The 72,089-nt window shown below is 39.3% G+C and overlaps 1 long non-coding RNA gene and 1 pseudogene across 1 annotated transcript; one reads left to right on the forward strand and one right to left on the reverse strand.

Moving 5' to 3' along the window:
- The first annotated feature begins 27,835 nt into the window (after window positions 1-27,835).
- Window positions 27,836-27,992, forward strand: LOC125688496 (U2 spliceosomal RNA; annotated as a pseudogene).
- A 3,927-nt stretch (window positions 27,993-31,919) lies between these two features.
- LOC125691263 (uncharacterized) lies at window positions 31,920-41,333 on the reverse strand. Its single transcript, XR_007376066.1, has 2 exons — window positions 41,016-41,333; window positions 31,920-34,207 (listed from the first exon to the last, which is right to left on the reverse strand). It is a non-coding gene; the product is annotated as an uncharacterized LOC125691263 (long non-coding RNA).
- Between the last annotated feature and the right edge of the window lie 30,756 nt (window positions 41,334-72,089).

Here is a 72,089-nt window from a genome sequence, read left to right on the forward strand (position 1 = left end):
CACCCAAGACACCAAATCCATCCTTTTTTTTCATTCTTGCCAGCAGCTTGTTTAAATAAACACACAACAAGAGGAAAAAAGAGGAACATTGAAAGAATAATTTCTCAAGAAGTCGGTATTTAATATGTTTAACATTAAAGAAAATTAATAGGAAATGAATCACCAAAAACCTGGCACCATTATATTTTGATGTACAGACCAAAATACATTTCCAAGGCTGAACTGGCAAAGGACCAGCATCTGCTACCTGCTAATTAACACTTTAAACATAGCATTGCAGGTGGTTGAAAGAGAACAATGCAAATCTTGAGCATACTGGCAGGCTGCACCTCGCCCTGTTGAAAGGCATTGCACTCATTCTCTGCAGAATCTATTCCAGGACTGCGCACAGTGCATTTGTCAGCTTCTTCATTGCCTTGACAGCCAGTATTATAGTTATTTACATGTTGTGTAAGTGCATTAGTTAATGTTTGTGCGGTGCTTTGAGTATGTGAAATATATTCAGTATTACTATTTCCATTGGGATGAACCTTAAAAGCATATTGAAAAAGTCAAATAACTTCTTTTAAAGTGGAATAGCAAATCCACCAAGCTTGTCAAGATGTTGTACTACCTGAAATGTTCACAATTATATCTGCTTTTGCAATATAGTTGCACATGAAGCAAATATATGCACTCTTTTTTTTTTATTTCAAGGATCAGTGTACTAGTTTAACTAGAATTTGCTTTAATTATTTCAAATAAACAAAACAACACAAAACAAAAACCACCTCCATTTATTAAATTAAAGTCAAGTAGTACATCTTATTGGCAATTTCAAGAAAGCTAGCCTCTGGAATCAGAATTACTGAATCTCTTTATACTGATCTGGCTGTCTCCACATTTTACATTACATAGTTTAGACTAAAAGTTTGTCAATATGGAGCAATTAAGTGGAAAGGTATGCCAAATGCAATTATATCACCACCGGTTTAAGGACATAAATTGTAATGTGGATACTAGAATCTAAGTAGAAGTGGCTCTTCTAATTAGGGGAAAACAGTACCAAGAATCATGTATTTCATAATAAAAGTAGGCATATGATGAATTATATCAGTATATACTTTTTTTGTGGCTTTACTTCATCAAAAAGAATTATGTAAAAAATATAAAGCTCAGAGAAGCTATGTAGTCAATCAAGTGAAAAAAATTTCAGCCCATACAGGCATAGATAATTCAAATCCTTATAGAGGTCTTATCTCTGATGGAAAGTCTACTGGAATAAAGTTTGCTAGCTTAAAAGAAGTCAGGACCCATTTGCTTTGAAAAGAAACCTACAAAGTAAGTGCAGTGGCAGCTATAGTGGATATAAAAGAGGCTATGTTTGCAGAGAGGAAAGTTAAAAAGGGATAAGCTAGCTAATTTCTTTCAGCTATAGGTTTTCATCTAATAGAAGTTATCACTTCACAATGCATGCTACACTTTAAAAGATTGTTAGATGCAAATTACTGAAGCAATAACTTCACAGAATGTGACATTCAGTGGCAAGGTGCATTTCCTTTAAAGCTGAAATGATCTGAAATAATTAGTTTTTAATATACAGCGTAAGCCTCTTCATCTATACTTGCTTGTTCAGAGGAAATCTTGAAGAACTGGAATTCATTCCGTACTCACTACCTAACCAGGTTAATGAAGCTTGCTATGCAAGCTGTTGTTTGTGAAAAAAAGTTGGATTTGGTTACTATTTATTCCTTTTTTTTATTATTATTACTCTAGACTTTAGAGATTAACCAATACTCTAGAGGAACACTTAATCTGAAATTCACATTTTCATCCTTCTGAGTCAGTCACTAGAGCCCCAGTTACAGCTGGAGAAGAAAAATGGGTAGTTTTAGAGATGACTCATCCCAATGTAGACTGTAAAATAAACCAGACAGCCTCAGATATGGAAGAGTGAAAGGAGTAGTAAAATTATGAGGGAAAGAGAGTCCAATTGGCTCTGATACTATAGGTCAGTAATTAAGTGCCATAATCATGTGTTTATAAGACAGAAATATTAATCTGGAAAATTCTTGGGTTTTCTTGTTCTCATCACTTCAGTTGTTAATATAAATTAGAACAGGTCCAGAAAAAGAAAGACAGTGATTTTAAATCCCTATATGAGACTTCCCTGATTGTTAAGGATTTATTCAGGAAATAGAAGCCATGGTTTAAAGTTCCACCTCAGTCCTTGCCCAGATGATCTGTAAAATGCAACTTTATTATTTGGCAGTTCCATAGACAAAGAAGCCCTTGGGAAACTGGCCTAAGGGCAGCCTTCCAGGAGAAGAGAGCAATTTTTTGCTGCATTTTGGAAAAAATAATAGGAAAAAGTCAAAGGGTCAACGCCAAAATAAAACAACCATAACAGCCCTATAATGAGTAGTACCCTCAGCTTATTTCCTCCCCCCCTGGCTCTGAATCTTCCCTTAACTAGATCAGTGAGACAGTTGATCCACAAACTGCATTACAACTTCTCTCACTCACTATCGTTTCAGGCACCATTTGGGACCTCTTCAGAGCTTCCATTTTTATTCTCCTCCCATAGCTTATGCTTTTAATTACATCCAGAAATCAAGCCTGAGACACCATGAGGCTATTGCCAGACAACCTCTTCACTCAGTTTGTCACCTCTGTTCTCTGGGTTCCACCATGTGTTCATCTGATCAATCCATTGGCCTTTGGGCATGGACTGCTCTTAACAAGTTATGTCAGTATTGCTAAATAATTGAATACAATGGGGCAAACTCCAACTCTGGACCTCATACAGCCATATCTCTTACTATCTGTTTCCCAATTCTTATTTTTCTTTAGGTAGCAGCACAATAACAGCACAGTAGCACACAACCCCTAGTATGAGAATATTGGTCGCCTCATAAGCTCTCCACAAATAAATATTTAATGATGCTTCTTCACACTGGGAGTTCAGAAGAGCATTTCCTTCCTTTCAAAGCCCCTGCTTGTTCTATTCATTTGCGCCAGGTATGATCTTTCTACTACACTGAAGAAACAAAGTTTATTTGAACATAACCCTCATAGTCTCTCTTGGTTCTATACTGCGAGTTCAGACAACACAGTAATCCAATCCATGATACTTTGAGCAATCCACCGTACATATTCATGGTTCTATCTTAAAATTAACAGGATAAAAATTTATGAATTAAACATGAACTTTTCTTGCTGGACAAAGCCCATTTCCCTAGCTTAACTACGAATGCATATTTTCAACACATTAGGTAGCAGATGCCAAAGAGGCTTATAAAATTATAGCAGCAATACATAGTAAGCAGTGAAGTGTTCAGGTCTGTAAAACAGCATTTTAAGGCAGATGAGTACTATGGGAAATGCAGGAATAACACTCCCCTGTAGGCTGGGCTAAGTTTGCTCTCTGTCAGATTGACCTTATGTAGCTGTACCAAATCATCACTGAAGTTATCCTGACTCTAACCATGCAGGACTTTAATAGCATTTTATGCATTTTTTTCTCATCCAAGAGGACAAAATAACTAAGTGGGTTATTTTAAAAAGCTTTTTAACGCTAATGAAATTTCTGTGCAACCCAGCAGAGAGTGTGGGTTCTCCTTATGTCTGAAGGTCATGTCTCAGTCAATCAAGAAACAGTCTGCATGTTCTTCCAAACGCTTTTGATGCACTATTTTGAGATGGACAAAGGTAACACCTGTGTTTTTCTTCAGCTGAATACATTGTGCTGTTGAAATTCAAGTCATATCTTCCATCTAATCTTCCCTGTTTCCTCAGAAATACCATCTGGGGCAGCCAAATAGGAATAGCAGTTAACTGATCTGCTGGCACCTTCAGTGAGATTAATGAATCCATCATGGGAGAGGTCAGACAAGGCACCATCCCTGAATCATTGCCACAGGAACACAGGAATTATTTTAATCTCAAAACTTGTCCTCCAGCTTTTCAATTTAATAAGCAGCTACCTTTAGCAGGAACCATGCAAAGAAGCCTGGGCTTAAATGATTTATTTATATGCAAAGATGGAGGAAAGAAAGTGGAAGGAGGGCCGAGGAGAAGCTGTGTGCTGCAGTTTAGCCTCAGCAGGCAACATCTCCCCTTCCCAAGGGAGATGGGGGAGAGAATTGGAAAGATAAAAGTGCAAGAACTCCTGGGTAGAGATAACAATACCTTACTAGATAAAGCTTTGGTAAGCAAAGCTAAACAAGGAATTCATTTGCTACTTCTCATTAGCAGGAAAGCAGGGCTCATCATGTGTAATGGTACCTTGGGAAAACAAGTGCTGTCATGCTTACCATCACCTCCTTCCTCCTTCTTTACTCTAGTTTTTATTACTGAGCATGATTTGATGCTGTACAACATGGGATATCCCTTTGGCCTGTCTGGGTCAGCCATTCTGGCTGCATCCCCTCTCATCTTGTTCACCCCCATCCTGCTCGCATATGCTTATTGCAAAGAGAGGTTCTCAAGGGCATACAGGCAAGAAAATGGTCTTTCATCAAGTTACACTGTCCTTGTATAACTATTAACTCAGTACTCAGGCTTTGTCCCAACATGTATGTATCAAATGATACTAACACCTATTTTGTTAAAAATGATATTTTCTCTTTTCATTCTTTTCTTTTCAACAGCAAATTGACACAATTTCAATATATATCAGGCTGAATACAGTAATGAGACACAATCCTGGCACAGATTCTGGGAAGAAAATAATACTGGCATAGGGGCAGAGCAGAAAGCAAAAGGCTTATTGCAGAGAGGTGTTTATGTAGAGTGAGCAGGTAGCATCATTTATCAAATAGCACTGCTTATTGGACTATGACAATGAACTAACTTTGCTATGGAATGTCCTGTGATGCCCATTTCACTGTTAAACAAAAAAGAAGTAGTGTGCAATTGCATTTTTTCTATAAGCTTTGACTAAGGATTATGCATCAGCTTTTAGAGCAGTTAAGAATTCTCAACAGCATTAGCCAACTCTCTAGGGTCTAACAAAAATAAATGCAACATTTCGACATTTCGTGCTATGTAACACTACAATAGACACGAATACATACACATCTCATCTACGTAATCTCAGATATTAGCCTATAAACTAATTTTCTAGTGAAGAATTAGCCAGGCACCTTTCCCCCTACTAACAAAGTTTAAGGTCCCATGAACACTGTGAAGGATGTTGAGACCCACAAAAAGGCAAGAAGATGTAGAATTAAAGTTCAGTTTGTTAAATGACAGATCTGCAAATTCTGCCAAAACTGAAAAGTCATAGAATCATAGAATCATTAAGGTTGGAAACAACTAACATCATCTAGTCCAACCATCAACGCGTCACCATCATTCCTACTGACCCATGTCACTCAATGTGACATCTATCCTTTCTTTAAACACCTCTACGTCTCCCTGAGCAGCTTGTTTCAATGTTTCACTACTCCTTGTAAGAAGGAATTCCTCCTAATATCCAATCTGAACCTTCTCTTATACAACTTAAAGCACTTATTAATGGCAAAACAACAATTTAATAGAATTATAGAATCAGAGGTTGGAAAAGACCTCTAAGATCATCAAGTCCGACTGTCAACCCACTCCACCATTCTCACTAAGCTATGTCTGTCAGTGCCACATCTCCACAGTTCTTGAGCAACTCCAGAGATGGTGACTCCACCACTTCCCTAGTGGCCCCACAAGTTTCAACAAACTGCCAGAGCTTAACATTTCTCTTCCACTAGACAAATACCATGAGTAAAAATACTAGGAATGTTGTGGGTGTTTCATCACTTATTTGTTTTATGTGGGATACTTTCAGGTAGAGGAAAAAATATGGCTTAACACTGACTCCAGAAAGAAATATTAGGTAATATTCCCACATACATAACAGTGCCATCTACCTATTTTCAGTTTTAAAAGAAGCACTGTTGTTTCTCACCCTTCTCATTTCTACAATTTTCTCAGTGGGCAGCTGACAGTGTCACATACTCAAATGCAGCAACAACTTAAAGAACATCAGAAGAAAAAAATGCCTTCTCAAACTTCTCCATCAGAAGGGTCTCTCTCTGTCTAGGAGCAATGAGAGCTTCCAATGCAATTATTTGTCCACATTCTTTTCCAGATTAATGCTGTAACCATTGTTCATAGAGCTGTTGGAGATCTGCAGCCTGTGGCAAGCCCACAAGGGAGTTGTGGAAGGATGGCATCCCATGGGAGGGAGCCTTGCAGAGCAGAGAGTGACCATGGAGGAACAGCAGAGATGAAGAGTTATGGACTGTCCACAGTCTCTGTTCCCCATTACCCTGCACTGCTCAAGGAACTGAGGTAGGAAAAGGTGATGGAGGGAAAGTTTGTAGTTTTTAGTAGTAGTTTGTAGCTTTTAATTCTCACTGCTTGAGTCTGTAGGCAATATATTACATTTATCTTCCTTACCTGAGTCTAGTTTGCTTCTGATGGTAACTGGTGAGTGAACTCTCTGTCCTAATCAGAACCCTTCCTTCACTGTATTTTCTCCTCCTGTTCTTTTGAGGAGGCAGAGTAAAAGAGTAGTGCAGTGAGTCCTGGAATCTTAAAATGTTTTGTGCTGGAAAGGACCTTAAACTCCATCCGTTCCAACTCTTGACATGGGCTAGCTGACCTCACCAGCTCAGGCTGGCCAGAGCCCATCCAACCTGCCCTTGAGCACCTCCGGGATTGGAGCACCCACAGCTTCTCCAGGCAGCCTGTGCCTGTCACCACTCTCACAACAAATAATTTCTTGTAAATATCTAAGCCTGCCCTCTTTTAGTTTAAATCCATTATCTCTAGCCATTTCACTACATTCTGCTACAGAGTCCCTGCTCATGTTTCCAGGTACTGGAAAGTCATTGTAAGATCTTCCTGGAGCCTTCTTCTCCCACCTGATCAACCACAACTCTCTCAGCCTGTTTCACAGGAGAGGTACTCCAGCCCTCTGATCATCCTTGTGGCCTCCTCTGGATCTGTTCCAGCAGCTCCATGTTCTTCTCCTGCTGGGTGCCCCAGGCCTGGACACAGTACTTTAGATGAGGCCTTACAAGGGCAGAGTAGAATGGGACAATTACCTCCCTTTTTCAGCTGCTCATGATTCTTTTGATGCAGCCCAGGATACAGCTGACTTTCTGGGCTGTAAGTAAGTGCACACTGCTGGCTCATGCCAAGATTCAACATGAACTGGCAATGTGTGCTTGAAGCCCAGAAGGCCAACTGTATCTGGGTTGCATCAAGAGAAGTGTGACCAGCAGGTCAAGGGAGGGGATTCTGCTCCTCTCCTCTGCTCTCGTGAGACCCCAGTTGGAGTACTGTGTCCAGTTGTGGAGCCTCCAACATGAGAAGGACATGGAGCTGTTGGAACAGATCTAGAGGAGGGCCATGAAGATGATCAGAGGGCTGGAGCATCTCTCCTGAGAGACCTTGGGGTCTTCATCCTGGAGAAGAGAAGGATCCAAGAAGACCTTATAGCGGCCTTCCTGTAACTGAATGGGGCCTACAGGAAAGCTGAGGAGGGACATTTTATAAGGGCAGGTAGTGACAGGACAGAGGGAGATGGTTTTAAACTGGAAGAGGGTAGATTTAAGCTAGATATTAGGAAGAAATTCTTTACTGTGGGGGTAATGAGACACTGGAACAGGTTGCCCAGTGAGGATGTGGATGTCCTCTCCCTGGGAGCATTCAAGACCAGGCTGGATGGGTCTGTGAGAAACTCAGAGGGAGGTGTTCCTGCCTATAGCAGGGGGGTTAGAATTTAAAGTTCCCTTCCAACCCAAACTATTCTGTGATTCCAAATAGGATTACAAATGAAATAGATAGGAAGGGATAACAAGCTAGATTTTGAAGGGATAAATGTGATATCTTTACTTTAAATCCTACCAAAGCTGTTTACAAGATGGCTTTTTATATTTCAGGTAGTAATATTTTCTCCAATGTCCAGAAAACATACATCTTTTCAGAAATCTACCCCTTCGCCCTCTATTAAGCTGATGTGAAACAAAATTTATTCTTACTGCATAACTAAAAGTTTGCCATAAAGGAAATCTCCCATGATAAAGAAACAGCAAACTTTCTACCACTGTATTAGCAATTGTATATAAAACATTTCAGTTTTTTATAAATAAGAATTGGCCTCTCAGAATATTACTTACATAACAAAGTCAATGATCTTTCTGAAACTCAAAGATTGGTTCCTTTAGCACTGTGATCCCAACACACCAGCACTGCACAAAACACTGAAAGATGTTTCTGAAACAGCCCAGTATCTCCCCAAGGAACTAAGAGAACTGAGAACATGATCTTGAATTGCCTCGATATAGATGACCCTTAATTCTGAAAAAGCATTTATTTCCATGTTCCTTCCTCCTCTTTTCAGCTGGTAAATTTGATGAGATCTTTCACAGAAATTTTCTTCACAAAATGCATCTGAATCTCAAAAAGAGAAATCAGGCTTTTAAAGGACAAATAAAAATACATATTTTTCACTGCAGTTACTACACTGTCAGTATTTTCCATCACCTTTCATAAAGCTCACACTAAGTGTTCTGTTTCCAGTGCTGAATCTTACTCATGACTTTAGTGATTTGACTATTAAAACTGGGGGTAGGTGGGAGAGAACATTATATCATCTTGTGTGAAACTTCACAGTCTTTTGGCATTATGCAAATATTCTCAGTTAATCTTAGTGTAATTAGAATTACGGAAAGAGAAGGTTGCAGTGACTGTTTTGATGAAATAACAGTATGTCAACATGGCTTGATTATGAAAATGAAATTTGGGTAGGGAATTCAACTGTTAAAGTAGAAAATGTCTAACTGAATGGAACACATGCTTTAAATTTTGCTTATTTGCTACACAAGAATTCTTTCTCAAGTTCTGTTTAAGTAGAGTTACACAGCAGCATATGATTAAAAATCTAATACCATCTTCAAGTTATAAAAGGCATTCCACTTTTAACAGGAAATAGCAGCCCACATGAGAGATTTTCATTAACTGAAACAAATATTTAGGCTATCAAAATGTATTGAGGTTTGATGTTTAGCATAGAGAACACAGAGCTGATCTCAAGGAGAAAAGTAAAAGCAACAAGAAAATGCAGTCTGAAACATACAAAGTTCTTATTCATCTTCTAGATAGCAGAGGAAGTGCTCTCATCTCCCAAGTGCATTAACACCAGCATGAATATTTATGTTTCATAAAATTTGTACCCAAAGCTCATCGTCTGTTTCTTATTTGCTGTATATTACTCTCCTAGTTAACTTATATCAGTAATTCATTCTTAGATCAGAAAAAATTGGAGGTAGTTTACACTTACAGAAGAATAAATGGAAGACAGGCAGACTGTAGATAGCCCAGAGACTGAAGGTAACGTGTGCTAGCCCCCAATGCCAGTGAAAGACACAGCAGATAGGTGACCATTTTCCTGTAGAAAATATATTCCTGTTGATGGACAAAATAGAATGTTGTGGCTTGGTATTTTTAGACTCCTTTATCCAGATGCCAATTAGGTCTGAAATTAGACAAAAAAATCACACACTGTTAGCAGTGTTTGTGTTACCACAAAACGCTAAAGCCCAAGTAACGATGGAAGATGCTAGCATGGTTGACACAATGAACAAAGAGCAGAAACAGATTTCCTGTCAGTTCTCACAACTGGAGTCGGAAAGTATTATCGCTAGAAGAATAACATAGGTACAGTTTATTTGATTGACAATGCATTTTCATAGAATCATAGGATGGCTTGTGTTGGAAAGGACTTCAAAAATCATCTAGTTCCTACCCCACTGCCACAGGCAGGGTTGCCAACCACTGTTTCAGGCTCCAGATCAGGTCGCCCAGAGTCCCATCCATGCTGACCATGAGCACTTTCAGGGATGGCGCATCCACAGCTTCTCTGCTAGCACTTCACCATGCTCTGAGTGAAAAGTTTCCCCCAACTTCTACTCTAAATCTCCCCTCTTTTTGTTCAAAATATTTCCCCCTTGTTCTATTACTATCCACACGTAAAAAGTTCCCTTCCACTAATAAGCTCCCTTTAAGTACTGGAAGACTGCTATCTTATCTCCCTTGAGCCTTCTCTTCTCCAGACTGAACAAGCCCAGCTCTCTCAGCCTGTCTTCACAGGGGAAGTGCTCCAGCCCTATCATCATAGGTACTCCTCTGGACTGGTTTCCATGGACTAATAAACATTGTTCATATTTGATGAGTGATTTCAGATGTAAAAAATACCTCAAAATAGTTTACTTCAGCATTTTCTTAAATGAAGAAATGTTATTCTCACCTTAAAATCTTTTTAAAATATTCTATTTCTGTTATAATAGGTAACAGTATTTCTGGAATGAAAAGCCTGAAAAGCCTGATGATCTGAAAATCAAAGAGAAAAATTTGTTATAATTACTTACATATAGTCTACTTTTAGCCCAATTACAACACAATCAACAAAAACAGTAGAAAGTTGGGATACAGATAGTCATTGTAGCATCCTAGCAGTTTAAATTTTACTAAGCTGTTTCAAAGTATGCCAACAAGAGTCTGCAAAGATTTGAAAAGTAAGACCTTCAATCTGTTCATGAAGATGTTCTTCTCAAACTCAACCAAACATCTGAGAGAAAGCTCAGTAGACTCTACTTGAAATTTTAAAGTTACTGAAAAAAGCTATTGTGCAATCGATCTAAGTCAATAAAAATGCAATCCACTTAAATAAGTAAAAGCTATTCAATCAATTTCCAACTGGCTGTTTCAAAACAACCTGCTTCATCCTAAATAACCTGACAATGCCATAGTGTTATATAAGCAATCTGTAGTTCGCTCAGAGCACACACACAGCAAATTCCTCTCAGACCACCTAGGATGGATGCATGAAGTTAATAACATGAGTATCTGAACATCAGAATAGCAAAAATATTTAGCAAATTGTTTTAACTGGCTGGCATAACGCCCATGTCATCCAAGCTCAGTTTGTCCAGTGGAGTTTGGATCTCCAGATCAGCATTAAAGTCCTGAGTGCAAGAAACACATCTGGGGCACCAGGGAATTTAAAGATTGAAAAAAACTGATTAAGAGAGAAAGTAGTGGTGGTTAATACAAATGAGATCAAAGGAAACTCATCAGTGTCAAATGGACTGTGTAGAATATCTCCCAGTATAGCAATTGCATTAATAAGCATTCAGTTTCACGAAAAACACGAAAGCTCCTAAAAACACTGGACTGTGCTAATTATACCCTATAAAATAAAACAAACTTACAGATACAGAAAGGTTGTTCTAAACCTTACAGTCACTGAGCACCTAAATGTAAATCTACCAGGAAGACGCTGTGTGAATTCATTTGCTTCCTTGCAAATTCTGGGTTGACAGTTAACAGAAAAGTTGCAGTAAAATAGCATCGTGATGCACTGAAATGTTTTTACTAATGACAGGGAGGGTTATTCAGCTCTGAGGCAGAATCAGGTACATCATGGATGAGTCATGACATCTAGTGATGGTAGAAGGACCTACTAATAGGAAATTCAGACTCAGAACACCAAGTCAGCAAGGTATGTAAACCTATGCCTTCTTATTTGAAGTCAGTTGGAATATACCATAATTATCCTCTAAGAGGTCTAGAAAACTATCCCATTAAACACAAAACCAGCCCAGAAGCCTGAGCCTTCATGGTATGGCCTACCTGAATCCACAGGCTGGATCTTGTCTATCCTCTTTCTATTCCAATGCTGGTGGAACAACGTTGAACAGTGTACCGTGTCTCCATAGTTAAATTGTTCGTACTGTCCTGTTGCTGAAACTGTCCCTGACATGGGACTCCTATAGCAGTCTATAAATCAGACCCAAACTCTTGCAAGTAAAAGATACAGGTCCTTTATCTTGAGTGAGTTTTCGATTAGCAGTCCATGACAAAAGTGAAGGTTGTGTTGCAGCTCAACAGGTAAGTGAGGCATTGTGCTACCTTTCCTGGAGGAGATGGCGCCAATACGTTCAGGGGACCTTCAAGGTACAAAGCTTGCTGATAGAAAGCCCATACCAGTTCTATGTTTGAAGCGTGAATTGTCCCCAAAGCCTTTGTAGTCAAGCACTGTAGAAAAAACGGCCCAGAACAGAACAAAGAGAGAGTTAATAGCTAACAAAGAGAATTAAAAAAATTTGAACCTGAGTTGTGACTTTCTTTCATTTTACAGTAGATACATTTATTGGATCCATTCCATTGGATCCAACTTCTTTCTTTGTCTCTGATACAGTAATTTAGTATGAAAATGTGCTTGTCACGTCTTCTACTGTGTACTTGTAAAGGGATTTATACATTGGGACTCTGCTACTAGCTAAAAATTGTAGTGATATAAATAATATATACAAATTTATGGTAATTTTTAAGAGATTGGACACTCAAAATTCTTTATTCTAATACTCATTTAAAAATGTATGAACATTTTTGATAAAGACATATATATAATAACATCTCCTTATAGAAATATATGATGCTTCTGTTAGCTCTGAGACAAAAATATTGAAAATCCATTAAGCTCTGAAAATTGGGTTATAAGTGATCAAGTGAGTTGGTCATATAGTGCAATGAGGAATTATCATCAAACAGTAAGTCAAGATTTGTAGGACTGGGATAAAAATCTGCATTTGTGAGAATAGTCAAAGGCAGTTTTAAAACAAGAAAACAAACAAAAAAATAAAATAACTAACTTAATTCCTCACCTTCCATAAAGCAGAACCGTAAGCAAGAAGAATTATTATTGACATAACAAGTACCCCATTAAGCATTTCATTTAGTTCAGGATTCACTTGTTGTGGTCTCTACATTTATATAATAAATAGAGAATATATTCAAAACATTTTCTGTGAGAGTAACCCACTTTCAGTAGCATGTTGCTGGAGGCTCTGTTATAGCTGTACAGTTCGTGCGTAAGTGCCCAGACTTAGTATTCTTTTGAGAGAACTAAGGGAAGCCTGCTGTTCCCTTATACTCTAGAGAGTGCCACATGCCAAGAGTGCCACAGGCCTTTTGTCCAGCTTCTCTGAGCCATTCCCATGTCTTTTGGGTTCTATATTCGTGTGAGTTTGTCTTCAGAGATCTGAGCAACTATGTAATGACATCAGCAGCAGAACAGCAGAATATTCAAGAGAAGGAGTCGAGACAGAAGAGTTGAGGAAGCAAGAAATGTAGAAAGGATTTATCTAAAACTACTCTGGCATGATTCATTCTGGATTAAGACCACGGTCTGCTACCTTTTTTCTCATTTAAGTTCATTTTGTTGGTCATTTTTGTTATCCAAATTGCTTCACTGTCACATATGTAAATTTCAAATAATTGGCAATGCTTAACAAAGCTCCATCTGTATTCCTTTATCCCTTCTTTATTTTTTTTTTCCAGGTACTATTTGCAAAGAAAGATAGCGGTTGCTTTTCTTTACATTGCAATCGAAGTGCTATAGGAAATCTTAAAGGAAAAAGGAGAATCTTCACTGGTTAGATCTCCACACTGCATACTTAATAGGACACATTGTCTCTCATGCATATTATTGATGGTTCAAACAGCTATCCCAACATTTCGGTACTGTCCTGTATTTGCCAAGGAGCCTTTTTGTAAATATTTGCATATTTGCTTTTAGAAAAGGATGTGGCAAATCACTTTCTGTGTTTCTATGACTGCTGCTGTGTTTAGTTCGTTTTGATTTGCTCTCTGTTTACATCTGTTTTCAGTTCTTGTGTCCTGTCTTCTGTGAACTCACCTCATTCACCTTTTGTTTCCAAAAAATTAATTGGAAATTTCATGTTATGGTCTTTCTTTCAAAATAAATAAATAAATAAAATAAAATAAAATAAAATAAAATAAAATAAAATAAAATAAAATAAAAATAATAATAATAAAAAAAAATACAAAAAGCATAGTTTCATTTCATTTAGTCATGTTTCTCATTTTTTCCTCTGAAAAGTTTTGAGGTACAGGATGCAGCTGCAGCAAATGTGAATAAGAGCTTCTGAGCCACCTATTATAAAGAATTGATTTAACTGGGATAAGAATATCTTTTTCTTCCGTGAGCTCAGCATAGTTTTAGTTCTCGGCTAGAATCTCCAGATTTTCTCATAGACTACTCAGAACTACTTAGAAGTGAAGACTCATATTTTCAATCTCTGTTTAGGAAAACACAGACTAGAGTGCCCTTAACAGGTGGAGACAGTCAGAGAGCTTCTCCTCCATCTGGACTGTCGCAAGTCCATGGGACCGGATGAGCTGCACCCTCGGGTGCTGAGGGAGCTGGCGGGGGTGATTGCTGAGCCCCTCTCAGCCATCTATCAGTGCTCCTGGTTAACTGGTGAGGTCCCAGAGGATTGGAGGCTTCCTAATGTGACTCCCATCTTCAAGAAGGGCCATAAGGAGGATCCGGGGAACTACAGGCCTGTTAGCCTGACCTCGGTACCAGCAAAAGTTATGGAGCAAATAATCTTGGATGAGATTGCATGGCATGTGCGTGGTGTCCAGGGGATCAGGCCCAGCCAGCATGGCTTTGTGAAAGGCAGGTTGTGCTTGACCAACCTCGTCTCCTTCTACGACTGGGTGACCAGCCTGGTAGGTGAGGGAAGGGCTGTTGATGTAGTCTACCTAGACTTCAGCAAAGCCTTTGACATGGTCCCTCACAGGCTTCTTCTGGGGAAACTGGCTGCCCATGGCCTGGACAGGTCTACCCTTTTTTGGGTGAGGAACTGGCTAGAAAGCCGTGCCCAGCGGGTCGTGGTGAATGGAGTGAAGTCCAACTGGCAACCGGTTTCAAGTGGTGCCCCCCAGGACTCGGTACTGGGACCCATCTTGTTTAATTTCTTTATTGATGACCTAAATGAGGGGATTGAGTGCACCCTCAGTAAGTTTACAGGTGACACCAAGCTGGGAGGTGGTGTCGATCTGCCTGAGGGTAGGGCGACCCTTCAGAGGGATCTAGGTAAGCTGGATTGCTGGGCTGAGGTGAATGGGATGAGGTTCGACAAGGCCAAGTGTCGGGTCCTGCACTTTGGGCACAACAACCCCAGCAGTGCTACAGGCTTGGGGATGAGTGGCTTGATGAGCGTGAAGAAGAGAAGGACCTGGGGGTGTTGGTTGATGCTCGGCTGAACATGAGTCGACAGTGTGCCCAGGTGGCCAAGAGGGCCAACGGCATCCTGGCCTGCATTAGAAATGGTGTGGCCAGCAGGAGCAGGGAGGTGATCAACCCCCTCTACTCAGCACTGGTGAGGCCGCACCTCGAGTACTGTGTTCAGTTTTGGGCCCCTCACTACAGGAAAGATGTTGAGGTCCTGGAGCGTGTCCAGAGAAGGGCAACGAAACTGGTGAGGCGTCTGGAGCACAAGTCTTATGAGGAGCGGCTGAGGGAGCTGGGATTGTTCAGTCTGGAGAAGAGGAGGCTCAGGGGAGACCTCATTGCACTCTACAACTTCCTGAAGGGAGGCTGTGGTAAAGAGGGATTTGGCCTCTTCTCCCAGGCAAAGAGCAGGACACAGGGAAATGGGCGAAAGTTGTATCAGAGGAGGTTTAGGAAGAACTTTTTCTCTCAGAGAGTGGTTAGGCACTGGAATGGCTGCCCAGGGAGGTGGTGGAGTCGCCGTCCCTGGCAGTGTTCAAGAGGTGTCTGGATGAGGAGCTACGAGATATGGTTTAGTGCTTGTGGTAGCAATGGTGATGAGGAGATGGTTGGACTGGATGGTCTTATAGGTCGTTTCCAACCTTGTGATTCTATGATTCTATGATGACACTAACAAAATTTAAACGTGTGGTTGAGTTTCTTTGAACAAGTATCTGAAAGCATTTTATGTCACTGCATTTTTGGCACTTAAGAATGTCCCCAGGTACATGGCTAAAAACTAGCTGTGAACTTTTACCTATCCTTTATTGCAACTTCAAAGACTAAGAGAGGGTGAAGCACACAAAATTTACACCTGCAAAAGTGCACGTTTCTTCTGTTTCCCCATGAACTGGACAAGTACATGTATATCAGTCCATACCAGCAGATTCTGTTCCTGCCAATTGTACATCTTGAGAGCTGCTCAAGGTTTCTTAATGGCTTTTCCTTCAGAAGTGGAAAATAAACAAATGGATGCAGTGCGAAATACTGTCTTCCCAGTTAATCAGTTCTTTCATTCTTTCCTGGTTTTCTACCCCAGTTAACAATATAAGGAGAGGAAGTTGTGGAGGTGACTTGCTTTTACTGTGTTCTTATTGTGAGTTACAGCAACAGCCGATGATCTTGTTAGCCATTAAGTTTGGCCAGAAAAGTCAATTCTCCTGCTGAAAGGATCAGCCTTTGCCCAATTTTACACAATTTTGTAGATCTTTGGGACGTACAGTGCAGAGGGAATCAATTTACTTATTCACACTTCATAAGATTCTATTCTTAATTAAAAGCTCTTATGAAAGATAAAAAAAAAATTATTATTATTAAGACTTCTGTTTTTTTCTTCTTTAATATTTTTGAGTTTCTTCCATTATTTCAGTGTCTACCCCATTTCCTAAGTCCCTTAGTTTAAATTTAAACTGAAATATCTTCCAGATGCAATTTTACTGCTCCCTTGCCCACATCATGAAAACTAAAAGATACTATGGAATCCTATTGAGGTACCACAGTCAATAAGTTAAACAAATGCCTATAATAAAGCTTTTTTACTGCTCTGCTGACTGAAAAAAATTTAGTAAGTCATCTAGAATGGACACAGGATGATGTGAAATAAGATTTTAATAGAAACACATTCACTTTGGGGGTGTTAGAATGCTTCTTCAGAACTTTTGTTTAAAAAATGTATAAACACACACAGAAAGAAGCTTGGCTTGGGGAAATTTTCATACCAAACAGAAAGAAAGTGAAATTAGTCAGTTGAAATTCGATTGCATCTTTGTGCTAAATAAGGCTGCTGACAAAAATTGCACACTGATTATTCCTAAAAAAAAAAAAAAAAAAAAAAAAAAAAAAAAAAACCTAGCACAGCTTTGACTTTCCATAGCCTTTCTATGAAGTGTGTTTGCAAATTTTTTCTTTATAATAATAAAACAAACAAGTAAAAAACCCACAGCATTGCTTTTCACATTGCAATAAATTTTAGAGTTGTATTAGAGAAGATGTATTTCTAATATTCAGACTAATGTGATTGATTCTGGAAGGCTAAATGGAGGAGTTCATTTCCTATGATTAAATTTTAAATTAGTCAAAGTAAGATACAAAGTCATCTTCCAGCAGAATTCAATGCTCTCTTCTTCCTCTCTCAATGTGTGTCTTAATCCATGAAGACTTCATTTCTCCCTTTTTCTAAGATTTGACCATTAAACATACTTTTGGTTATTGTCCCCAAGACTGACCAGCATAGAGCGTCTATAAAATATGTGAAAAAAGACATTTGCACCTTTTCATTTCTTATCCAACAAGATATATTATATTAAAAGAAATATGCAAAATGCAATGGATAAAGTGATTAATAGTCTACAGGGAAGCAACGCACACTGTTGGGTGGACAGTTTGGCATGTGTATTCTTTCCCATCTTTAATTTCTGTGAGTCTATGGAAAAAGCTATTGATAGAGATGAAGCATACATAATTGCATTATGTCACAATTTTACGCTTAATATCTGGCAAAGATTCTGTCTCCAAAGTACAAAATTCAGATATGACAGCAATGAACAATGAATCTGATTCTCATCTTCATTAAATTGGGTTTTCATTGCTGTAATTTTAGACTATTTTTTCTCCTAATATTCTGTCATTCTGGTTATCAGCTGATTCAGGGTATGAATAGCTAATTAGATTTAGATGGTTTCATGCATCCCAAAGAGAAAACTGAAAATTGGCTAAATCCTTTGGAGAAAAAAATAAAGTAATACTAGAAGAAACAAAATGTGCTGCTCTGTAAATAAAACTGGTTTTCATACTCTATTTCAATTGAATATACAATTTGTGCTTGCATGAGTAACCTCATGCTTTAGGTTACTGACTGCTTTCATTAGAAGTCAAGAGGCAATATTCTTTTTCATGGCTTTGCAACTTACAGAAAATTTTTGAGCCAGTCTTTTGTGTGACAGCTTCCATCAGCAGATATGAGTAGCAACTTTCAGTGTTAGCCTCTACAATTACTTGTCTAGCTATTCTGCCACCTTACAGTATAAATTCACTTAGCTACTTTGCTGTACTATATGACTGTAATTATTTTAGAAGGAGACATTCAGAGTGACAAAGTGGGGCTGTTTTGCTCAGACCTTAAAGCATACTGTGAATGATAAGTGTCACTGCCAGGTTGGACACAGATGTTGTAATGTAGTAACTCAGTATGTATCACAGCATGTACAGAGTGAATTGTATTTTGTTTAAGTCACCTTTTCCAAACTTTTTAATAAATATTTTCTTTTTACTTAAATTACCTCCACTCTATTGCAGAAATCTAGGAAGTACGATAATAAGCAGAAGTTTAAATTACCTAGAGACAAAGCAACCTGTGAATATTTACCTCTCGCCAGGAAATTAGAGACATGCCATTCTTTCTGGCTCAAGTGAAGAGAAAAACATCATTGCACACATCAGGTAACGCTTCCACCAGAAATTAAAAGTGTTTGTGGAAATTAAACATGACTGCAGAAATTGATGCTAAATGGTACAGACTAACCCATGCTTACACTATTTATCTTATCCTCAGAAAGAGCATGATGCCATTTAAAGTGGCATTTGGAAAGGTGCTTGGTCCTTGCAGCCTCTAACTCATACCTCAGCAAGGGCTTGGGAGAGTTGTAGCTCTGTTGGGAACACACAGACAGCTAAACTGCATGGTCAGTAAAATTTCAGTGCCCAGGAATGTCTCCTATCATTATACAGACAAAGGTTTACTACCTTCATCCCCATACATTTCAATCAACTAGGACAGTAAAATATCTTAGAATTTCCTCTGGCTACCCTTAAAGTTTAGGGAGAAATACAGATGGAGCATGGAAGAAATGAGCATGTCAGAGTCGTATCCATGTGTGTGTCTGGTATGAGGGTAGATTCAGACTTGCAACTGTGCTTCTCTTACAATGCACTGTGTGAATTCCCATTGATGTGACAATGTCCACATCACCTAACAAATTTCCTCTTTGATTCTTTCCCTTCATCTTTCCTTAATTTTATTAGAGTCACTATGTCCCTTCTTGAAGGTAACTCACCAGAAAGCTTTCAAACAAAAGAAATGCAGAAATATTTCTCAGAAGTTTGTACTTATTTGCCTGAAGGGATGCTGTAAGCACTTATATCAGATCATTTGAAAACAAAGACTTTCTGGAAATGTATTTCCTCTGTTTTCAGAAAACATTGATTTTCCAGGATACTGCATATGTCATTAATGCTGTTGGCCACAGACCTTAAGATAAGCATCATTCCCAACCCTGTGGACATGAAAACTTATGTTGCATCGTATAATTTGCTGTTTAGTTCTCATACAAGCAATTTTATAAGGTTAAGAACATCTGTGCTAGTAGCAATATAATTTATGTGACAATACTTGTTCAATATTGTTTTACGTTACAGAAATTCATTACAGTCCTATTTGCCACAATGACCAAAGTAGTGCTAGCACTGACATCAATAAAATCTAGAGCTGTTCCAAAAGGAACACCAGAGCTATTGTTCGCCTAGTGATAACTTCCACCTAGAGATTTTCATGCTCACATCCAGCATTCATTTCCTGTAGATAGTTAAACACTAAGTACACCAGAAAAATGGAAAAGGTTCTGATTCCATTTACTGGCATGGATTTAAGGTCAGCAGATTTCATTTAAATTGATGTAAGTAAGAACAGAATCCAGCGAACTGAATCAAACCCTAGGCCTATAACATTTTCTTCCTTTCAGATCATACGTTAAGGTATTTCTCATTACACTGAAAAAAAAAAATATACAAACCTTCAGTCTATATTCTTGTACTCACATCTGTATTTCAATTGACAATGTCAGTACCACAGCAAGTCCATTACCAGAATATATGCCACTAAGCACTCTATTTAAGAGAATTTTATTCTTGACAGATTCCAATACTTTCTTGATGTTACTTCCTTTTCGTACACTGGGGCAGTGCCAAATAGAATGGTACAATAAAAATACTAGCACTGAAGTATTTTTAACTGTGACAGCTAGAGGAAGAAAGGAAAGTAAAGAAAGGAAAACAACTTCAGCTACATTTTGCAGTGCCTTGTAGAAGAGCTGAATGACACACATACGCTGATGATAGAAGAATCCATTGCAACACACTTGGGCTGAACTCTTTTTTTGCCTTTGTTTTGCTTTGTGAAACAGTTGGAGTCCACTAACTAGAGCTGGGCTGTTCTGTATTTGCACTGACATCAACAAGAATGGTTTCCAGTAATACATACTGTCTACAACTTTGTTGACCATAACATTTTAACTGTTATTAGGAATCCGGTCTGCACAGTATTTTCTATTTTGCTGTTGTAGGACTGACAGTCTCAGCTCCTTCCATGGGTATACTCGGTCTCTGTAATTACCAGCAATTTGTTCTTTTACGCAGACAACTGGCAGGATCGATCAAAACCACGGACTCCTTCCTCTCACAGATTACTGGATGTTATGGTCTAACCCAGAAAGCAGTTAAACAGTACACAGCCCTTCATTCACTCCCTGTCCCACCCAGTGGATGGGGGCGAGTATTGGGAAAAAAACATGGAACTCATAGGCTGAGATAAAAACTGTTTACTGAGATAGAAATGGAAGAGAGAAACTACAGTAATAATAATTATATACATACATATATATATACATTTACAAAACAAATGATGCACCAAGAAATTGCACACCGCTTGCCAACCAATCCCCCCACACAGTGGTACCTCCCCCACCCCTGAGCCCTTTAAGTCAGCTGTCCTGGATCTGCCCCCTTCCAACAACTCATGCTCATGACCCCCAGCTCCCTCACTGGCAGGACAGTGCTAGAAGCTGGGAAACTGAAAAGTCCTTGGCTCTGGTGCGGCACTGCTCAGCAACAATTAAAACATCAGTATGCAATCAACACTGCTTTTCTCCTAAAGTCAAAATACAGCATTATGGCAGACACTGTGAAGAAAATCCCAGCAGAAATCTGAGCAGCCTAACATAGTGGTTGGCAAGCCCACAGCTGGGGTCTGTAATTGAGTGATCTTTAAGGTCCCTTCCAACCTAAGCCATTCTATGACTCCATGAAACCAGGACAGTGGGGAAGCTGATTTCTTCTGAAGATATTAAAAAATACAAAGAGTAAACACACACAGCCAGCAAAATGGCCTTGAATGCCTTTCTACCTTCATAGAAATTTCAGTAATTCACAATCCAGCTAAAAGATCTGGAGCGGATCTCTTCAGTCATAACTTGGTATCATATCTATCCCCTTTAGGATTGGTTCACGCAAAGAGCCTTCCTCTGTGCCTTCTCAGCATGCTGATGACTAAATAACAGGATGCTCCTTTTCCTGATTGTTACTGGGCTGTTCCCCCTCTCCACAGGCTTAGCACCAGTCATGCTGCTCATCCTGTATTTGATATACAGTTACAAGGAGCGTGCAGCAAAGGAGCATTGCGCTATTCATCAAGTACAGCAGGACTTAGCTATCCTGCTGCTTGAGGTCACAGACCGAGATGCAGCTGACTGTCTCAAGTTTCCCATGATTTACAGCACATCCCCTAAGTCTGTGACCTGACAGTCATTTATATTTCAGCTTCTGATACATATCACTCCTCCATCAATAGTTCGCTACATTTCCCTTGCAATGATTTTGCCTAACGTTTGGTTACATGTAGTCGTAATGCAAATAATATCACTTTAGACTAACCTCAGTATGTGCCTCAGAGATCTTTCTTCTTCATTACTTGTCCAGCTATGACATGACATAAAAAAAGGACTGAGTAAGATAGAAGGTCTGTCTGAAACATGGTTTAGTGGGAGAGGCGTGGTTAGTGGACATGGTGATGATGCATTGATAATTGGACTAGATGATCTTAGTGGTCTTTTCCACCCTTAATGATTCTATGATTTACCTGTCTGATACTGACAGGTAGCTTCCAAAAGCCCTCAGATCTTTTGTGTTATGTGTTGGAAAGAGATTCAGGCATGTGAATGTAAATGCCTGCTGGTATTCCAGATGTCTGGGTGTATCCTCCACAATATCCAGCTGCTTACAGAAAGGCAGAAGTCCAGAGTCATATCTGCAAACTTTGTGAAGGTGTGTAATGTATTTAATAATATCTGGTTTGGGCAATAATTCCCATATGTCATCTCTTCATTTTCAGTAGCTTTTTAATAAGTTTCTGATCTATGAACTTGTCCGTTCTCCCTTTCAATTACACAGTTTTGGCACACAAAATATTGTTATAATAAGGAGGTTCACATGGTTTATGAAAAAAAAGTCTGCTTTTATTAGTTACAAATGTGTTATCTGTTGATTTAACTTGTAGTTGTATATATCTGTATACCTGTGAGTAGTAAAATAGGCAAAATTTTGAAAGATTGTAGAGTAGGCATGAAGACTGACTGGTGGAACAAGAATTCCTACAAAATAGTGAAAAATGAAACGAGTTCTGATCCCAAATAAATGTCAAGGACAGATGAGATCAACTATCTAATCAGGGATGGGACAGAGGAGTATAAAACTTCAGAAATGTCTGAAAATAAGTGAGGAACACAGTCTTCTTGAGTTCTGACTTCTCACAATGAACTGATTTATACATTGTCCAACTCAGTCCCAGAGACTTAGGGACAGAAGGGATCACAGACCTCAGTGCTAACTAACACAGCATCAGTTCCATGTGTTCAAACTACAGAAAATGGTTTTTACCTTTAAACATCCTTTGACCTTTTCCTAAACTTTTCAGATCTGTTATGCCAATGTAAGACAGAGGAAATAGAAATGCTAAAACTTTAGACTGCCATGGACTGTATGAAGGCATAACAACATGCGCTGATATACATTTTTTTCTTTCCCTTTCAAGTATTAGTCAACTGGTGCCATTTCATAGGGTTTATATATCACATTGCATGGGTGTTTCCAATTTACTGATGAAGATCATATTTTACCAATGTGGTTATCAACATTTTCAGTTGCAAATAACTTCAAACAGGAACATTCCTAATTAAATTGCTAGCTCTCTTATGGTCTCAGGACTTAAATAAAGCAATAAGGGAAAGAGCAGAAGAGAGATTCAGAAAAGAGCTTAAGTTTTTTAGAGTTTCTGTATATTCCTTCTCTACAGAGAAGGCTACAGAGAGAAGAGGGTTTGGGGTTCTCTTAATACAGAATAGTTGTACATTTGTATAAAGCAATAGTATCCATATCCTGTAACAATGTAAAAGTAATTAACGTGGCAGAATGAGAAGTACATTTCTGTTCCTTTCCACCACTGTTTTTAATCCACCATTTACTTTGAATCTTGCTTGGTTTCTTTGAATCCCGCTCCTCCAGAGACTTCCCACAACTCAGCACACTTGCTTTTTCTTCCTGCTGCTTTGTTGGGAGTACTAGCCCAGTAGTTATGTCAGCTGCCAATGGTTTTGTTAAGTTCAAATTGTTTTTCATTATGTGTGAAAAGCAACAACAGGAGAACAGACGTCAGCTGAGACTGTAGGATAACATGTGTCCTTCGTTAATCCCTTGATTATTCAAGACATCATAGAAAATTGTTGCCCTTGATAGCAGTCACAATATTCAGATACTATAGGTTGCTTCTGTTCCTATGTGTTTGCAGGATTGCATCTTCTGAGTATAAAATATTTAGAACAGAGATTGGAGCAAGAAACGCTGACACCCCATACTTATCTTCATTCTCGACATTATGAAGGGTATATAGTTACACCATGATTGCAATCAAACATTAGGAATGCTGATGAGAGCAGAGATTTTATGATTTACTAAGATCATTGTCTTGGTTTTTTGAGGCTTATCTCAGCCTCCAACACAGTGCACTCTGACGCCCTCAAGTCATGAAGGGACAGAATCAATCCATATTTCTGCAGTGACAGGGGGCTCTCAAGAATTGACTGTGCTGGAGGCTGAGATAAGCCTCACTGGTAAGGACTGGCAAAAACATCCTATTGTGACAGGCCCAGGAGCTCCGTGTGTACTTGGTACTGATTTCCTCAGAAGGGGACATTTGAAGGATCCCAAGCGGTAGAGAGAGGCCTCTGGAATACCTGCTGTAGACACAGAAGGTGTTAAACAGCTGTCTGTTTTGCCTGGACTATCATCTGCTGTGGGGCTGCTATGAGTAAAAGAGCAGCAGGTACCGATTGCTACAAAAACGGTGCACAGGTGGCAGTACTGCACCAACAGGGATTCCTTGCTCCCCATTCATAAGTTGATTCGTCAACTAGAGAGCCAGGGAGTGATCAGAAAACTCACTCGCCTTTTAACAGCCCCATATGGCCAGTGCGTAAAGCCAGTGGAGAATGGAGGCTGGCTGTGGCCTGAATGAAGTCACACCCCCACTGAGTGCTGCTGTGCCGGACAAGTTAGAACTCCAGTATGGACTGGAGTCAAAAGCAGCCAAATGGTATGCCACCACTGACATTCCTAATGCCTTCTTTTCCATTCCTTTGGCCAAAGAACTTAAACCACAGTTTGCTCTCACCTGGAGGGGCGTTCACTATACTTGGAACCATTTACCTCAGGGATGGAAACACAGCCCAAACCATTTGCCATGGGTTGATCCAAACTGTATTGGAACAGTGCAGTGCTCCTGAGCACTTGCAGTACATTGATGACATCATTGTGTGGGGCGATACAGCAGAAGTCGTCTTCACAGAATGAGAGCAAATAATCCAAATTCTTCTGCAAGCTGGTTTTGCTATTAAGTGAAGCAAAGTGAAAGGACCTGCACACAAGATTCAGTTCCCAGGTATAAAGTGCCAAGATGGGTACCGTTACATTCCACTTGGTGGGTGATGAAGAAAAACAGGAATGTTCATTGTGTACCATAAAGAAATTTGATGTTGGGGGAGAGCAGTCAGTAATTCTATGTATATATGTGTATATAGACATGTGATGTGTAATGCATTTTAATCATTGTTCGTTTGTATATGTGTATATATATATATATATATATATATATATATATATATATATATATATATGTATGTATATAAAGCATGATGTAGTGATGTAGAATAAGCAGTGGAATGTCACGGTTTTGTGGTTTTTGGTTTTCATATTCCACATCATAACATCATGTAGTGCACTGGGAGTTTAACTGTTAATGATCCAATTCCAGGTAGCTGTCCCTGTACATAACAGAAGTCATGGGATCTGGCCCTTCCAGGTTGGGTAGTCTCTTACTGCCTTGCAGTGGGTACTGGAGGGTGGTTTTCTAGTTGTTCCAAGCTTTTCAGGTTTGACTCGGTCTCAGGAACTCCCTCACTCTCCTATTTTATTTGATTTATTAGTCTCAGTTTCAATTAGATTGTATTATGTTGTGTTATCTTGCATTCCGATATCATAGTAAAATAAGTTTTCCTCCATAAATCGTTGCCGCTGGTTTTTTTCCTTCCTTGAGCCCAACTCTCATCTCCCTATCCCTTTTCCCTTTCCCTTCCCATTTTGTGGGGCTGGGGGGGGCTCAGGGGCCTACTGCCCCCCATCACAGGCATGGATTGATCTAGTTAACTCCGAGACAATCATAAGTACATATGTACATGTAGAGGAATATGTATAATGGAAGGAGACTGTGGAAAAGGACTTTAAACAGCCAGTTTCTTTTAGAGAATATCTGCTGAATTCACACTGAATAATAAGGATACCTACCGTTATTACTGAAATTCATCAGTTATACAGTGACCCAATTTAGGTTTCAATTCTTGCATCAATAACATGCAAGATAAAATGTCACATCAGAACTTAGTGATAATTTTAATATTTCTGTAAGATTTTCCTTAGTTCTCTTTACCAGACGTGAAAATCAGATTATTGGCATTGTTCAAGTGGAGTAGTCTATCACCTTGTTTTCTAAGCCAGTCAGTCACTGACATCCCCATTTTAATTTTTCCCATAACCATCAATAATTTACCACATTTTTCACCACAACTGATTTTAATAATGGTAGACCCAGTATTTCCATCTTTACACATGTAAGACTCACCCAAATTCCTCAAGTAATGTCTGATATACAGAGTTCTATGGAAAAAAAAAAAGAAACAAACAAAAAACAAACAAACAAAAAAACACAAACATTCCTGTGAGGAACAGCTATTTCAAAGTGAAACAACAAAATAATTTTGAGCAACTAGTATATGCGTTTTCTATGTAGTGTCTATTCCTTCACACCAACTCAGGCAGACCTCAAGCTGAACATCAGCAAGAAATTTGCCCTTGTGGCAAGAGAAGCAATCAGCCTCTTGGGCTGCCTTAGGCAAAGTATTACCAGTAAACCTAGGGATGTAGTCCTTCCCCTCTGCTCAGCCCTGGTGAGACACATCTGGTATGCTGCAACCAGCATTGAGCTGCTAATACAAGAGAGATATGGATGTAATGGAGGGAGTCCTGCAAAGGGCTATGAAGATTGATAAGGGCTTGTCCCATCTGCTATACTAAGATAGGCCAAGAGAAGTGGGAATGTTTGGCGGAATCATCGACCCTGGAGGTGTTCAAGGAACGTTTAGAGGTTGTGTTGATGGACATGCTTTAGTGAGGACTTTTTGTGATCAGTAGACAATTGGACTAGATGATCTTGTATGTCTTTTAACAAACCTTGGTGATTCTATGACTCTATGATTCTAAGGACTTTATGTCCCTATCCTCGCTCTCAGGATGGGAAAAGGTGCTGTTATCTGATGGATTTGGGTAGGAGTGGTGTGACAGCTCCACTAGGCATTGTTGCTGCCTACTCTCAAGCTTAACTTGTCTGTCATCTCTTGTAATTCAGACAACAGTAATTTTCTGCAACAAAATGAACTTTTTTAGATAATTCAGGATCTGCCTCACTGAAAGCAGCAGGAAGCAAACACTTTTTCTCCAGGTAGTGTAGAAATCAGCTTGCAGACATTGAATATATCTGCTGTGTGTGTACTCCATCTGTAACTTTATCAGAGCACCTACGCAACAGACCCAAGGCACAGGAGCAGGAAACAATGTTTTTGTTGCTAATGGAAACATTCTTTTTTTTCTCCACTGAAGTGCTGCAGTCCAGTGCTTCAGTCTACAACAGTATTCATCTCAGGTCTAAATAACACCCAATCAAATTCATGATAATAGAAAAAAACCCCACTCCTTTGGTATAGCCGACATCTATCCAGTGCACACTCTCTTCTACTCCAAACTGGTCTTCTACGTAGTAACAAGGGAACACAGCTTGGCTCTATCTACCAGCACCATCTGCTGTTACCTTGGAGAAGGTATGTTATAGCAGATGATAGAAATTCTGAGTTGTAGATCTGTCATGACACTAACAAAACCTCTGTTATGCAGTCATATCTATAGACACAGCTCTTTATGTGCAATCCTAAAGATCTTTTCTGAAAAATCACATTCATGAAATCACAGAATATTTTGAGTTGAAAGGGACCTTTAAAGGCCATCTAATCTAACTCCCCTGCAGTGGACAGGAAGACCTACAGCTCTATCAGGTACTCAGAACCCTGTCCACCATGACGTTGGAAGTCTCCAGGGATGTCTTCACCACCTCTCTGGGCAACCTGTTTCAACTCCTCTCTATTTTATTGCAAAAAAACTTTAAATCTCCCCTCTTTATTTTGAAATCATTTCTCACTGTCCTATCACATTCCTGGTTTCTTTACTGAAACTTCTGTTCACATATGCAGCTTTCACTGACTGCCTATTTCCATAGCTTCTGTTTGGTCTGAGACACTCTATTTTGCCTCTTGACCTCTTGACTAAGATCAAGTGCAGTATCTGTTCTTACTTCAGATTAATATCTGATACGTCCTCAGTTGAGAGGAAAATTTCTATTGGTAAGGTGCTGGAATGGGCTGCCCAGGGAGGTGATTGAGTCATCATCCTTGGAGTTATCCAAGAAACATTCAGATGTTGTACTAAGGGAAATTGAGAAATAATGGTGACAAGTAGACAGTGTGGACTGGATGATCTTGGAGGTCTTTTCCAACCTTGGTGATCCTAAGATCAATTTAGCTATTACAATGAAATGTCATGGTAATTCTGTAAGGTATAAGATTTGGAGAACCCATTTCTCTCCCTCGCTTCTGTTTTTGCTGTTGATTTTTGTGACTTCTTCATCAAATTTTCATGGAGAAACTGTTTCCCATTTAGGCTGCTAGAATTTCAGAATGTAAAGCAGGAACTGAACTGGCAGTGAATGAAGAAAAAATCATTCTTTATTGTTCATAAATAGTAAACAATAGTAAAAAAATACTAAAACATAGTGTTTAAGTATTTTAAAACTTTTTATAAAAGTTAATAATAAAACAAAACCCAAAAAAAAAAAAAAAAAAAAAAGTTTCTTGCTTGTCTTAACATTAATTGCAGGCTTGGTCAGAATTCAATGAAAATTATTCATATCACAATTTTTTAACTGAGATTAACTGATCTTTCACTACTGTTAACTAACAAGACTTTGAAGGAATGTTACAACATGAATTAGAAAAGGGAGCTCTTAATGTTTGCTGAGAAACGAGTATATGTTTGTAATCACTTTTTTACCCTCTGACAGTGATACAAGAATGTTTTCTTAGGAACAAATCCCTGCCATTTTCAATTAGCAAGCTAAGAATTTAAACGCTTATTGTTAATTATTGTAAGGAAATGGGGGGAGATATCTCCGCTAAAGATAGAAAATAGAAACAGTATCCATATTAAAGCACTAAACAGGGCATGATGCTCTGAGCATGTTGTAATAGCAGGATACGTTTGATGGTTTTGCTTTGGGCCAACTAAGAGCTTCCCAGGGAAAGTCCAGGCATGGTTGAGGGAGAGTAGATTGACCAGGTAGCACTTCCAGAAGATATTTCCTATGAAGCAATCTCGTTCAGGAGATGCAAGACAAATGGTGTGCCATGCAGTTGGGTAGGTTTCAGGGCTAGGGAACAGCCTCTGCTCTGCTTTATTTACTTGTCTAGGAATACATTTAGGAATCTGAGAAATCAATGAATCAATTAAAAAAAAAAAAAAAAAAAAAGAGCAGGGGAAAAATGATATCTTTATAATAACTGGCACTCTAGGTTTTGACTTTATTTTCTTTTTTCAATTCCATCTTAGATCTGACCAGTCTTGTGACGCGTCATTGCATTACATTTCTTTATTTTAAATACTCCTCACTCCATTGCTGCATGCAAAACAACCTGCTAAAGTCCTGTGCTGAATTTTGTTTATGAATTTTGTTTAATTGTTCCCTTTACTGCCATGTGGTTGCATCCCACGAGTGAAGTTAGACAAGTGCTGAAGCATTTACGGAAAACTTAATTGACTACATAGGAATATGGGGAAATCAACTTCATCGAGAGCCCTTCCAAAACATGTAAAACATGTAGAATAATAAAACTGGAAACCTCCAGATAATTTTTTTTCTAGTTTCCCTGGAAAGGCTTACAACAGAAGAAGAGGTTTAAACAAAATTGCTATGTTTAAATAAAATTGCTATGTTTAAATTTACATTCCTTTAAAAGCAGAATTATCTTCAGGTCATATGAAAAGTATTTCTATGAGGTCCTGCACAGATTGTTTTTTCTACACTCCTCCCACTCCCTCCAAAAAAATAAGAAAAAAATCCAAACCTTACAACTGAGGCAAAAAAAAAAAAAAAGGGCAAATGATAAATCACAAAGAGAAACTGTGAAAGAGAAGAACCTTGATCTCTTGGAAAGCCAGGAAGCAAGGAGGAAGTGCATCTTTCAAAACCAGTAAAAGAACATCTAGGAAGATACGATGTTATCCATAGATGTTGGACGTACCTCACATGCCAAATATCATGAAATAGAGCTGAGATCATGGCAGGCATTAGACTCATTTTCATCTCCCACATGACGCTGTCATCAAAGGTTGGATGAGATCTTGAGCTATCTGAACATGTTAATTTGGAGCATATGCTACTGGAGCTATAAGTCTGAAGCAGCTCTGACCACTATAAGAATAGTGATAGATATCAGAGAGCTTTTGAAATACTAGAAAGGTCTTAAAGAATCACAGTAGTGAACACTGAATTTTAGGATGGATGTTGCAGAAGGCAATTGAGGAGACCACTCCAGTTAGTTTAATATTGAAAAATAGGGAGAGAACTTCCTTAATCACAGTCTGTGAAAGTTTGGAATTCTAAATTACTGGCATTTCAAAAGCTAATTGAAAGAGACTTGTTATTGTCTACTGATTGTATTCATTTTACCACATTTACTTGATTGATTGATTTTTGTCTCAGTGCACAACATATTATCAAGAATGAAAAAGACATTTTGCCTTGCTCTGAAGTAACAGAATGAGCATGACCAGTTACTTTGAGATAGGTTACAGCTTGGGGCAAAGCCTTGATCCAGGGTTAAAACTTCCTTCAGGTTTGCCATTGAATTTCTATCTGAATGAGCCTGGCATGTTGTTTTTTTCTACTATTTCTTTTACAGCACAAGATCCAGCCTATTTCTGAAGTTCCGTGTATTAGTTTGATATAAATCTTTTGCACTGCTGAAGGATCACTGATGATCCTGACTTTCTTGCTGTCTTACTCCGATCACAGGCTCCAAGATTTACAGAAAGCAGAGGTATTATTTAATGTGGATATTCTGTTACACTGCTTCCAGTGACCATGATGACCTGAATTTGCTGATCCATAAATCATTTCCTGGCCTGTTTCTTCTTCTGAAGTACATATGACAACAAGTAGTTGTCTTATAACAAAAAATAATACTTCAGTAGCAAAAATAGAAGGTAAACAATTTCAAGTTAGGATGCAGATTAATTTATTTGAATGAGAATATTTAACTTAGTAGAACAGCCTTGATTTTGGGCAAGACAAAAAGCACTTTTTTGTTTATTCTTTCACATTCTTATATAAGCGGTCAACTTCAAGGCACAAGCAAAATTCACATTTTATAAGTCCTAGGTAGACAAAGATAGCTAAAGAGCTTCACTCTTTACCACATAGGGATTACTACGTCCTGGACAACCTACCTGGCAGCTACTTCTGTAGAACACAAGCACATTGCAGCAGCAGCTGTTTTCCCAAACCCAACGTAACCCCAATTTCTTAGATTTGGTATTTCTACATTAGAATTTTACTGTTATCCCACATATATTCTCTTGTATGGAGATAAATTTTGGTGATTATTTTATAACAGAATTTCTGAATAATTACTGTTTTGTACTAAGTTAATGGTCAAGCCAAATATTAAGCACCATCTATTACTACCTCAGACTATTACTCCCTTATGAACATTAGGGACATGGAAGTAGGTCTCTACTGTTTAATTAGGCCTCTTTATTATCTTACCACCATATGATGCAGTAGACATGGTATAAAACAAAGCAATGATAACTCCCCCAGTCTACTGTCTTTTAACTGACTAATCTTTACATGTATAAGAAAATATTAACTGAAACAGTGCTGATTTTACCATCCCTTGCTACATTTTTGCCTTCTCAAAAAGAACCTTCTTTTAAACAGAGTCATTCCTTATCTACCTCATTATTTCACAACTCCTTGTGAAGAACATCTTGACCAGATAAAGAAAATGTGAGGCAATTAAATGTAAGTATGCATACTGATGGGACACCTAACCCACCAGTGCAATTAAAATCAGACATTTCACTTATTTTTAACTTCCCAAGGTACCCAGAAGAATGTGCTTAAAACTTTCTGCCACCAGTGGTGAGTAGGCTGAAACTTTGTTCTTTATGTAAGCTCTAAAGCTCCTCCAACCATTTCCATTTCTCCTCCAGGCTTCTGACTTTTTCCCATCCACAGGGTTAATACCCAAATCAGATGTTTAAATAGTAGATCCTTTATTTTTCTTCTTTTTTTTTTTTCCCCCACACTTACAGCATTCTCTGAAGTGACCACTTCTTCTCTTATCTCACAAGACTCCTCAAGACACAAGGTAGCTGTTTCTTAAGAGTGTAACAAAGCCAGGGAAAATAGGTGTATAGCATCTGCTTAGCTGTGGCAAAGACACCCCTAACTACCCAAACTGATGCCAAAGTGACACCAGACACAAGCAACCAAAAGTGAGCTTTGAGGTTAATATTTCTTTAAGGTCAACAGAAAGGTGGGAATTGTTTGTCTCTAGGCACCTGAAAGAGAAGTTAATAAAATGTCTTAGTTATCCATCAATGAGACAAACCAACCAATTTTCAGTGTCCTAATCTTTGGGGAGAAAAAAACAAAATTACAGACAGGAGCTTAACTGTCTGAGCAGGATTGCTTTCCTCGTCAAGAATAATCCTAGATTCAGCATCTGGGTTCTAACAGTGGCTTGTAACCATGGACACATTTAAGATTAATCATTATAGATAGTGTTATATTTATCTGAGGATCCAGGGAACCAAAGGCCTGTCAGCCTGACCTCAGTATTGGGGAAGGGGACGGAGCAGCTCATCAAAAGCGTGATCAAATAGCCTGTGTGGGACAACCGGGGAATGAGGCTCAGTCAGCATGGGTTCTTCTTGACTAACCTGATCTCTTTCTATCACCAGATGACCCATCTAGTGGGTGAGGAAAAGGCTTTTGATGTATTCTACTTAGACTTCAGTAAATCCCTTGACTCTGTCTTTCAGTTTTCTCTAGAAGAAGCTAGCTGCTCATTATTTAGACAGTTGTACCATTTGCGCATGCGTTGTGGGTCGTGGGATGAAGATTTTTTGTCTTCCTAGGCACTACTTACAGGCACTACTGCTATTACTACTGAATGAAGGCACTCATGAGATCTATCCCGGTCTCCACTGTCTTCTGTCTTCTGAGGGTTCATTCAAAAGCAGTTCTTGAAATATTTGTGATTGGGTGCCTTTCTTTTTTCCAAAAGAATTAAGGGCAGCCTTTCCCAAAGCCACAGTGTCTAGCTTTGATGTAAATGTCAGACTGCCTCAGGTCACTGTAAAAAAAGGTTACAGCAAATCATGCTCTGATGCTGGTTTTCAACCTACTAAATATCACAGATGTAATCTCAAAAATTTCACCTGAAAATGTCTGCTAGATTAAAATTGCAGTTAACTTGAACATAAAAGACTACTGAAATAAAAATTAAAACAGAGATATAAGAAAATATACCCTCTTCTCTGCTGCATTCTACTACAAATACTTTGGCTTTGCTGAACTTACAGTCAATACGAATGCAGACTTCTGGCTTCTACTTAGTGTTCATCAGATTTGCTGACACAAATTCTGTTGTTTATTTACTAGCACTAAAGGATAGAAAACAACCAGCTAGAACAAGCAACTCCTTTATAAAATGGTTATTTTCCTCTTTGCCCAAACCATTCTTCTCCATGTGGTTATCAGTCTAGTAGTAAATTCAGCAGAGTGTGGAGAACAAAGATAGGGATAGGTAAATATTAATACACATGTAAATGATTTACAAAACACTGCTGTTCGTTAAAGATGCTATCCTATCCAAATAGTTGTCCATCAAACGTGGAGACTGCTCTTCATAACCCCTCTGTGCTTATATAAATGGGTATAGAACTCTGGTTTATTAGATTATTATAAAGGGAAATATACTCCTTAGTAGCAGTTTTAAGCTATTTTTTGTTGTTAATATTTCTAGCCCAATCTAAAGCAGATGCATGAGAAGCCCTCTTTTAGCACAGTTCTATAAAAATTAATTCACATCACTTTTGACAGTCTAGATAATGACTGTTCTAGATAACTCCCAGATAATTCCCATTTATAATTTAATTATAAATGCAAAATAAGTCTGTACATGATCAAAGGAAAGAATAATCAAATAGTCATACAGTTATTCATCCATCCCCATTTTCATCTCTTAAGAACTATCAACCAGATAAAGAATAGCAGTAGGTTGCTTTTTTTCCTATTTGGAAAATGGAAATTATAAAAATGTTCCAAAGTGTTAATATTATGAAGATCAAAAACAGGTCATTGCTGTCACTATAGGAACTTGGTAGTTTTATGAACCACTACATTATCACTTCTTTTTTTCTACTTATATGCAACAACATTGAGACTGCTCCATGGGAACCCTCTAGGCTTCAGATCACACTCTGCTCTGTTAAAATGTGTAGCAGTTTTGACTTCAGTGGGGTTGGACAATTCACAACTCAGTTTCACAGCTGTAAAATGGAAAGTATAATTATACTGTTTGAAAAATCATTTTAAAAGCCTTGAAAACAGAAGATGGCTTTTTTCTAGGAAAAAAAAAAAAAAGGCAGGTTCCTTTCTTCAGCTCTCCAAATGCTGTTTTTAGATTAGTCATAAACATTTAAGCATGAAGAGTTCTCTTCTGCTATACTTATAAGAAGCTCAATTTATGTGATAAACCCAACAATAAATCTGTAATACGTTTGGTTCTTTTTGCTTCTTGTCCTTGTTCTTTTTGTTCCTCCCAATGAGAATCTTATTTTTCATCTGAGATTCATGTATGAAATTTCAAAAGCCAAAGGGCAATTTGTAGGTGTTGCTTCAGAGAGAGTGGAGAAAAAGCCAGTTTTGCTGCAAAATAAAGACCTGAGGTAACTTTTATCCTTCTCTTAGTTCCCATTTTCATTTAAAAGTATTGACCATCTGTCCAAATAGGTTTTTTTTTAGGCTTCAATTATGAATGAAAAATGAAAAATGAAAAATTAAACTCATCCTTATGTCAACAATATAAGCAATTTTCAAAGAACTGGAAATATTGTGGAAACATTAACCATCCTTGTTAAAGAGGCTTGTTACATTAGTCTTTTATAAAGCAGCGAGGTGTCTGGCTCACCAACTCTTAGATATTCCCTTCTTCCCCTGGATTATTTACATACTTGTCAATCAAAATATATGTCAGATGGAGCTTTGAGTAACCCAGACATTTCCATCATCCCACCCAACCTGGCCTTGACCATCTCCAGCTGTGAATGCTCCATCCCTGGAGCTGCTCAAGGCCAGGCTGGATGGCGCCCTGGGAAGCCTGAGCCAGTGCCTAATTTAGAAGTTGACTAGCCTGCTCATGGCAGGGGGTTGGAAATAGATGATCTTTAAGCTCCCTTCCAATACATGCCATTCCATGATTCTGTGATCATAGTATGCAACTCCAGAATGTCCAAATGTTTTATATTAAAATAAAAGGTAATAAAAATGAGAAAAACACATTTTCAAATGGAAAAGTATGTATGTATATTACTCCCTCACCACTGACTGTGCCCTCCCTTCTTGCACTTTGTTGCAGCTGCCTGAATAAATTCTGCACAATTCCCTTTGGTACCAGGGAAATTCCTCCAATTACTTTTGTGTCTTGTCTGTTTATTCTCTGTTTTTGACTGATCTTGCAACATCTTTCTGAGTTCCATCCCATGAGCTTCTTTACCGGCTCCTTTTGTGGCCTCTGAAACCTATTCAAGCTTGCTAGCTCCCTAGAGGATGGAACAACCTCCCATCCTTATAAAGGTTGACCCTTGACCTGGCACTTAGAGGAATTTAAATATTGAGAGCAAAGAGCAGTCTGTTACAAATGTGCAGCTATATTTAACCTTTCCTGAATAGAAAGCAGTTCTTCCTGAACTATTCCATCTTCATTTATATAGGCACTATGAATAAGTTTATGCATTTGACTCAAATAAGTTAATGGGATGGTTTATGCTGGGATTTCAGCAGGGCTATTAGCGACAGACAGTGCCAGGTCTTCATTAAATAGCAGAAGGGAAAAAATTCCTCCAGAGGACAGTTTGGAGAAGGAACATGACTTACATGCTTGAATTACCTCTTGGTAGATCTTTTTTCTCTACATTCGAGGCTAGGGAGATAAGCTTTCTAACTTAAGTGTTACATTTAGATGCATGAAGTTCAGTAATGTGATTCATAAATTGCTAAAAGTGCAAACAAATATCATGGGAAATGCAACTTCCTTTAAACATACACAATTTTCTAGGTTTTCAAAAGATAAGAGATGTAAGTGGATTTTGTAACTAGATACCAGAGGTAGATTGATCACATAGTATATTCTTCAACAAAAACAGACTTTCTTTTAAGTGGGAAATTTGATTCCATTTTTCAGTCGAGATTTGAATGCCCTACCAGCAATAGAAAAAATAACTCAGTTGGTAGCTTTGTCTCTGCTGTAAATGAGTCAGGCAATTTTCAGAGTCACAAGTACAATCACAACAAATGGCAAAAGAAACCACATTCTCCCATGGCCCTTGAAGAAAGCCTTGAGAGACCAAAGGGAGAGAAAGCTGACAAATTTTCACAATACAGTGCTTGATGAGCTTCAAGATGAACACTGAAATCTTTTCAGGAAAAGGAGGAAACTGGATGATCCCATGCCCAAATGAGAACTCTCACCACTCAGTCCATTCTCAGATCTCTAAGAACCTTCAGATGTCTGTAGAAGCCCATTACTAGTTTACTTAATCAATTGCATGTCCAGTGCAGCTGTGCCCAACTAGCAGCACTCTTGGGCAAAGGAGTGGGTTCAGCCCTTAAAGCAGATCCCCACTTGACAGGAATGGAAGCCAGAGAGAAAAGGCTCCGGAAGCTCCTTGGCATGTACAAACCCTGAAAGAATCTCTCTGCATGCTGAATTCTTCACAGGTTAGCCAATAAAGGTGATGAGCACTAAGCTACAGAATCATAGAATCGTTTGAGTTGGAAGGGATCCTCACAGGGCATCTATTCCAACTCCTGCAATGAACAGGTTGCTCAGAGCCCCATCAGCCTGACCTCAGATGTCTCCAAGGATGGGGGATCCACCACCTCTCTGTGCAGCCTGTGTCAGTGTCCATCAGTGCAAAAAACTTCTTCCTTATATCCAACCTATAATCATATATATTGTATAGGGATACATGTATAATCATATATAAAGATAATCATACATATTCATAATAATGTATATAATCAAATCTATAATCATATATATTATCAGCAAAAGCAATGATTTTCAGCCACCTGGAACAGAAAGAGCTTAGTAACAGAAATGTTTGGAACCGGATGGCTTTTTTTCAACTTCATTTATTCCCTCCTTAATGATAAGATTTTATAAAAACCTTAAGACAATAATGGTGTGTTTGCAGCAAATAGCTGCATAATTGCTGCATAACATATTTCTTCTTCCTCATTTTCTTAACTTATGTACAGCAACTGAGTCACAGATAAGACTACATGCTAAAATTCTCAAAAAAAAAAAAAAAAAAAGAAGATAATTTTAGATATGACAGAAAACAAATGGATGACTCCGAGTGTTTGAGTGTTGCATAACCCAGCTTTTTATCCTCCTGTGTCCCAGATACAGGTGCAATCCTGCACAACAATTCAACAACAGACCACATCTGAAAGGCTGGCATCTTCCTTGCCAGACATTTGATCCTCCTCCAAAAACACACAAAAGCACCAAGGATGTCTATTCACACAGCTCTCAAAGGAACAAACAACTAGCAGAGAGAGCAAACAGCAAATTAAATGAATACTTCATTACACATTTTAATTCTTTTATTCCCTAAAGGAGTTAGTAGACCAAAGGCACTTTCACTCTCCCTAATTCAGTCCTCAAGTTTTATAACCACTTTGAGATGAGAAAGGCAATTTGCATGGAGTTTCTTGTTAACCAATTTGCTTCTTCCAGTGGCTCAGTACACTTGGTCAGTGCACTTCTGGTGAAGTGAAGCCAGCAAAGCTATGTGGATTTATATGGCAAAAGGATCTGGCTCTATTAGTTTCATGTCTCCAAGGATTTTCTCAGACTCCAGAAACTGCAAAAGAGCATTTGAAATGGCCATGTTAGGTAACTGAAGACTAATATCAAGCTCTAAAATGGGAAGGTAAAAGGCCTGTCTTCTTTCTTCCTCTCTGTGAGGAAATTTCACTAAGACCTGAATTTCTGCCCCATGCAGAGGGATTTTGTTCTCTGCAGACTGTCCTCCTTCCAGCCTGTGGCTGCATTGTCCTACAAAACCACTTTAAGCACTTCAGCACCTCAGCAAGAGCTAACAAGGAAACCTGCCAGCAGACTAACTCTGATGTTCTACTACCTTGGTGAGTGAAGATATGCAAGAAGAAAAACAACCTATTCGCTGGCCATTGGCCACCCAGGGAAAGGGACTGTGCAGAGATTTCTCTATCTGCCCCAGTACATCCTGGAGGGATCCACTGGTGAGATGAAAATTACAGCTGTGTTGTACCCCAGAGAAAAACAGAAGCTCACCACTCTCCTCCCAACAGCTCTTCTTCAGCTCTAGAGATATTCAGCTGGCAGAAAATAGTGTTTGTGATTTTCTGCATTAAATAAAGGCTCAATTCCACCTGGTTCCTAACAGTGGATCAGTCTCCCATGAGATAGAATCCAATGCTTTCAGTCATGTGGACCTCAAAAGGCCAGATCAGAAGGTGAAGCTGGGGTTCTGATTGAGTAGGAATGATCCTCATCAGCAGAAGGAGAACAGGGAACACACGCTTGTGGGAATGGACTCATATGTTATCCCTGACAGGAATTTCTGGGAACAAATACATATATTGATAAATAATGTTAGAAGAGTTTAGTTGAAAGAAACTTCTGAAGATCATGTAGTTGAAATTCAGGGCAAAATTTAAAGCATATTAATAAGGTATTATCCAAATGCTCCTTGAACACCGGCAGGCATGGGGTAACACTTTCTTCTCTATGAAGCCTAATTCATTGTTTGCACAACCTTAGAATAAATAATTATTTCCTAGTGTTCAGTGTGAGGAGGTTGTTGAGAAAGAGAAATGAAGGGGATCAGAACAGCAGGAAGGAATGGTGAATATGTCAAGTGTGCTCCATAAACATGCAGGATGTGGGTGGTTCACTGACAATATAGAGAAAAATGCACAAGATGTTTGATGGGAAGGTGGAGACTCAACGTCTTTGAGCATATCTGCAATCCAACCCAACCTGAGCAGTTGAGATGGCCCTTTGGGACTGAGGGTTCGCTACAGCTCCCTGAAAGGAGGTTGTGGCAAGATAGGAGTTGGCCTCTTATCCCAGGTGACAGTACCAGGATAGAAGTAAGGGCCTTAGGTTGTGCCAGGGGAGGAGGCTCATATTGGATATTAGGAAAAAATTCTTCTCAGAAAGAGTGGTGAGGTATTGGCACAAGCTGCCCAGGGTGTTGGTGGAGTCACTGCCCCTGGAGGTGCTTAAGAAACCTGGAAATGTGGCACTGAGGGACGTGATTTATTTGGCAGTATCAGATAGACAGTTGGACTTGATGATCTCAGAGCTCTTTTCCAAACTAAACGATTCTATGATTTTATGTTGCCAGACCTCTTAAACTGATCATGATGTAATGGAGGAAGGAATCCAAACTACAGCAATTTGTGGGCCAAAATGAAGATGTGCATGCAGGCTGTACAGAAATGTCCGTGATACCAAATGCTTGTCCAGGGTCATTCGATTTTAAAACAGATCTCCATCCTCTGACTTTGGATTTCATCAAAAAATGCCTTCTGATGGGGAGTAGAAGTTTCCATTCTTTGGTTTTATTACTGATTATTTTGTCTTCCTTTAAATAAGAAGAAAATGTAACTGTTGAAAGTTTATGGACTTTTTAGGGCTTCCTCAGTCAGAACACCGCAAGCATTCTTAGTTTCCACAACACAGACATGTGTAATAGGTCATTATGGATCAGACAGTTTTCAAATATAACATTATGGTATGAACATTTTATTAATAAAAAACAGCAAATTGGGTTTTCACTATGGAGAGAGACATCCATAAATCAGTCAGTAGATGCTGTAATGTGGAATGCAGTGTAAAGCAAGAGCCTCAAGAAACAAGAGAAATGAAGAGAATTATGTCAAAACATAGAAAAATAGATGGCAATGGTCATTATGAAGTTTAAATTCCAGAAACTCATTTAGCATTAAGAGTGTAGGGGCAAGCTACTCACAGAGGCCATGGATTTCCAAGAGAAGTAGCAGCTGTTTAAAACATCCAACTGTAACCAACTGGGAGAACAGAAAGTTCAGCACCACTTCAGGAGGTCTGTTTGCTTGACGATAATATGAATTATAAACAAATGTCATAATGGGATGGTTCCCTACAAAACTGTACTATTTCTTATAATTTAAAAACAAGTTAAATGGTATTTCTTTTGAGATATTTGTTTAGGATTGACATTTAAACATAGGATATATTATTTTAGTGGTTCTTCAGACACTTTGTCCTTTAGCTTGTACTTGAAGGATACAGCATCAAAAAACGAATCATGTCTAAATAAGATTGCTGTAGAAAAGATAGCACAGGAGATAATTAGGATGCGTCTCTTTCAAGGGCAATTCTTGGTCATGGTACAAGAATGAAAATAGTGTACTTTGAAAACAAAAACAAGCAGAAGCTCCATCTCTTTCCGTTCCATCCCCACAAATTCCTAATTCCCCATCATTTTGTCCTTTTAAAGTCTGTTGATGTGATTTGCATTAGGACAAGGCTCTCATATAGTCAGTTACCACATTTCACTTGTGGAGCATTAATATCTTAAAATACTCCCTTTCTGCTGTTTGGAACTGAGCACAGCCTAAGAAAAAATGGAATACTTCCACAGGATTTGTCTTCTGGTAACATCCTCCCACAGCTTTAACCTTCATATTCAGCACTGGGATCAGTGTTCAAAGAATCATTTTCTGAATGTGCTCTAAGAATTCATAATGTGCTGTAGGCAATTCCCAAAGGAGAAAGACTGGCTGAAACTAACAGATCATCCATTCTACTTTTCACAAGAATTTAGGACCAATTCCTTACAAGCAGTGTATCACTCAGCACTGCTGTACCTCTCGTGCTCCACAGGCTTTAACGGATGTTCTCACACCACTGTGAAGGTCACACATTGCTCAGTTCTGAGATCCACAGGAATCGCCTCGAAATGGTGGAAAAAATGACAGCTCATTTGAAAGGAAGTTTGTTATAAGGATGAAGAGTTGCAGACTGCTTTCACTCACCAAAAAAGCAGCTCAATGCCCTGGCTCAGCCCATCAGAGGAACTTCAAAACAGAAAGAAGGAAATCTGAGTTTCAGGCTTTGCTTCCAGTGTGAATGTCTGATCTATGGAACTTCAGCACGTGTTTTTCTTGTTGCTTCTCAATCATGTGACTGTGAGGCCCTGGGAAAACAAGCTCTGCAGAAGAGATCAGGGCCTCACTCAGTCTCTTAGCTCAGCCAAGAAAGCTGTGTGATCCAGTTGCTTTCAGCAGTTGCTACCGGAACAGAAGAGCTTGTTGAAAAGTAGCTCAGCATGGCACTAGGCATCTATCTCACACTTCTTGTTGCTGTCCATCCACTCAGCCGTGACTGCTTGCTCCGATCCCTGCTTCCAAAGTCCTATGTCCTCATTCCAGCTTGGTCATTTGATCTCCAGGATTTACCTTCTAATGGAGACAACCTGGCTTTTGGCCTGAACACGCTGTTCCCTCGTGTCTTCTACAGTATCCTGACTGCCCAAACTTTGACAGCCAGTCTTTGCCACACAATCAGCTTAAAACAAGAGTTGATTTTTCTAGTTCCAAGACTTGGTTTGTCCTTATGAGAATACCTGGCTGTCAACCTTATCCCTGAGTTTAGCCTGGCGCTAACAATTTTGTGAAATTGCCCAGGCTTCAGATTCTTGCCTTATGATTACTACAGAAAGTCCTCTTTTCCCCTTACCATTAAGGATTTTTTCGTCTCAAAACACGTCAAAGTCCCATGAAAACAAACTTTCATACATTCATATATCAAAAATGACAGCCCAGGCACAACAATTCTGACAACTGTTCTGACTAACAATATTGTTACTCTTTCTCAATGATTCAGCTATTTCTACCAATAACTTCTGGCTGGCTTCAAAGAACAAGCAGTCAGAAAACAACAGATGTCAGTAATCTCTCAATGCTCACCTGTATATCCCTCTGGACTAACATTATCAACACTTTAACCAACCCACAAATGCAGCACCTCACTCTATCCTACACCTTTGCATAATTTGCCAGTAGAAAACAGTTCATTTCAAATCAGTCTTTTTTCCATTGGAACATATTTTTTCATACTCAGCAAATCTCTAAGAACAGAAGCTAAGTCTTTACACTCACCCAACTCTATCTGCAAAGTTGGTGTTTGTACCTGAGACAGCCATATACATCCCCTCTGCATTCTGAAAAAAATAGATTCTTCTGAATCTTGACATCTTCTTAAGGATTAAAACTCTCAAAATTAAATTCCACTCATTTCTACACTGCAACGTCTAATAATAGGATGAGAGGTAATGGCTGTAAGTTGCACCAGGGAAGATTAAGGCTGAATATTAGGAAAAAATTTCTCTTAGAAAGAATGGTAAGGTACTGGAACAGCTGCTCAGGGAGGTGGTGGAGTCACAGTACCTGGAGGTGTTTAAGGAAAGGGTAAGTGTCTCATTCAGTGACATCATTTAGTGGGCATGGTGCTGATGGGTTGACGGTTGGACTAGATGATCTTAGTAGTCATTTCCAACCTTAATGATTCTATGATGCTATGAAAGATGAAGTCAGCCTTAAGCTCCCAGGTATTACTGAAGCAAAGGGAAATTCCTTACAGTCACCATAGACATCCTCTCTTTTGGAATTATAGAATGTCATTTCTAACAAAACAGCAACTATAAGCTAATGGTCACTGTCTAAATACTTTCATCTTATCTGTTATTAATGCCTGGGTATGTTTACATAGTCCAATTTCTGTGCAACTTTCTGCTTCCATTTCCCTCTAGGATACATTTGACCTTATGCTGAAGAGTTTTTTGATCCAGAAGCCTTCTGAGCAGCCAGATTTTCTCCATTTACTGGATACAGAGACACTACATGTTATTTAAGGCAATTAATATGGCCTGTGCACTAAACTAGGGGCAGGTGGAATGGTAGTGTGGAAGGATTTTCCTACAAACCCCATACATGGCTGGGGAGGGTGACATTAGTGCATGATATGTAATAGGCACACTACATGTTTCCATGCATCTACTTAGTCTACTGCTTGGTGTAGACAGAATTATGGAAACTAATACGAAAGCAGCAGCTACTGTAGATTAGAATCACAAGTTTTAGAGAACTGCATTATGTCTGAAGATTTGTTAACATAATTTGGTCTTCCACATACTCTTCCATGACCCCAAGAAGATCCGTGTCCTTGTATCCAAAATGAATGTATGAATGAACTTCTCCTTCAGAATATTGGCAACATGATGAAAAATTCCACTGAAACTGAGGAAAGATGAAAACTAGGACAGTTTAAGTCTTCTGTGGGGTCTGGGTTTTGCTAGCCTGAAATCCATGTCATCTGTACAGAATGAGTGTAAAAGATGACGTAAATTTTGTGCAGGTGTAAAGGTGTATCTACCAGCAATTGTGAGCAGAAGTGAGGTACATAAGATGTTTTTCACAAAGTTTTCTCTTTACACTCTTAAATCCCCTGCTGAGAGCTACTCTGAAGTCTCTTATGTCACTGTCTTTCTCTATTGAAGAGAATATGCATTCACTACGGGTATCCTACTATGCCATTTTAAATTATTTCTTATCTTTAACTTTAGAAGGTTGATTCTATTAATCAGAACAAAGGAGAGTGTGACAGCCAGAAGGGGAACAAGGGAAAAGTTGGAATATTTATTGCAGCCATTTGGGGCTCAAGGTATCCCAGTCTTACTTAATATGTAGACGTGTTGAACGATAAGTGATTTTTTTATCATCATCTTTCAACTCTGATATATAAATAGAGGCATCTATTAATTATAATAACAGATAATATATATGAAAATGCCTACTTAGCCTCCAGATACGAGAAAATACATTATGCTCCTCAAGGCTGCCCCAAGGGCACCAGTAACTTGTCCTTGTAAAGATATGCATGGCCCTCCAACTAAAATACTGAGCAGAAAACACTCACTACTTTCTTGAGAGAGCTGCTTCTGAGAGAGCAAGAATACCCAGAGAGTATAGGAGTCAGAACAAATTAAGAATTAAAACGCTGGAACAGAAGTGGATTTTAACTGTTCATGATGTTATTTCCTTCACAGCAACAATAGGTGCTAATCTACATGCAGCAGCTGGAGCTTGTTAAGAGGTAATCCAAAAATGGTGTAGAAGCATCGTGGCAGGAGTCTACTTCCTTTGCAAGCTTATGGATCCAGTATGTCAGCCTCTGCTATCTACAGATTGCTGTCTACAGTCTTCTGCTAGCTACAGATTTAACCAAACCAGAGAACGTGATCCAGAGTCAGACTCATCTCATGGTCCAAAATTCTTTGTTTTGAAGGTACTGCTCTCCATAGAGGTGTGGTATTAAGAAGTCAGACTAATTTAAAATGCCAAAGCACAGTCACTGTCCATGAACCCTCTCAGTATTCTTGGTGCATCAGAAAACACAATTAGAATTTAATCTAATCTGGTTGAAATCGGACTAAACTGAACCATCCTGCATTTTTCATTGCAAAGAACCCACACATAAGTCATTACTGGAGTTAGGTGATAAGTAGCAATGCCTTATGTAATGGTGAGTTCAATGTAAATTTGAGTCTGAAGAGCAGCGGATCATATCCCTCAGTGGTATAAATCAGTGCACTTTGACTGGCTTTGGCTGTGCTCTGCCAGTTTCTGTTTTCATGCTTTCCTTCCTCAGAGGCCTCTTCTAAGACTTCCTAGAAGTAATGCATGCTCAAAGTAGAACACAATTTCCTTTTGAAAAATAAAATCTGAGCAGTGAAAAGAAGTTCACCCATTCCTAACTGTTCCAATTGCCTTCACAGACGTACCATTCATTTTTAATTCAGTTTCTCCAGAGTCAACATTGAAATTCAGTTTGTGGAAATCAAAGTATCTTAATCTGCTAGACAGGGAGCTGCCTGTTACTGAATTGTTCCCTAAGCAACTACTTTTCAGAAAGCTGCATTCACAACTTGCTTATTCTCCATCCTTCATGTGATTTACAATGTGATGCAATATAAAGCATAAAAAGATGAAATCTGTTTCTCAAACATTCACAAACAGATTTTGAAAGTGAATGCTTTCTGCAAGTGTCTATGCTAGTCTGGATATCAGACAGAGATAGAAATTTATCGGTGGGTGGGCTTGGTTGTTCTGTTCTGCTGCTTACTAAGTTCTTTTCTTATAGAAAATAAAACATTTGAATCAAGGTCACCACTTCAAATAGACTTTTTAAAGTTAAATACTACCTGGCTTCACTGTCTTGGTAACAGAAGAAATGACAAGCAGAAATGACATTAATAATAAATATTCTCAAAAGTGAGATGCAGGACCTGAATGCAGAAGAGAAACAGCTTGCCACTGCCTCAGTACACCTACCTATAGAAATCTAATCATTAGTCATATTATATTCAGCCATTGAGAGTGTCTCAGGTGGACTAGAGGTGGGAAAATGATAACAAGGTCTTCCTTCTGTAATCCTAGTCAAGGATCAGAGAATGAATCATTAAAATACCCTTGCTCAGCAAGGCACTGAAGGAAATGTCAAATAGTAATTCAGAGGAGCTGCATATGAAGAAAACAAGTTCTGCCTCCCAATTGCCCCTGAAGTCAGCATTGTTCTGTGATCAGTATGAAATATTGAAATGCTTAAGAATTGAAAACTGAATTATGAGGAACTTCACTGTTGACCGACTTGCTCTAAGATATTCATCTTCACAATATCCACATATACTTGCCTACAACCAGGATAATGCACTCTGTAGATATAACCTCTTTTTATTCATCCTTTATATGGCCACAGTGCCATTTCTCTACATAACAAACTCCTGGATCAGTATCCCAAAACGCAGGACACCACAAGAATTCCTACCTGCAACTTGTAGTGATTCACAGGGAGAAGTAAAGGCAATGAGATGATCTTTTTGCAGTGCCATACATTCCCTGACATGGGATGGTGCTCCTTACTTCTCTAGTTATAATTTCCATAATTGACTAGTCAAAGAATGAAAACAGGAGGTGATATGACCCATAGTGATTTTACATGTTTCTTTTCAGAGTTTGTCTTCTCAAAAAATGAGAAAAAATCACTGCTCCCTTTTCCTAAATACTCAGCTGACACCAAAACAGTCACTTCATTTTTCTTTGTTCAGGCAGGGTGACAATCAGCAAAGCAGCACAACGCTGTTAAACAACAGGCAGTGGAGCATATATCCCCAAGCCAAATTAACCAACCACACATTTCCTTCTGCATGCTATTCATTCTAATACAATACATTATACATTTGCTACAGCATCACAAACGTAATGCATTTATATATGCACACATGTATGTACACAGCCATTTCCCCCCTGCTCTTTCAGTATGTGTACAAATTACCATCCAGTTTTAGTACGTTCTCAATATGGGGGAATAAGTATATTTACGACCAAGTACAACTTGATTCATACAAATTACACATTTATTCCAACTGTGACCAGCTTCTCAGTATTCGTTTTATCCAGCATTATTTATCATTTCTCAATCAAATATATGCCACGTTTGCCGACAGCTTCTTTCACTACATGTCACTCACAAACACACAATAGAGTAATAGAATTATAGACACACAATAGTGTAATAGAATAATAGAATTTCTGATGTTGGAAAAGACCTCTAAGATCATCTATTCCAACCATCAACCCATCACCACCATGCCCACTAAACCATATCCCTCAGCACCACATCTACACTTTTCTTGCTAAGCCAGTCCCACACTTTCCCTATCACCTATGTTTTCAAGAAATATTATCCCGTACATAATGTAAACAACAAATTTCACTGCCAAAAGTGTCAGCTTTCTACCATCATTTGCCAATTTGCAAGCAAATGCCATACGCCTGTCTCCCACACCAACCTTTATTTATGAAAGAATCACAGAATCACAACTGTAGGGGTTGGAAGGGAGCTGTGGAGATCATCAACTCCAACTGCCCTTGTCATGAACACCAAAATTCTGCTTATTCAGCTGGATAAAATCCAAGAAGCTTGTTGTCCTGGTTTTATCAGTATTCCATACCATGACATCTGTTGGGTGTTGGGTGCAAAGGCACAGTGAATGGTGGAGCTGTACTTTTAGTTCCTTCTCTAGCAGTCTCACATGAGTTCTGAGTTTCCAAGAGGAAGATACACTGAGACTTACTGTATTTCCCAGGAGCTTCCACATGATTTCCAGTTGATGGGGAAGAGCTCTCATCTTTTCCAGGAGGCCAGCTGTGAGGGCCTGCTGATAAAGACTCTGAATCTTTCTGCTCCCATTTCTCTTTGGTTCATTTGATTTATTATTCTTAATCATTCCTTATTATCTCACATTCCTTTTAATAAATTAGTTTCTTCTATCTAACTTCTATCAGTTGGGTTCTTTTCCTTCCTCTCCTTCTACAGAGGTCAACTAGTCAAACAGCAACACTTGCCTACAGTTAGACCTGCTGTTCTGAGATCTTGTGCTTGGTTGAATGACTACTGCTTTGCTCTGCTTTACTCTCTATTTCCTATAGGCTTATACTGAACCTCATAAAGAGATCACTACCCATCAAAATGCAACAAAGGGGCATCCTTAAGGCTGGATTTGCAACTTTCTTTCTGTTGAACTTGACATCTTTGACCTACAGTGATAAATATCTCAAAGTGGATTTTAAGAAAAGAGATGATACAAACCAATCACAATTTTGCTAAATCATGTGGATCTTTGCCAGACTTTGGAAAATCTGCAGCATCTGGCAGCAGACTGTAGTATATAACTGCTGCCAGGGAGATATTGTGAGTTTACTATCCTGGAAAAGTTTACTGTCCTGGAAAATTGTTACCGTACAAAACACATGCCAAGTTAATACTGTAATGGATTTTATGGTTTGGAATGGCAGTTTGCTAGCACTTGTAGCCAGAGGGCTGTATCCTCAGATGGTGCAGAAAAGGTAAATGTGGTGGAAAGCACAGACTCATCAGGAACAGACTTTTAAATACAGAACAACTGCCCTGAGAATACGCCTGCTGTTGCAAACTCTCACAAAAATGGACTCAGTGATTTTGTGTGAACACGAACACAGCAGATGCACAGAATCTAATAAATTTAGAAGACAGATGCATAAAATCTAACAAAGCAATCTAAGAAAATTTCTTAATAGCACAGAAGACAGTTGCTCTTCAGTGGTATGAAACTTCTAGGCTTTCAATTATTAGGATCATCTCAGCCCGCTCTGTTAAGCTGTGGAAGAAATTTTCATACCTCTTGTCTGCTTTGTTCAGCAGTGTCAAAGAAGGTAGCAACTGATGGAGAGTGAGAGGGAGACATAATCTCCTGGGTAATATGTAAGGTGCATCCTTTCGCAGTTCTGCATTCTGCTTTTTACTTGCAGCTCTGTTACTTTCACCAAAGCAAACGCCACAGTATTTCTCCTTTGTTCTTATGATGTTCTCAGGCTGTTATTCTCATGGTCTCACATCTGCAAACCTTGATGTTACGTCTGATTTCCCATGGGGAAAAACTGCCATTAGAGTAAGAGTCGCTCTTTCCTCCTTCTTTCACTTTTTCTTATCCACTCTTTTGTAGATTTTAGTTTAAACAAACAAATAAACAAATAAGATTTAGTCAGTAAAGTAGTAGATGCGATAAGCCATTAAGTCATTTAAATCCCTAGTTAGATACACCCAAAATCGTTGTGCAACACTTGTGCCTGATGAGAGCATGCTCCACGCAGAGCAAATAGCATCATAAGCAGGAGGAGGGATTTTGAGAAGGTATATTAGAAGGTATACTATGGAAAAACATGAAAACATAGTGGAGAACTATCCTTATCATTAATATATCTTGAAGAGGACACCAGAAAAGGATGCTTGCAGTACAGATTCTGCTGTACCTCTTCATGGACTGCCATAAGAGAGAGCTTTCGCTTTCTTTTTTATTCTTTTTCTTCTTTGCATTTTCCCAAAAAGTAATTCTAGATGTGCGTGCCATCAGCTACAGACCCCATTAATAAAACTTCAAAGTCTGTCACAGCATCCTTTGTGGAAACAACAATAGTGTTTATAGTAAATAGTTGTCATAGGACCAATGTTATCTCTTACCTAGGGAAGAGTACACTTGAAGTCAGTGAAGTCTCCCAGAAGCAGCAATATATCTAAGCTGGCTGCCTGTGCCTTCTGTCCATTGCCATCAGTTCTGGTGGGTGGCAACCAGCCCGTGGCAGGAGATTGGAACTGGATGGTCTTAAAGCCAATCTGTGATTCTGTGACCACTGGACACTTTTATAAACATACTTGGTACAGGGGCAACCTATGAAAATTCCTTCCTCCACCAATTCTTAAAGGAATGAGGGGAAGAAGCTGTGCTTTATTTCCTCAGCATCTCAGTTACTCCCACATAACTCTTATGGCATGTGGTATGGATGCTGTGTGTTATCACATAGGAGACATGCAATTATGGCACAAATTGCATCAATAAAGTACATCATTGATGACATCTGGACAGAGGTTACAGCTCTGCTTATATTTGCAATTTTGTCACTTCCAGGGAAAATTTCTTGGCAGTGAAAATTAACTGCCTGTGCTATAAATCTGCAGTGTAAAGTTATCCTCATGCAGTTTTGGCCATATCAGATGGCTTTGGCAATCTCCAAAATACTTTATAGGAGAGTTTGAGAATTAGCACAGGCATGAGGCAGCAGGCAGGCAGTGCACACGTGGCCTCTGTTTTGTAAGTTCAGAGAGTCCCGTAATATATTTCTGGGCAGTTCTTCAACAGCTAGTCTTACTGCTACTGGGGGAAAAAACATGGAAAATAAAGTGGTAATATGTAGTTTAGTGCTTACACAACATATTTCATTCCCAGAGAGCCCATTCCCCACTCCAAAGTCAAGACTCTACTTCTAGAAAAATCAACAACACATAACAAAAACCCAGTATCATTAGTTTGAAATGTCAAAGCATTCCTGCTTAAAGTTAGGTTCCATTGTCCATAGTTAGACTCCTTACCAACAGAGCTTCTATCGCTGTTAACCACCTTTAGTTCCCATGCAGTGAATCTCATCACTTCAGAAAACAAGGCCATTTCAGTCATTCTCCTGAAAAATTGATTTAGAAGCAGAAGAGAGTAAGTCACTTTGATTTTCTAAGAGTCAGAATGAAGGAAACTCTTCTTCAAAGAAATAGCGTGACTGAAAAGCCAATGCAGTGTAAACATCTTGAAGGCAAACCTAACCACCATATAATAAAAAGAGATGCCCATCCACTGAGATCTATTGGCTTTTGTATGGAAATACAAAGATGAAATAATTCATTTTTTATTTCTGAAGGAATAATTTGCAAGTTGTAAAAAGAAGCAAAGGTTTTGTGGAATTGATTCTTCCTGGTGGTTTTGAATTAATCTGAGTGTTTGAAGTCTGCATTACAAATCCAATAGAAATTTGTCTAAATAACCTCAAAAATTTCAAAATCAACATGCCTTCAAGGAAATAAAATGTGTCAAAGAGAAAGTTCAGTCTTCAAAACAAACATCTTGCATGGTGCCAGAAAATGATCACAATGCTGAATGGAAAAGTAGAGCAGAATTTTCTGAAAGATCGTAGAGCAGTGAACATTGTGGAGCCCTGAAAAGAGCTCAGTACAAAAGTCATCATATAGATATATCAGATGCTATGGATTTTCCTATTTGCATTGCATTTGCTGTATAGCATCAAAGCCATCTATTTTCTAAAAACAACTAGCTTAAGTTACATTGTTTGACTGATTGTAGTTACTGTGGCTAAGCAATAAAATGTATTTAATTCTTGAAGGAATCTATTACAGGTAGTATAGATATCTTATGTAAGGAATATAGTTTTTCTACTGTCTCTTTTTTAGTATTCTTCAGGAGATTGTTTCATTGCCATTCATACCAAAAAGCACCTTGTTTTTCAAACAACCTCACTGGCAGTACAGCACTGTGCAGGAAGGTCAAACTCTAGTCAACATGTGTAAGAATAAGAGACCCTTATGGGCATAACAAAAGAGCTGAGCTTTCACAAGAGGTGTGAAGAAAGAAGATGGTTAATGCAAGAAATGTGGTGCCACTTTTCATTGGAAATATGAAGAGCATTTTTATAAATTGCTTAGCAGTAGCCTTCATCCTTTTCTCTTGTTTACTAAAATGAGAATCTAGTCTTAATGAATATATTCCAAGTAGAATGAAAAAAAAAATCATTCTTTTGGGAGATTCCACACTCACGGTTTCTCAAAGCCAAACCCAGTGTGGATTTTAAAAACTGCTTAAATTTACTTAAAATGTTAATCTATTATGAGAGGAAGGTTCCATCCGTGCAACTTTCAATTGCAGCTGCCATTATAAAATCTTGCTTTCTTTTCTTGCTTTCTCACTGCAGTGTAAAATTTTATACTAAATTGATTTTTATCTGCAGTAATAGCATCGTAACTTGGTATCAGAGACACTGAGCAGCAATCAGAGGATGTAAAACGATCCATATTTTCCTAGTTAATGTTCAACTTAAATCTTAATGATGTTTTAAAATGTAAGCTAATTTTCTCTTTAGTACTGGACATCCTTGGATTATGAGCTTGATTGGGTTGCCTATGTTGTAACCTGCAAGATGGACTTTCTTTAACTAAATACTACTATATTGTGTTACAAAGCCACGTACAAATCTTTCCCTTTTTGAACCAGCTTACAACTAGAATGGGTTTCCTCCTTTGTGCACTGAGGAGCTATGCTGCTGCACAACAAATTAACCCTTGTGCTTTCTTTCGGCTGACTCCATGGCTCTGACCACTTTTGAAGAAAAGCTGAGGGCAAAGAGGGCAAGAACGAAGCAGTGAACACACCCACTGGACAACAGTTTGTCAGTACAGGGAGATTTTGTATTTTTTTAAACTTGTCCAGGAGACATCACTGTCAGTCCCACAGTGCTTCTCTGAGCAGGACTCCCATATGGTACAAACGATGTATCTCCCCTTCTGGTACAACTGCTCAGCAGTTTCTCAGAACAGTCACACCATTTCCTGAATATGCCCTACGCAATCTCCTGTAAGGCTCCTACATCCTAGTTCAAACCACCTTTTCTTACCCCCATGAAGATACATAGTAATTCTGCAGAAAGTAAGGCTCAAGGATTTGAATTGATTGCCTTACCAAAAGTAAGTTAGACAACTTAGCCCCAGAGATGATTTCATTTTAGTTAAGAAGTTTCTTACAGCCTGGCTGGATAAGGTATGTGCTATTATTTTTCAGCCCATAGAATTTAACTCTAAAAACTTCAGTTACACTGAAAAAGGCACCTAATTAATGTCTTCTATAATGCAAAAGCCACGTCTGCTAAAGGAAGGAAGGAAGTCAAGGAATTTTAAAGTTGCTCAAGTAAATTCTCGTTTTCCAGATTGTCATTTTCCCAACCCAGAAATACCCTTGTGTAAGAGATTTGAGAACCTCCTCTCCCTCCTGTAAATTGGAGTGAGACACCTTGTACAGATGAAAAGCAGATAAACCAGAGGTAGATTCTCTGCACTAACTTTCCAAAAGCCTAAACTGACAGAGCTGGGATAAGTATGAAAGGAAGGGAATGACTCCAGATGCTTTGGGACCAGTTGTGGAAGTAGGGACTCTTGGCTACTACACTTGGCTATGAGGAGTGACTTCAGAGCCAGGCTATTATTTCTAGGGAAGAGCAATGGCTCCTTTCAGTCATCTTCTGAAATAGCTAATGGCTGGCAGATGCTTGTATCCTACCAGCAAGGAGGCTTCCTTCTGTGTTTTCATTGTGCTAAGCGGAAATGACAGGATTGGCAGAATTTTGGTGAATTGCTCCAACTCCCTGGTTCTTAGCTGGATAACAAGACGAGGAATTGAAGGATTTCAGTAGTGTCCTCATTAATAGAAGGTTCAATGCTGCATATATGGGAGTGAAAGACTCACCTTTGATCCTTGGGCTCAGGAAACAACTATACACACTGAATTAAAATGATTGTTTATGTGTGCTAAACTGCACAGAAAAAGTTGGTTCCTCCCATTTGTCTTGCCATGGCAAGAGAGAAACCAGTAACCAGTACGGTAGAAACCCTCTTATTCTCTTTTCTATACCAGTATTTGAATGAAAGACCAAAGAGCACTGCTTAAAAAAAAGCAAACAGTGTCTATTTGTTATTCTTACTATGCTGAGAAAGGACCTGCAGTCTGTCACAAAGGTGGTCTGATTCATTCAGTCCCCAAGCCACGGTTTAAAGGAGTCAACATTGTTTAGTGTAGACTTCAGCCTCATTGACATTCACTGGTTCCACTGTGGTCTCAATCATCTCTGTCTTCCAGATCACAGCTTCAGTGTCTGGCCAAAAAGCAATGTTTATGTGAAGCTAAGCAACACTACGTTAATATTTATGCTGACAGATAGATTCACTACAACAAACAATTTTATTCTGACAGATTATATGACATCAACAAGGGAATCTTGTGTATCTTCCTCATGGGGAAATTCCTTCTTTTGCACTGGAGTGAAAACACAGGAGGTGATTCCATGCTGCACATTGTCTCTATGTCCCTACAATTACTTTTGAAAACTTTTTAAATCTCATTTTGTATGTGCATTTGACTTTTTGATTGTATCAGCTATGCAACAGCCATTTATTAAAAAGAGACCCCCCCATGAGTGAAGCTTCTTGCAAAGCACATGTGCTATTCCTTGGCACTGTGTACTGTCCTTTTCACTACAGAGTTACACTCCAGCATCCATCTCTGTCTCACAGGAATGACAAGAAACTGCATTGAGAGAGGTCCAGGATGGATGTTAGGAAAAAATTCTTCACCAACGGGTGGTGGGCATGGAACAAGCTCCCCAGGCCAATGGTCACGGCACCAGGATGCTGGAGTTTGGACACTCTCAAACACAGGGTTTAAAATTTAGGTGGTTCTGGGGAGCCAGGAGTTGGACACAATGATCCTCGTGAGTCTCTTCGAACTCGGGATGATCTATGATTCTGTGATTATGTGAGCAGCTGTTGAAACACTTTTTTTTTCATTATTTCCAATGACCATACTGTTTGCTTGGAAAGTGATATAATGTCAACAGGGAGTTTTGGCAACCCATTAAGTATGCCCGGGAGGAAGAAAACTTGTCATTGAACCTGTAATGAAAATGCACAAATCTACAAGGAACTGAACAAAGTCTATTTCCTATATTCCATTTTATTACCTTCAGCTATCAAACAGCTCCTTCAAAATTTAGGTGTTAAAGGAAGTTTCAGATCATCCAAGCAAACTTCCCCTAGCTCTCCCTTCTATCTAGTTTAGCCCACTGTACATGTCCTTGGGATGAGCAACTCGTATTTAACAAAGATGCTGTTAATGTGTGGCTAAGCCATGTTTTCTGGGAATGCAGCAGAAGATATATCAAGCCCTGGTTAGCCCATTATCACTGTGAGAGGTTTTCACCCTGTTTCTTTCTTCTGTCACCTGAATTATCTTACTCTATTTCTTTTCGTTCTTCCACTGAAGAGCTCTTTTAATGCCTGTTGTCTCCTTCCTATTAAGGCACTTGCACACCCTAATGAACTCACCATACAACCTTTCTCTTCAAACAGATTAAACTATATTTCACACAGCATGTGGTATTTTCCTTATTCCATAGAATCACAGAATATCTATGGTAGAAAGACACCTGTGGAGATCTCCCAGTCCAACCCCAGCTCAAAGTATGGGAACATAGAGCAAGCTGCTCAGGATCTGTCTAGTCAGGTTTTGAATAAAACTAAAATAACAACAACAGTAATAATATAAAAGAATAATAGATGAATACTTTCCATGCTAGGGTTTGGTTTGGTTCAATTAGATTTGGTTTAGTTTATTTCTCCAGCAATTTAAAATGGCTCTGCAACATAACCCCTTGTGCTTCTTTTGTGAGCACAATAATTTATGGCAAGGGTTGTTTCTGTTTATTGTTATTCAGACAAGAAGAAATTAGAGCATTACAAAAATCCAGCAGCATCATGTAATGTGGTAATTACAGCAGTTAAACACAAAACCAGACAATGAAAAACAGGGCTTTTCCTTGAGTAAGAGGGGACGGTTCTGTATTTCATGGCTTGACTGATAAAAAATGATTTGATAAAATAAACAGCAAACAAAATCTAAAATATTCTATCAGCTATGTCTGAGGGCACTGTGAAGGGTACACATACAAAAAGCCCTGGATATATATATCTCTATTTTCAGAGGCAAAATGGCATTTCCTCTGCACTAGCTATGAATTTGAAAGATAGAGCAGATTGCTGTTGTTCAGAAAAGGGGGTGAAAAGCAACTTCTATCAGACAAAAAGGAGTTTTTGGTATGTAACAGTAGGATTCACCTCAGCTAATGTTATGTGTTTCAAAGCTGAATTTCTAGTCATAGGTTGCCATTCAGTCCACCTCTACTGTCACTGGAGAAAGATGGACCGATTCAGAGGGAGCTTCTTCCCATTCATCTTAGATGTCTACCCTCAGTTAAATGAGTCTGGCTCTGAAGGTTCCTGCCCTTCTTTTCACTGACTGAAAACAGCTGATAAGGGTGTTTTGCTTTGAATGCTACATTATACATAGGTTAAATTAAATGAGATGAATTTCACATTCCAGTTACAAACCTGTAAGATGACATTACAGTCTCATCCCATGAACCTTCCATGTTTGACACAATGTTTGTCAGAGATCAGAAACGCAGGCTAAATGATCATGACACCTTCTTGATTCAAATCAAGGAAAGATTTGAGGTGGCAATAATCTTCATGTTTATTTTTGAAGAGGTTCCTAAAGATCAGACAATTATATAAAAAAAAACGTGGTGACAATTAGTCTGTTCTCCCATTTGCTTCATTTCATTCCCAATTTGCTAAAATTAGTAAAAATGAATGTGAGTTACAAAGTTGGATGCCTGGCATTAAATCAGTAATGTTGCATTCTCATTTCAGCTTTAAGGAGATGATTTTTCACGTAGTGTCTGGTACGATGCTATGTTTTGGTTTTGGGAGAAAAACAATGCTGATAACACACCAATGTTATAGCTGTTGCTGAGCAGTACAGAGCCAAGGACACTTCATCAAGGGTGCTGGGCAGACAGAAAGAGCTGGGAAGGAACACAACCAGGACAACTGACCTAAAATGGCCAACAGGATATGTCATCATGTGAAAAAATTATAAAAGTTAGGTGATGTCAGCTGCTGCTTAAGGATTGGCTGAGCATCAGTTGGCAGGTGAGGAGCAATTCTTTGTAAATATATATACACGTATTGCTGAGCAGCCTGCCAGGTTAAACCACAACATTTGAGTTATTTTCTGAATGTTTTGCTGTTTTGGATTTTCTTTAACAACAGTGATATTTATCAAGAGCTGGGCATTAAAGTCTGTTTGTTAATTGAACCTGAACTTGGCACTTTTTGGCTAACCACGCTGAATGTATTTAGATATACTTTACATTTTACCCAGATTTTCTACAGAAATGAAATGTACATGATCAGACTTAATCTATATACATATCAATCTTCTACTCCGTGATGCTTTTTAAATAACTGTTGAATACACAATTTCAACCAAATCTGATGGAGATTCAAGCGCATTACAGTCGTGCAGGTTTCACCACATCCAATTGAGGTAAAGCTGCAATCGTTGCTCTCATTAAAAGATATGTGACAGAAAGAATTCAAACCTTTAGAAAGACTATGGAAGTCTGCATAGGAGAAAAACACCATGAGTACTATGAACACTGGAAAATGGTTCTTTTACACTTGTATATTTTCAGAACCACAAAATCGAATCATGTATGTCATCCACCCTGTTGCTCAAGGAACAACTTGTTATTGCATTAGAAAATGATTTTCTACACATTACTATGAGACACCATTTCTTTTTCCTTTTTTCTTTTTTCTTTTTCTTTTTTCTTTTTTCTTTTTTCTTTTCTCTTTTTTCTTTTCTCTTTTTTCTTTTCTCTTTTTTCTTTTTTTTTTTTATGTTGTTATATACTGATTTAAAAGAGACAAAATTAGAATTGAGTTTGAATTGGACAAAGGCAGTATTTTCAATCTTTCTGTTTGTACCTGCATTCTCTTATATATCTGAGTTCTCCAAGGAAAAGAGCATCTGTTGTCACATAGTTAATGTAAACCCAGTACTGTACCTCCAAGTCTACAGTAAACACTGTGACTCACTGTAGGAGTTTCATTTTCCATAAGCAAAATCTTTAGTAAAGGCAAATTAGAAAAGGCATCTGCAAAGACCCTGTCTGCCCCCATCCCAAGTCAAAGCAAGTTCAGCATAACAGTGGAGTCAGGACTCCAAATGACTTTTGAAAATGTCCAACAGCACAGAATCATAGAATCATTAAGGTTGGAAAAGACCACTAAATCATCCAGTTCAACCATCAACCCATCCACACCATGCCCTCAGTGCCACATCTCCACATTTCTTGAACACCTCCTAGGATGGTGATTTCACCACCTCCCCGGACAGCCCGTGCCAGTGCCTGATGTCTTTGGCCCCCTGTTGCCAAAGGACAACTTAGCCTCTCTCATGATGAACACTTTTTCTCTTGTGTCCAAGTGAAATTGCCCTTACTCTGTCACCTCCCTGTTGTTTGCTGTCCTTATGCTATGAGGACTCCAGCCCTGCCTTCTCCACAAATTAGATCAATAGAGTCATCTCTTCAGAGTCCCAGTCCAGGAGCCTCTATTTAGATGGCAGGAACTCTGACCCTGGTCATTTAGGGGTCCCAAAGTCCTTCAGATACCAGGGCTGGGTAGAAGCGAAGATTAATTCCTTGGCTCCATCCTGCTGTTCCCCCATACCTGACAAGCCCCTAGTGCTTCTAACTCTGCTTACAGAAAACTGGTCCAGTGAAGAATGAGTAATGTCTACCTGTTCAGACAACCATACCCTAAGGCATTATAATACAATAGCATTAAGATCCAAAAGTCCAGCACTGAACAAGTTTTTTTCAGTCCAGTACAGTCATCCAAGTATTTACACTTTTTTTTTCCTAATAGAAAAGAAATAAATACGACAAAGCACTGTTTGATTTATGAATTCATCCAAGCTAACCATAATCACCTAGGAGACAAATAAATAAATACAGATTTCACACTTGGACGGTCTAGACTAGAAACCACAGACCTCACACCAAAGTGTGAGATAAGAGTCTCATAAATAACAGTACAGTGTGACTCTTTCTTTTTTAAATTGTATTTTAATTGGCTCTGAACCAACAGCAGAACTTTCCAACATACAACAGCACATGCGAAATAAAACTTTGGGTCGATAAAAATTGCTGAATTCCTTTTGACATTGAACTGGAATTTCGTAAGAATACTATAACTAAAATATAGAACTAGAAAAGAAAGTTAATTAAATGCTTCACTTTCACTCTATTTTGTGTTCTTGACTCCATAAGGTTTGTGGGCACTGTCTTGAGATGGTCATTAGGTATAACTGCAGAGCTGTGTTAAAGCACCTGGGTGCCCTAATCCATCTTTTGTTACATTTGCCTTCTCCCCTTCACTTGACCATTTCTACCCAGGATCCACCTGAAGAATCAGGTGTCTTCAGTGGCCACAGGCCTACAGATTCTTCTTCAGATGGGCTGTTCAGATGAAGGAGCAGAGCCAGTATATGACCAGAGGCAGAAGGTTGCCAAATCCTATAACTTTCCAAGCATAGAATCATAGAATCCTTATGGTTGGAAGGGACATCTGAAGGCCATCTTCTCCAAATCTTCTGCAGTGAACAGGGACACCACGGCTCAATGAGCTTACCCAGGTCTGATCCTACCTCGCCTTGAAAGTCTCCAGGGACAGGGCATAAACCACATCACTTGGTAACCAATTATATTAATATTCCATTAAATAACTGTATAATAACAAGTGCGTTTTTAATTTCCAATTTAGTTTTATATCAGTCCCCAGATCAGGACGAATGAGTTCCTCTAGCAAAGAAAAGACATGGCTGAAGCAAATATATCTTGATTTGCCATATGTGGACTGGAAACACTCAAGTGCATTTGCTCAAAGAGGTTATGACTAGTGACAATGAAGCACTGAGAAGCAGAGGCTTTTTTTCTTTACAACATACGAAATATTTTCTGATTGTCCCTTAGAATATTTATCTCAGAATGCTACTTGTGGCTTCTTTTCATCCTGCCATTTATCCCAGCAAGAGCTAACAGGTGACAGCACCCACTGTGCAGATGGGAAGCCAAGGTAAAACATGGCCCAGCTTGATAGCTGAGAACTGCCTGGCACCAGAGGCTGCCCTGCTTTGCTCACTGGCCCCATCATTACATTTAAGTCCTCTAAAACAGATTTGGAGAGGATATCCTAAAAAGCATTTTCCCTACCACCTCTGGCACGGTGAAGACTTGCAACATTTTCCTGTAGCTAACAAATCACTGTGCATGGGGAATTTTGGTATCTGGCATCTGTTAGGAGCACATTGCACTGAGTAACAAAGCTAATCCCTGGACAGCCCATTTAGTCAATAAATAAAGGCAAAGACTTTACTAAGTTCCTCGTGCTGTAGCACTGAAATGGCAACCTCAGAACTCAAGTATCTCAGCAATGCTTTTAACTCTTAACCCAGAGGCCAGCACCCAGGCAGTGAATTTTGCGCTCAGCTGGCTGTGTAATAGTTTGCTGTGCTGCAGTGTGCCCCTCTGCTGTGCCAAGTTGTCTCTGAACATTGTGGTTATGGTCAGAGAATAATCTCATTGAGAATAAATTACATTATTCAGAAGACACCCTTATAGATCGCACTCTTTAATGTGAGATTTTAATTGATAAGAACAATTAAAAAATAGACTGTTTGTAAAATAATATGAGTTCTTTTATTCCAGGAAAGTTAAGTAACTCAATTCCTCAGCAATAAACTGTGAGACCACGTTAACTTCTTTTCTTGCAGTCATATGTACATGTTTTAAAACTGCAACTCCATGTGAGTTGTAAGAATATAAACATACCTTCAGGGGAAAAAGATAAAGCACATTAAATATAGGGAAAAAGAAAACCCCAAACTATGCCAAGGGCATACAGTAAATTACAATAAATTTGGCAATTCAAAACAGCAAAAAAATAAAAACACAAAACAAATGAAAACAAAACAAAACAAAAAAGCCACAAGGAATAAAAACAAAGGCAAAAATTAGACAAAGGAGCAAACAGACAGATAAGGAGGCAATAAAGGCAAAGGTTTTTCTGCAGTAGAAATTAGTGTGTGGTGGAAAAGTTCCATGTTCCAGAAGACTGACTTGCAGATGAAAAGAATTTTCTGGCTTTTCTCATCCCAGAAACAGAAGACTGACACTCGTGCTGCAAATGTTCTGGTGAGATTTCCTGTGGAGGTAGGTGGGGAGGGGGTAAGGTAAACACTGAAAGGATGAAGTGCTGTCCTATTGCACACAGCTGGACACTGCAAAACAAGGAAAGCTGACAAGCATTGGATCAGATAAATTATATCCCAGAGATCCACAGGAAACCCTAGGGGACAGCACAAAGCTTTTGGAGGAGTCCTTTTGACATAATGTTTTGCGTGGAGGGGGTGGAACTAAGTAATAGAGCCAAGGATGTAATTCATTTGGGCTGTGTTCAGTGCTCTTGGATGAAGGCTGGAAAACCAGCTATGCACCAACAGGGAGGAAGAAATGCCATGATAAAGGGGTTTGCCTTAAACTCACTTTTGTTTCTCAGGCCTTAAGCTGCAAGAGGCAGTTACAGTGGGTACTGTGCACTTTCTGAGCCAAAACTTGCTGTGAAGATTGCCTATTTATAAACAAAACGGTTGTAATTACCAAAATGACTGCCTCTTCTAAAGGTAGGACAGAAGGAAGCAGTTTCAAGCTAAAAGAGGAGAGATTGAGATTGGATATAAGGAAGAAGTCTGTTTACAGTAAGGGTGGTGAGGCTCTGGAACGGGTTGCCCAGAGAGGTGATGGATGCCTCATGAAGACATGCAAGGTCAGGCTGGATAGGGCTCTGAGCACCTGATGGGGCTGTAGGTGTCCCTGTTCACTGCAGGGGATTGCAGTAGATAATCTTTATGGGTCCCTTCCATCCTAAACATTTCTGTGAGTCTATGTGCATTTCACTTCTCTAATCAGTAATACATGGAGAGGTACCATGTAGCACAGCCTGCCATGGCCACAGCGACAAACAGACACAGTCTCAAATTTCAAATAGTTTTTTGCTCGGAAAGTTTATAATCTGGAAGGAATTTTGGAGAAGTTTCTGGAAGATCATCTACAGGACTCTGAGATGTGTTGGGTGAAGAACAGAACTTCATTGAATCATTTGAGTTGGAAGGGGCCTTCAAAGGTCATCTAGTCCAACTCCCCTGCAATGAACAGGGGCATTTTTGGCAATGGAAGAACATTTTTGGCAAGTTCTAAAAACCATCAGGATTGAGAAGGTCTGTGAGGACATCATAAGGTTCTGTAACAATGTTAAGAGGCAGCCAAGCACTCCATGAGATGAGAGTCAGATGCCCGATGAATAATGCACCATTGATAACAACAAGATTCACAGACTCTGATATGGGAATCATCTTCTGTAGTCTGCACTTGAAAAGCACACTCAACACACAGCATAATTCAAGCCCTCAGAGAATCCACATCTCCAGTCCTTGTGTATCCTCTGGCTGCCCCCAGCATGACGCACAGCAAGGCTGATAGAGAAGCAAAGACAAATTCTGATGACTTTGAGGATAAATAGCCTACGCCTCATGTGGACACAGCAAGAGTTCCCAAACAATGCAGCTCAGCTCAGACAGAGCTAATTTAAGAATTTATTGGTCATTCATTGCTCTGCCTGAAATCACTTGGCGATCAAAATAAAGGACATCAGCTTAAAACAAAGCGATTTCATTTATTTGGGTGTTTTGGTGCTTTTCTATTTTGTGTTTATTTTTCTGTTGTTGTTGTTATTCCAATTTTCCTTTTTTTTTTTTTCTTCCTATTTTTAGCTTGAGTGCATCTAGTTCTATCTGAGTGATGTTCAAATCACTTCTAATGAAACTTACTAAGTGCAGGTCACAAGCCAGGGTTTAGCACTGTCTGTAATCAGAATTCAAGCTGATTAAATGCATACTGAGGGGCAGCCAGCATGAAAATGTTCTCAATATTCTCAGTTTAAATTGAATTAAGAGTGCATAGACCTTGCTTTATCAGAACAGCCACTAATTTATCCTCAGAAAAACCCACATAAATTATTTCTGTGATGCTGAAGTTCTTACTGGGTGAGCTCTAAGTAGGTAAATTAAAGCAGTCCAAGCCAAGCCAGTCTATGATTCTATGATAGACAAGAAAATTTCAACAGGACTTTGGAGAACTCTGGTGTCAGTACTGCTGATCTCCCAGTTTGTGATGACATGTGATGTGTCAATCACAATTAGTGCCTGGGATGCAAAGTTTTCCAAGATGTGGTCAGTTTTGTATAAGCAAATTTCAGTATTAAATAACTGAAATTTTCACAAAAGATGGAAAAAGCAATTGGCACTTGTAAGATTTTGGCTTAACAGGCACTCTGCCTGCTAATGTTAAAATCCAGCTGCTTTATTCTAATTATATTTAGAAGACAGAAGACATGTTCAGCAGGCATCCATCCTGCTCAGACCAGCAGCAGTGAAATCCCGGCTCCCTTCAAACATCATTTTTCATCTTGTTTACAAAGTCTGCCAAGTTCCCAAAGAATTAAGGTCTTGCTTGACTCCTCTCTGATTGAAAGCAGATAGGGATGAACATTAGCAGCCAGGAGCCTATATTTGTTTGCATCAAACATTTTGGTGTGGGCACAGAATACCAAATGGCTCCTTCATTTTTTCACACATTTGCCCATGCAGCAAGGACTGAGAAGGGGAATTGTTTTAGCAGTGCCAGTCTCTGGTGTCACTTATACCAGTGTGATGCTGAACCAACTTCCTTTGGCACTGGGAAATGAAGGCACATGAATATCATAGAACTGTAGAATCATTTGAGTTGGAAAGGACCTTTAAAGGCCATATAGTCCAACTCCCTTGCAATGACACCTATGGCTTGATCAAGTGCTCAGAACCTCATCCAGCATGACCTTGATATGAATAAGGGCTGGAGCTTTCCTCAGAGAGGTTTCCACACAACTTCCTCTACAGCATTCTGCAAAATGCTGTGTGTATTAGATAAATCTGAGAAACAGATTTATCTCAGCAGCAACAGAGGGAGTAAAAATATTTTCTGCTTTGGGCTTTATAGGTGAAAATGGCCTGTCACCAGGATTTTGACTTCCTGAGTTAAAATTGTCAAGTAATTGTCAGCTGCCTGGAGCCATGGAATGTGAGTTAGAGTAATTGATTGGGCTCCATTATAATAAAGCTCCTTTTAAAATAGACACCATGACAGATCACTCAGGGATTTCTTATCAGTGAAATCTTCCTTCACACACAGAAGTCTGACAGAAATAGAAAAATAGACTTTGGTCAATTCATCCAACTTCTTCTGTCCTTTTGGACTGTATTATTAAGCGGGAACAGTGCTATTGCCAAAGGTAATATTACCATAAGTTAACAGCACATTCCTGCAATGAAATCTCCCTGAGAAACACTGTGAAAAAACATCCTTCTTCAGTGGTTTTGATCCAAAAACACAGCCATCTGAAAGCAAATCTGACTGAGAAAAAGGTGACAGAATCACTTGGTTTCCATTCTCCAAACACTGAGAAGAGCATTGAAATAATTATGAACTTGGCACAGCTCAAGGGAATGGAAACAAACAAATTTTAAATACTTACCAAGTGAGAATTTAAACACAATTTACATAGTAGACCTGCAGCGAGGGTTTTGTCCTTTCTGAGATCAAGGGCAGGTTGCACGTGCAGCTGCAGGAGGAAGCCAGGGATCATCATGGGCGGCAAAGCTGCACCATCTCTGCAGTTCACACTGAGTATTTTACTTGAGGAGATGGCAAATCAGGTTCCATCTCCCAAAAAACAAGGTTGGTTTTATTTCCATCAAAATCGTATTGTGAAAGAGAGCCCAGGCCAAAACCGCAGAAGTCTCCTGGTTTTACATTACAGCTGGATGAAGCCACCAGTCAACTTTACATGTTTTCCACACATAGAAAAATAAAGCAAATTATCCACATGCTTGGCAATGGGAAGGAGAACATATCCCCAGTTCAGGGCTAACAGTGAATGAAAGCTACATTTTTATAGGTTTCCTCACAAAGCTTTTCCACAGCTGTATCTGCTTTATAAATAGGAGTCAAATTAGTTGTAGCGTAATATCCACTGCAAAAGTGGCCCCTCAGTATTTTTCCACAAATTTGTACTAATTTCTTTCATAAAAGTCAACTCCTTGTTTAAAAGCTTTTTGCCAATATCTTGTCTGTGCAGTTGTACAGTAAAAACTAGAAGTGCTTCCAAACGAGCAATGTGTTTATTCGTTATTTTTATGTCAGTAACTACGAAAATCATATTATCTCCACTTGATGAGTGGTAACAGAAACACCAGACACTAAAGAATACTAAGCTAAGAGAAGCTTTCTGTGGTGACTTTCTGGATGATTTACCCGTGCAAAAGTCATCAAAGTTTTCCAGACTAGTAAATCTTTTCAAATGTACAGACCAGCTTCCCCAGCATTCATCAATAACAAATAATGTTAAGCCAATCTTGGCATTTTTTGGAAAATACTAAGCCACTCTTTCTACCACCAAATTAATCTTACATGTAAGTGTGTTTTTTCCTTAAGTCTTAAAGATACTGCACTATTTCTTCTGATTGGTAAGGTAACAAGGATATTGTTATCAACACAGTGATATTTCAAAATATATATTATGCTTTTTTAAACTGGAATTTTGACTAGAGAAAAATGAAGGAGCAGGGGGATAGAGTTCTTCAGCCAAAAATAGCAAGAATAGCAAAACATTCAGCAACTGACCTAAAAACCAAGCAACTACACTGCATTTTCATCAAATAATGCAACAACCCACTGCACAGAGCTGAGGTTTGAGGTGGGGACTTCAGTGATTCCTTAGACTTATGCTTATCCTTTACTCCCTTTTTTACTTAGAGGAGACCAGCAAAGATCTGGTACAATCTAGCCCTCTGCCCAGCACTCTGCTTTCATTAAATTAGAAACTGTAAACTAGCCTTTGTGTGCAAAGACCAAAGGGTCAACCCAAACAAAGCAACTGGGAATGGAGGCCTCATGTGAGCCCAGAGTCTCAGTCACTCACAAGCAGCAAGTCAAGAAAAAAAAAATAAGCTGCAAAGAGCTTCTGCTTACACTAATAAAAAGGTTTGATTTGATTTGGTCTCCAAAAACTACAGCGATTTAATAAGGCAGGTTGCCACACTGTAAATTCAACAGATACAGAGTAGTGGAATGTTTGCAGGCTTCTTTGCACAAAGTTGATTAAATGCTCGAGGAATTAATAATGATGGAGAGAACTGGCTGAGAGAACAGCTGTAATCTTCCAGGGTAGCAATAGCTGTGGAAATGAAATTAAAGCATACGTGATCTCCACAAGTCTTAATAGGAAAGTGAAGATATTGTTCACATATATGTTTACAAAAAATGTCTTGAGCTCTATGCTCCTACATAAAATTGGGAAATCTCAGAGTTCAGTGCAATGGGTCTGTGGTATCACCAGAAAGAGGAGCTTTTCTTTCTTTTCAGGGTCAAGCTCTATCTGTATTATGTACTGCAGGAGAAAACTCCAAATAAATGAACACTATGCAAAAGCTTGCTTCTCTAACAGAGAGCTCCCTATCACTGAAGCATTGTGAGATGGAGGCTCACCAAGCCAACAAGATGTGTAAAGGGAGCATTGTATGGGAGTTGTTATCACAGAGGGCAGGTACGCTTGTTGGAATAGCAGGAAAAAGGCGAGTGTTCCATGCAGTGATCTGGAAAGAGTTGGGTTGGGTTCACCATGAATCCGAGATCTCAAGTAAAAAAAAAAGCATGATTCTGCCATCAGATGGCAGCACAGAGCCTGAAAACAATTTAATTGATTATGAAATCAATTATAACAACATTCTAATTTAGATTTTATGCAAATAGCCACCATCTTGCCAAAGGAACCAGGAGGCACCACTGCCCCACAGCAGAGCTCAGATTTCACAGAAAATATGGGAATCACAGAACTGTAGGCGTTGGAAGGAAACTCTGGAGATCATCTAGACCAACCCCCTGCTAAGGCAGGTTCCCTAGATTATATAAAGAGTAGTTAAGAGTGAAGGGATGCACCTTCCAGCACACATCACAGTTTCTCCTCAGCTTTCACACCATTCCGTGGCGTTTTATTTATGAGTTAAAGCATCAGCCTGTTTCCCCAGAATGAGAGAAATCTGTATGCCAAGCACACTAAGAACACTAGATATTAGGAAAGTGCATAGTGAGACCACCAGCTCCAGTCAGAGTCTTATTGCTTGAAAAAGGACCTCACCAGTAGTTTGCACTGGCCACATGTGTGCTGCTAAGTGCACACACAGAGCACAGCATAGAGCAATTGTCTGAAATGGGCTATGACTAATTATTTTCATTTGCCAGCACATTTGGGGCCACATTCCTTAAACAGTAAGTTCTGGAATGGTAACAAGACCCAAGGGTATTTACTGCACCACTTATCTGTTATTAGAGCACACTATTAATCTGTCTGTGCAAAGATGAACATTAAATGAAGGTCTGGGAAAAAAAGGTCATTCAAATGCCAAGAAAAATGAAATTAATTGTATAAAAGGCATAAAGCAGTGCTGAACCATTCAAGCACCAGAACTCTAATAGAGATGGGATAGGAAGGCTAGCTGTAGTGGGCATCTGCTCATCAGGCTGGGCCTAGCAAGAAGAATTAAGATCCTGTGGTCTCCAGTCTGGGTGCTCTCCCTTGCACTACATAATGTCTGTACTGGACACACCGTACTGCCTGCAGCTGACATGGTCTAAGAGATCAATGCCCCAGGCTGTCTTCAGACTCTCATCCCCATCTTGCCATCCCACCGTTGATGCCAGTTACTGCTCTTCCAGAGCCACCAGCAAAACTATGTGCCTGTCTAGGTTTAGCTATAACTTTTTTGAAGTCTTTGCTTGTTCTGGTCTTTAAAAGGGGCATTTTTGGTAGATGGAGGCTTGGAAATATTACACCAGAAGGTCCTAGGAGAAGGATAGGAGAAGCAATCCACAGGAGGGCAGGCTGGGCCCTTTCACACCATGCTCAGATCAGAGCACAGTACTGCATCCAAAATCAGGAGTAACTGCTCAGGGAGCAACTTAGCGGCATCACCAATGGATGGCAATATGAGCATCCCATTTTCAAGCTTTGGGCCTAATTCTGTCTAACCGGGAAGAGGGAGCATGACTGTGTTTGACAGTCCATAATGTCAGTGCAATTCTGCCTTCCATTCCTCTCATCAAAAGGAAGGCCCAGAGGTTTTGTTTTTATGAGTGCACATAAAATCTGTAGTGAGTTGAATATAGGATGTTGAATATTGTGAATTCATGGGTTGTACATGTAGTATGGCAATTGTGAGGTGCAGAAGGGACCCTCCTCCTTCCAGATACAAATGTCCTAGTTGAAACTGCAAATAAAAAGTTCCTGCTGGGAAGAATTATGCCAAGATGGGAATTGCATAACAGTGCTGACAAAGGTGTTATACAGGATAGTAAAGTCAATGTCACTCCAGTACATGAAAAATAAATATAGAAGCGGAACTAACATCTGAAATGACTGAGAAATATCATGTCAGTCTCACAGGAGAAGGAACTGTTGCTTTGCTAGCCGGCTGGAAGAAATATTTAACACAGAAATCAGGATGAACACATCCTGGCAGAACCCAAGGAGAACCCAAACCTCCCTTTCCTATTCCAGTGCCACTACCAACAGAGCTGGATGTGAGTAGAGTCATGCAATGCAGTAATAATACCAATTCAATGTGATTTCCAAGCCAGTCATTGTCCATCCTAAGTAAGACATATAGCATTTCTGTAACACCTGCCTTTGTAGAAAACGATTTGTGGTCTGTGTATGAGAAGTATTGTCTGCATTTTAAAGCTAGGAGAAAACAAGGCACCAAGAGATCTGCTATTATGAGAGCTACCCGGGTTCCTGAATTCCTACTGGATTTTTCACTGTGTGAAAAATTCCAACATAAATCCCCAAAATAAAGCTGCCATTTTGCCTGTATGTATCAAAAGCAATTTGAAATAATTTAGAAATGCAGTAGTAGCACTCTACTTTTTTGACAGAACTTTTCCCACTTGAAGGTAGGATTGTGGCAAGGTGGGAGTTGGCCTCTTCTGCATAATTAGTGATAGGATGAGATGGAATGGCTTCAAGTTGCACCAGAGGAGATTCAGGTTGGATTTTAGGGAAGATTGCTTCTCTGAAAGGATCAGACGCTGGCACAGGCTGCCCACAGAGGTGGTGGAGTCACCATGCTTGGTGGTGTTCAAGAATTGTTTAGATGTTGTACTAAGGGACAGATGTTGTACTGTCCCCCACGACATCCTTATAACAAAGCTGAGGAAGTGTGGGATAGATGAGTGGACAGTGAGGTGGGTTGAGAACTGGCTGACTGGCAGAGCACAGAGGGTCGTTGTTGGTGGTGCAGAGTCCGGTTGGAGGCCTGTAACTAGCGGTGTTCCTCAGGGGTCTGTGCTGGGTCCGGTCTTGTTCAACATCTTCATCAATGACCTTGATGAGGGGATAATGGCCACCCTCAGCAAGTTTGCTGATGATACGAAGTTGGGAGGATTGGCTGACACGCCTGAAGGCTGTGCTGCCATTCAGCAAGACCTGGATAGGCTGGAGAGCTGGGCAGAAAAAAACCGGATGAGGTTTAACAAAAGCAAGTGTAGAGTCCTGCATCTGGGGAGGAATAATTGCATGCACCAGTACAGGTTGGGGGATGACTTGCTGGAGAGGAGCTCTGTGGAGAGCGACCTGGGTGTCCTGGTGGATGACAGGTTGGCCATGAGCCAGCAGTGTGCCCTTGTGGCCAAGAGGGCCAATGGCTTACTGGGGTGCATTAAAAAGAGCGTGGCCAGCAGGTTGAGGGAGGTGATCCTCCCCCTCTACTCTGCCCTGGTGAGGCCTCATCTGGAGTACTGCGTCCAGTTCTGGGCTCCCCAGTACATAAAAGACAGGGATCTCTTGGAAAGAGTCCAGCGGAGGGCCACAAAGATGGTGAAGGGCCTGGAGCATCTCCCCTATGAGGAAAGGCTGAGTGAACTGGGTCTGTTCAGCCTTGAGAAAAGGAGACTGAGAGGGGACCTGATCCAGGTCTATAAATATCTAAGGTGTGGGGGGCAGGATGGTGAGGCCGGACTCTTTTCAGTGGTGAATGGAGACAGGACAAGGGGAAACGGCCAGAAACTGGAGCATAGGAAGTTCTGCACAAATGTGCGCAAGAACTTCTTTACAGTGAGGGTGATGGAGCACTGGAACAGGCTGCCCAGGGAGGTGGTGGAGTCTCCTTCTCTGGAGATGTTCAAGACCTGCCTGGATGCCTACCTGTGCGACCTGCTGTAGGGAACCTGCTTTGGCAGGGGGGTTGGACTCGATGATCTCTGGAGGTCCCTTCCAACCCCTACAATTCTGTGATTCTCTGATTCTGTGATTCTGTGATTAAGGGACATGGTTTAGTTAGAAATGTTGGGAATAGGTAGACAGTTGGACTGGTTGATCTTGGAGGTATTTTCCAACCTTGGTGATTCTATGATACTCAGTAGTCACTATCTCAGTATTTGGCACAGCTCAAGGAGTGAAGCGCATCCTGGGGAGCAGAGAGGGAATAAAAACGTGGAGGTAGGATGCTGGGGGAGGGCTCGTAGCTCTGCAGGTTTGGGCAAGTGCCCCTTTCCTCAAGGAGCAGCTGGGAAGTTTTTACCCTGCATCTTCTCTTCTTCTCTGCTTATCAGGTACACCAAGGGCTAGATCAGCTTTCTTTGTGGTCACACAGCAGTGTGACAATGACATGAAAGAGCAACCACATGGACATCTATTACAATTATTTCGCCCCAGTGTGCAAGGATGTTCAATCACAAAGGCAAAACCAGAGGAGAGTTCCAGATCATTCATTTTTGCCCAAAGAACTCCAGGGAGTTTGTAAGAAACGAATCAGATATCATATTTAAGGGATCAGAAAGATGGACAGAAGGGAACCCAAATTTGTCATATGAATGATTGTGAATTTTTGGCTCAGTTCTACAACTCAGATTGAAATTCATCCCAACAGACACCTTCCATATGTCTGAAATCGTGTGATGCTCATTCTTGTCGGTACAATGCAATAATTGCTAACTGGCAGGTTGGCCAAATGCTTTCCATAGTCACAAAGAACAGATGTTGTGACATTCCCCACAGCTATTAAAGATAGAAATAAATCGGTCTTTGTGCTGAGTTCTATTGCCCCATGATCTCAGCACACTTTCATTTCCCTACTGTCTCCTATGAAATAGGAACAGTGATCCATAAATGCAGTAAAACAGGCTCTATTGGCTGAAAGTACTCTTGAAGATGGCAGGCAAGCACAGGCAACTTTTCCTGGGTCAGTTCAATTACTAAGGTTTGTTAATCATTGCAGCATTCAGTTCTCCTCCAGAGATCTCAAGCTTTTAAAATAAAATAAATAAAACATAAGATGTTTTACAGGGTTCTGTTTGACAAGAGATGTATTTTTTACAATATTTTGGTTGGTTTATTTCCATCTTGTGAAAACCACACCATAAATCACTACCTATGTAATCTATTTTCCTACAACCATTGAATTACTTTAAGGAGTTTAATTAATTTTAAACTGTTTTAAATAATCTGGTACTATTATGAATTACACTAACACAGAATACCTTTTTTTTTTTAATTAAGATTTTTTTTTTTTTGAGAAGTTTTGAAAGTATTTAAAAGATAATGGAATTAGCAAAATGAAAATAATCCCTGGGGTTTTTTGTTTGTTTGTTTGTTTTAAAGTAACTTTTAGCAGTTCTTTTTCCTAAAATATTACAGAATCATAGAAACATTAAGATTGGAGAAAACCTCCAAGATCATCTCGTCCAACCATCAATATATCTTTTTTTCCTTCATTGCACACATAAACCTCCCACCTTCTGCATTGAGGTAGCCTTGGCTGTCTCTATAGATTCCTTATGGTGAGCAAGGATAGCTTTCTCCTAACACATGCAAGTTTCTAGCTGCAATCCATATTTGTTTGTTGGGGTTGGGTGGATCTAGAGGACATCAGAATGAACCTCAAACAGCCTGCTTCTTCAAATGACTGAAGACAAATAAATTTCCTGTACTTAATAGCAGTACTACTAACATGGCACAGCATTTCAATTACCAAAGATATTGCTTATTTACCCATGAAAACTTAAAATATTTTGTGTGTGAAATCTCCCCAGCACAAAAAAAAAAAATATCAGTCCAAGTACCAAATCATATTAAAGATTGAGAGCCCATTTCTTCTCTTATAGGCTCCAGCAGGACCAAGTTTTATATGCTAGCCTACAGCAATAAATATAGCTGTGGTCATAACCAGTCTTTTTCCAAAAATGAGAGTGCACATGTCTGCCACTTTTGTCTCTGAGCAACAGAACAGAGCTTTGGGGCAGTTCTGCAGGGCACCAATCACTCTGCCCTGCTTAAAATAGTTCCAGATGTTCTGGAAATTGAAGATTCGAGCCACAGGTTCAGCCCTAAGCAGAGAAACTCAAGGTTCTCTTTGCTGAACTTCATAGGTCTTCTGCCCATTCATTTCTCCATCCTTTCAAGATCCGTCTGTATGGAGTCTGGTGCATCAAGGACTCCTCTCAATTTTGTACTGACAGCAAACTGCTCCATCTGAAGCTGTTCCATTTTCCAGGTCATTAATGAAGATAAACAGTATTGGCCTCAGTATCAGCTCTTGGGATACCCCACTAGTTGCTGGACTTCGTGCTGTTTGATCACAGAATCGCAGAATCACCAAAGTTGGAAAAGACCTTCAAGATCATCCAGTCCAACCATCCACCCATCACCAATAGCACTCACTAAACCATGTCCCTCAACACAAAATCCAAACACTCCTTGAACACCCCCAGGGTCAGTGACTCCACCACCTCCCT

The sequence above is a fragment of the Lagopus muta genome, chromosome 1 (assembly GCF_023343835.1).
Source record: "Lagopus muta isolate bLagMut1 chromosome 1, bLagMut1 primary, whole genome shotgun sequence".
NCBI lineage: Eukaryota > Metazoa > Chordata > Aves > Galliformes > Phasianidae > Lagopus > Lagopus muta.